Genomic DNA, 72,089 nt, shown 5'->3' on the forward strand with positions numbered 1-72,089 from the left:
GTACATATTATTTGTATTGCACTTCGGTTTTTTGCAAACGGGAGCTTTCTGTATAATATTGGTGACGCTGAGCACGTTTCCAAGGCTACCGTCTGTCGGGCAGTCAGGAATGTTACAGTTGCACTGAAACGTCTCCTGTACTCGTTTGTGGTGTTCCCCGGTCATAGACCCACAAGATTTATCAAAGAGGGATTCCACAAAATTGCAGGTATCAGGATGAACAAAACTTAATTCATGATGTGGTGATACTTGAACTACTACTTAAATTTTACATTTATTCTCACGCATTCCCAGGCGTGATTGGCTGTATAGATGGCACTCACATTCCAATCATTGCTCCTTCAGTAAATGAAGGAGACTATGTGAACAGGAAGTCTTTCCACAGCATTAATGTACAGGTACATAGTTCCCTGTAGCATTTCAAACTAACAAATTATTTCATTATAGTAATGGATGCTAATTTGTGTTCTCTGCACTGTGAAGATCATATGTGATGCTGCCAACATTATCACAAATGTGGAAGCCAACTGCTCAGCCTCTGTGAGTGGTGGTGGTGGAGGACCCCCACCTGTTTTTCGGGCCTCCACTTTTTTTTCTGTTGGCTATAACGGGTCACATTTGAGCATACAGAGTAAGCAAATATGTACTTGTAATGTGCTCAGATAATTTCAATAAGTGCTTACAGAGGGGAAATTAATGTAGCCTCTAACTGCAATTGGTTTACAAACAGACCAAGCACTATGGCTCATAATACAATTACACCTTACCTGTTTGGACTATATTTTTATATTTCATTTTTACTTGCTGCCAGGAACGTTTGGGGCCTGTTGGGTTGCACCTGCGCTCACATCACATCACAAAATAAAATGTATGAAATAAAAAATAAAATAAAATATAATAAAATAACGTGTTAAATGGGTGGAAATCCCTAGATCAATGTTTAAATTAACACTCACGCATTGACTCTATCGGCTATGTTTTGCCATGCATGCTCCCTTTCTTTTGCAGCTGAGGCTGTGTTACTTTTTTTCCGCAAAATTTGCATGTTATCGGCATATGCTGCCATCAGAATTTCGGCCTCAAGCGCTGTGAAATACATTGACCGCGCCTTCTTTCCCTCCGTCTCCATGGTGACTCGCTTACTCTGTGCTCCACTAATCAGGGCTTTATGTATCCTCATGCGCGCGCTTAACTTGGGGTTAAAGCAACTCCGCGTTGACTGAACTAATTGTTATCAGCCTTTCTGAAACCGAATATTCCGAGTTGGACAGTTCGGGGTTACTCAACCCTGAGTATCGTTTTTCACTCTGAGTTTTCTAAACCGGCTTCCTGAAATAGGGCCCAGGTGCTAAAAAATAAACCTTAGACTCAAACGTTAGAACAGGCTTTTACTCGCAGCACACTGTGTAATAAATACTCACAAAGAAAACGGCGCCGTTACAACTTATGTCTAAAGATGTATCGTTTCATGCATCGGTTAAAACACTCGACTCCAGCTACATGACGCCCAGCTGGAAACACTTCACGCAAGTCGAGCTGCCCGAAATTCACAGCCTTTACAGAAAATGTTACATTTTTGTGATTTATATCGTTATCGGGAGGATAGAATTCTTATATCGGGATATGAGATTTTGGTCATATCGCACAGCCCCACCACAAACAGGACTTTAATATCACCAACCATTCCCATTTTATTACGGTGTATCCATACAAATGGCCCACCCTGTATAATGACCAAAAAGGAGCTATTCTATTGTATTCTAAAGGTAGTCCTGCAAACTGAATAATGGGATGTGCTTAAGTTTTTCAAAGGACTGCACTGAGTCACATGACTGTATAATTCAAGTATGCTTCATATTTATGAGACGTGATGAGCAAATCAGCTGATCTAAATCCAGAGCACTTTGTCCTAGATTTTTAGGAAACCTGAATGAATGAGCTTACAGCACATGGCTACAGAAATCCAGTTCACATTAGGCTATGCATACATAAATGGCACAGAGCTCATATTTCTTACTGTGCAGTCATGAACATTTAGATATTTTGCTGACATCAGCAGGGTTGCTTGCAAACTGAATACATTTAGCCTGCATGTAGCTATGTGTACAAAAATGTTTTGGGAGTTAAGTTGCTTGTTGATTGAGCTATGGGCTTTACTTTTTATACACAAAATTGGGATCTTACATAAATATATTGGGTGGCTGTGGCTGAGGTAGCACAACTCACCTGCTAATCAGAAGGTTGGTAGTTTAATTCCTGGCTGCTCCAGTCTGCACGCCAAATATTAGGTAAGATACTAACCCCAAGTTGCCACTAAGATGCATCAATCAGCGTCCTAAGCATAGGAAAGCGTGCTTGTGTGAATGATGCACTGAATGAATGAGCAGAAAAGAGCTATGTGATTACCATATCTGTATAATGCTAAGTAAACATTGGTCATTTTTTTCTTGAAAGCTGAATTCTTTAGTTTTACTGAGACACTTTCTACTGTTCTGGAATATGCCACTGATATACAATGACTAAAATGCTCTAGTCTGGACTTATTATTGGAAATACACTGCATAAACTGAAACCTGTTTCTATGTTAACTGTTTCATTTAGAGATTTCTTATAAATTTACTGAGAATTTATATGCAAAGATGGGCATCAGTGTTTTATTCACAGCACATTAGGCTTACAGTAATGCAGAAAGCTGATCAGAAATATATATATATATATGATTATATCTGCTTTTATTTTTTTCCAAGCAGAAAAGGATCCAGAAACACTGTAATGTCCATATATGAGCTGTGATCCCTCCAGCATCCACGTGTAAACTTCTCCACCTGTATTAAGGGGCCAGAAAGCCCAGTCCAACTGAGTCAGGAGTTGGCACCAGTCCGTGGCCCTCTGATGATGTGGATCCTAGCTTCCTCATCCAGTTCCTCCACAACTCTCTCCTGTTTCACAGACAGGATGGTGTAGCTAACTGGGAAACTGCAGGTTAAAGGAAACATTAAAAGAGACATGTGTGTAGTTTAACTCGTGTTTTAACTGGAAACCCTCATGTTCTCATTATTCCAAATCAATCATGATTTCTTGGTTTATTGTCCTGTAAAGTTTCTATTATAATTATAAATATATATAAATATATATATATAAATATATATATATATATATATATACACACACACACACACACACACACACACACACACACACTCTATTAAATGCACCTACTGGACTGGAGGAAGCAATTAGAACAGGTACATCCAAGCCATTTTACATGATGGGCCAGAAACAGCCCATTTTAAGTGGGCTGGACCAGTGAAACTCATCTTTCTGTCAGTGTAAAGAAGCTTAAATACACAGAAATACTGTTGTAGAAAATAAAAGAAATTTCTCAGCATGACATTCTGGGCTTAAATTATAAGAAGCAAATATGAACAGTTCCACACTATCCTGTAAATATAAAATAAAAAGTATCATAGGTTTTTTTTATTTATTCAGACAAAACTTTTTTCTCCTTTCTATATTTTTTATATTTCTATAGCAGATAATGGAAAAAACATAAACGTTCCCATCATTCCTTTGTAAAATCTATTACATTTATGTACCTAAAACAGCTAAATGTTTATCAGTAAACATAAAGTTGTAAAATTACAGTCAAAAGTTCAAAAGGTATGCCCTCCTTTTCCAAAACTCTCCAGTGAAGTCAGATCAAAGCCTTTACCAGGCCAGTTGTGGCTCCTGCACCTTATGTTTGATACCCCTGCGTTAGAACATTATAGGTTTAGAGATTACTGAACCTTTTATTGAAATGTAACTAAAAATGTTGTACTTATTTATTAACATGTACTGCAAAGGGCTTGCAGCAGGACTAACACAACTACATTTTTTCGTGTTGTCATAACACAAAAAACACAACACTCTCTCACCTGCCCTTTAACACTAAACTAAGAGGGCATCATGTCACATGTTTAGGGCAGGGTGATTTTGTTCTGCCATTAAGACATAGTGGACAGCTGTCAGGCTATCCATCCGATCCCCTTAACTACGACGTTTCACATATATCACTATAAATCTGAAGCAATAGAACAACGATCGGTGATTTCTCGTCAGTAGCAAAAGTCATCATCTGCAGTTAGAGACTAAATATTTTCATAGTGTGTTTCTTTCTTGTCCATAAATCAAAGCACAACATTGTTTTTTAACGGGTTAAAAACAAATAAAAACTGAATGCGGTGACTTCTCCCTAAAATTAAATGCATTCACAGAGCTACAGTTTCAACAAGTAACATTTGTTATGCTGCCTGTGCATTATTTATAATTCTGTTTTGTGTTATAAATAAATTTAAGTGCACTCAGTTTTTTTAACAAGTCTGATGACCAACTCTGTTAAACAGACTGTATCTTTAATAAAGTTTAATATTTACATTTTTAAGCTGAATTTGCAGACCCGCATATTTACACTTACTGTGAACACATCCCGATGAACTGCTCTGCATTCCCATCACGGGGTCTGTAAGTCTGCTTGTTAAACCTCACCTCTCCCCTTTCTCTGAGGAGTGCTGAACACATGGACTGTTTTTAGTCTAAGCACCCAAACACTCCTGTCATTCACTCTTTAAGCGACCTGTGAAGGATACAGATGCCGACCACAAAAGCTCCTATAGACAAGCCTGTCAGCAGGTTGCGGGTTCGGATCTGGGCTGCATTTTTCTTCCAGAAATCGAGATTCTTTCGGTGGCGGATGAGTTGTTCCTCCGCCGCTGTTAGTCTGGGTTTATCAGCTCCTTCCTTAGACATGACTTCTTTGAATTGTTCGCTGCTCGAAAGGAAAGTGTCGCGTAAACCGGAACGGCACTTCTTCTTCCTTATATTGTTTATTGGCGATTGGCAAACAGCAACATGGTGCATTACCGCCACCCACTGGTGTGGAGTGTGCAATGACAGAAAAAACCCACCAAAAAATTCAAATCCTTCCCAAACAAATGAGTCTGCCCAAAATATGGTCTGAAAACTTTCACTTCTCGAGTTCTTATGAAATAAATCAACCAAGTCCAATTTCACTTTCATATCGACAAGCTTTTTGATCAGTTATCATCTTTCAGCATCATAATTCTGACAATGCAATAAAACATGTTCTATTGTTTCCTATTTTCGACTGCAGTCACACTGTATGGTGTTTCCCTATTAAAAGCAACGTGTTATTCAAACCGGTGTGTCCAAATCTAAGTCAAGATATAATTGTCTCCTCTCTCCTGTCCTTTCTGTGCTTCTAATTTCTCCTGCTTTCCTTTGGATTTTGTAAAACCTCCGGCCTTTCCTCTCTTCCTCCCATGGCTTTTGGCACCTTTCTTTCATTTTGTGCCGTATTCTACTCTTAATCTTTTTTCTACTAACACTGATATCCATATCCACCACCGGTCTCTTTGCAGCTTCCTTCGCTGTTCTGTTTGCCATAAGTCCCTTCATAGTAATTCTGTATAATGTTTGAATCTCTATCAGAATGTCAGCTCTGCAGTCTGAATGACTGTCTTGCAAACTAGCCATTGATAAACTTGAGTCTGAACATATCACAGATCTTAGTGGTCTGCATCTTCAATCCACTGGACAGCTAACAGTATTGAAACCATTTCTCAGTGTACACTGATAAATCATCACTGATCCTTTTCCTTACGTTGATATGAAATTCAGGAACAACAAATGCTATCCCACCTTGGTTGGCTATATTCTTGCGTCTGTGTATATTTTGACATAATTGCAATACTGGTTAATATATTCCTGCACTGTATGAGAGTTTAAATAAAACCCCTTTTGTTCAATAGTGTGAAATCTACTACTGCATCAGGGAGCATTCAAGGTGGTTTTGTAGGCAACATAACTGTTTGACTCGTGTTGATCTTGTCCAGAGTAAGTTCAATGGCTTTCTGTCCTACTGGCCACACAAAGGTCATCAATTCTCTTTTCATTTTTTCCCAGCAGGGGTGGAAAATCGTTTTTGTTGGATGTCATTGTAGACTTGCCCGGTAATTCAGTGCTAGTTGCTCTCTCTTTTTTTTTTTAATGGCATTTCTCCCATTTCTACCTGTATTACTGCTGTCGAGGTTGTTTTGAATGCACCTCTGCAGACTCTTAGTTGCCTGATATAGGATACTATCTAACTTATGAAGACTTGCTCTGGCTGCAGAATTATATAATATACACCCATAGTCTAATACTGATGTAATTAACCCAGCTTTAAAAAATGTCATATCAGCCCCCCATTCAGTTCCCACTAAGCACCTCATATTTAACACTTTCTTGTATTTGTCTATTATTTTCTGAATATGTACTACACATGTTACCCTTTGATCAAACCATAACCTCAGAAATGTAAATTGTTTTATCCGTTCTTATTCTTAGTCTAAAGAGCTTCAAGAGAAAATCATCTGGATTTCTTTAAGTGGCGTGGCAACCTTCACAGCATATCTTTCTTATTTTTTTATTATTCACCATTTGACCCTGGAACTGAAGAAGCTTCTCGGATGAGAGGTGAAATGTCTTTCAAGCAACTTAAAGAAATTCAGATGCTTCCAAGCTCCTTAGACTACGATGACCTGGAGGACTGAGAACCTTCAGACATCTTTCTTATTCTTGTTCATTTAATCTGACGTTGATTTCCTCCCCAACTCTTTTCCTTGTAAAAAACATTATTTTAGTCTTATCAACTGAGAATTTAAACTCCCATTTATATCATCACTGTTCTACTTCTGCGATTGCCCCCTGTACCTTACTCTTCTTAAAAACCAGACAGCATTTCATCAGAGCAGGGTCGGAGCAGGGTTAATTGCAATACCCCAAAGAAACCACTAGATGTCACTAGCAGGAAGGCTGGTGATGTGTGTATATCATCGCCGTCTTCTGTTTTAAAACAACACTAACACTAATTTGCAGTGGGTTTTTTTTAATAAATAGAAATTGTTGCAATGGTTTCAATTATTCAAAGTAGACTAAATAGATTTGAATAAAAGTATTAGAATCAAACTGGAATAGAAAATAACAACACAGCACAACACAACTTGATATCTATTTTAATTTCCCCTTTCTTTTCAATTTTTCAACAAATTAGTTGAAAACAGCATCCGCAATACAACAGGATTTCTGTAAAGTCACATAAAAATGTAAAAGCATAGTTTTGTGACTGAATTTTTGCCACCAACATGCATTGTACCATTTTGGGTGCTCTCTGTTAACACGACTTCACACTACTTGAAAGCTTTGTGCAAGGAAAGAGACAATAAAATAAAGGCAGAGAAAGCAATGGTGTGGCTAGCTAAGACAACCCTTCACTCCTTAAATATCAGTTTGAATATATGTTTTGAGTTGTATAATTTTTCATACATTCAACATTTTGTGCATTTTACTTCTCACAGTTTATTTATCTTAAAAATATACAGGAGTTAGGATTCGGAAAAACACACACACACACACACACACACACTGACATGTCCTGTGTCATGGCCCAGCTTTTATAAGATTTTATTTTGTTATTTAAATATTCTATTTGATTTTGGGGTTGTTTAATCTTGATATTGTTTTCTGTATTTTATCCTTTGATACCGTAGACCACAATATTCTAATTTCTTGATTACATGATGTAGTGGGTATTGGTGGCACTGCACTTAATTGGTTTAGGTCTTATTTGTCAGATAGAACTTTCTCTGTCAGCCTTCTCGGTTACGAATCATCTTCTGCTCCTCTGTCATGTGGCGTCCCACAGGGCTCAATTTTAGGGCCACTGCTCTTTTTACTGTATCTATTGCCTCTGGGTTCTATCTTTAGAAGGCATGGAATCTCATTTCATTGTTATGCCGATGACTGCCAAATTTATTTGCCACTAAAGCACAAGGATGGCATCTCCATAAAACCTCTCTTGACATGTCTAGATGACATTAAAGCTTGGTTGGCTCTAAACTTTTTAAATTTTAATGAAAAGAAAACAGAAGTGTTGGTGTTTGGACCCAGTGGTCCCTGTGAGTCCTCCTCTGTTGTTTTAGGATCCCTGGAAGTCTATTTTAAATCTGTTGTTACTGACCTTGGTTTTAAGTTGGACAGTGATTTTAAATTGGACAACCAAATCAGAGCAGTGGTGAAGTCCAGTTTTTATCATTTAAGGCGACTGGCAAGACTAAAATCTTTTCTTTCGAGGCAGCACCTTGAAACAGTGATCCGTGCTTTTATTTCTTCCCGCCTGGACTACTGTAACTCACTTTATGTGGGGGTCAGTCAGTCATTGCTCTCACGTCTGCAGCTGGTTCAAAATGCGGCTGCACGACTCCTAACAGGAACTCGAAAAATAGAGCATATAACCCCTGTGCTAGCCTCTCTGCACTGGCTGCCTGTGTCTTTTAGAGTTAATTTTAAAATTCTTATGTTTGTTTTTAAATGCCTTCACAGTCTTGCCCCGCCTTACCTCTCTGAGCTTCTTCATTTCCACATACCCTGTCGGTCTCTCAGGTCAGCTGACCAGCTGCTCCTGGAGGTACCGAGATCCAGGAGGAAGCTCAGAGGGGACAGGACCTTCTCTATTGTGGCTCCAAAATTATGGAATAATTTGCCCTTGCACGTTAGAAAGGCCCCTTCACTGTCCACTTTTAAATCACGTCTTAAAACCCACTTTTATTCCTTGGCTTTTAACCTCAGTGAGACTTAGTTTCTCTTTTAATTGAAGTAGTTATTTAATTAATGATTTCACTCTTCTTTTATTTGGTTTTTACTTATATCTCATGTAATTTTATTTTACAGTTCCAGTGTACAGCACTTTGTGTCAGCTGTGGTTGTTTTAAAGTGCTTTATAAATAAAGTTGTTGATGATGATGATGATGATCCCTCGCTGTTTTTATTCTTTATCTTAGTTTCAAGTTGTTTCAGAGTTTAAAGAACCTTTGGGGGAACATTTTTTCTTCTGAATGTGCAGTGTGAGGTAAAGTACTGATTGTGCTGTGGTGGAAATTGATCATCTTTAAATGATCGGTCTTCACATTCGGTGAGGGAGAAGATAACTAGCACAACAGCTAACTTTGGACTGTGGCTAATCAGCTAATCAAGAAGCCATCGGTAGTCTCGGCGCTAAAGACTCTGGACTACCCCTGACAATGCCACCTAAGAAAAACTCAGCCTTGGAGGAGGCGGAGGATATCAAAAGATCACTGGACTTCCTATCACAGGATGTAAATGACATCAAAATTAAGCAAGACAAAATACTTAACCTAGTGCAGGAAGTTACAGAGTTGCGGGTACGCCTTGCTGAGCGGGACAAAAAAAATAACAGAGCTAGAGAAGAAAGTTGAGGATTTGGAGCAATACTCAAGGATAAATGATGTTATTGTGACTGGGATTAAGATCAAACCCCGCTCTTATGCTCATGCTGTGACCTCCGGTAACAATGAAGAACCCAGCTTACGGGAGGAGAACTCGACGGAGCAACAGGTGGTGTCTTTTTTTGCGTCTAAAAATATACACTTGGATGTAAATACCATTGATGCCTGTCACCCTCTTCCCACGAAGAACAACATGCCGGCGGTGTTCCTGAGGTTTGTCAGCAGAAAAAACAAAGTTGCACTAATGAAGCAAGGGAAAAAGCTAAAAGGTACTAACGTCTATCTGAATGATCATTTGATTAAAAGAAATGCGGACATTGCTAAAAAAGCCAGAATCATGAGGAAGCAGGGCAAGATACAGAATACTTGGGTCATGAACTTTAAGGTATACATCAAACTGAAAGGAACGCCTGAGGAAGCTAAAGTGGTGATTATCAGAGATATAGAGGAATTGAAGAAATATGAATGAATACTACTGAGGGTCTGCACAACCTGTGTCAGTTAAGGGAGCGTAAACTCATACAATGACATCTAAATACTCCTTAAATCTGACAAAAGATGAATTAGAAACACAAGAACGGAGTTTAAACCTTGAGGATTTGGAATTGAAGCATTTCGAATATACTGATCATAATGCTTTAGATCAAGAAGATCAATTAGACCCTGACAACCACTTCCTATTAGCCAACCCAAATGAATGTAAATATTATTCTGAAAAAGAATATAATTCCTCAATTAACTCATTCACTGCCATTGACGTCTATAGACGTCAATTGAAAAACTTAGTGCAATACCAATGCTACCCTTATTGATAACATCTTTACAAATAATTTAGAGTTAATAATTGCTAGCGGACTAATGGTATGTGATATAACTGATCACCTGCCAATATTTATAGTGTATGACGTTAAGAGTGTATGCAAGGAAGTACCTCAGAAATATATCTACAAACGAGTAAGAACAGAAAATGCAATTAATCTCTTTTATCAGGACTTGATGAATCAGGATTGGAATGCAGTGTATACTGTAGATGATGTGGATAGTGCTTTTGAAATATTTTTGGATATCTTCAACTGCCTGTATGATAAAAACTGCCCAGTCGGGCAATTCAGTATCAACAATAAATCTATTAAATGCCCGTGGTTAACAAAAGGATTACACAAGGCCTGTAAGAAGAAAAATTCTTTATATAGACAATTCACTAAGCTAAGAACTGAAGAAGCAGAGTATAGATATAAAAAATATAAAAATAAACTAATGGAAATATTAAGAACTAGTAAGAAATTATACTATACTAATTTAATACACAAAAATAAAAACAACACTAAAGAGATATGGGGAATACTTAACACTATTATTAAAGGTAACACAAAAAAGTGCTCATATCCAGATTATTTCATTAATAATAACAGTTACAATTACAATCTAAACGAGATGGTGGAGTGCTTTAACAGCTTTTTTGTAAATGTGGGACCGGAACTGGCTACAACAATTCCAAAAAGTAATCACAGCGAAATGTCACTGATAGAAATAAACTCAAAGACTATGTTCTTGTCGGGAGTTACTGAATTAGATATTTTAGATGTAGTTAACAACTGTAAGAACAAGACCTCTACTGATTGTTTTGGTATAGATATGACATTAGTTAAACGAATCATACATAGCATTGCCAGACCTCTAGCTTATATATGTAATTTATCATTTCAAACGGGGAAATGCCCAAAGAAAATGAAAATAGCTAAAGTTATACCCATATATAAAAGTGGAAACAAACACATCTTCACTAACTATCGACCAGTGTCCCTGCTCCCGCAGTTTTCTAAAATATTAGAAAAACTTTATAATAATAGACTAGGTAAATTTATTGACAAACATAAACTAATTAATGAAAGTCAGTACGGATTTAGGACAGGAAGGTCAACTTCAATGGCTATCATTGATGCAATAGAAGAGATAAACAACAGTCTGGATAGAAAAAGACATGCAGCAGGGATATTTATTGACTTGAAGAAAGCATTTGATACGATTAATCATAGCAGATTATTTAAAAAATTAGACAGATATGGTATTAGGGGAGTGGCCTTGAAATGGATCCAAAGTTATTTGACTGAGAGACAGCAGTATGTGAAGATGGGCGAGTTTGAATCGGGGTACTTGGGCATTAGCTGTGGAGTGCCACAAGGATCAGTTCTGGGACCAACTCTAATTAATCTTTATATAAACGACATATTTAATGTATCAAAGTTATTAAAATTTGTTATATTTGCTGACGACACCAATATTTTTTATTCTAACGACGACCATAGTGACCTAGTACTTAACATTAACAATGAGTTAAGGAAATTAAAAATATGGATGGATGTTAACAAATTATCTATAAATTTTAGCAAAACCAAGGTAATGTTCTTTGGGAATTACAATGTAAATGAAGATACTGTAATAAAAATAGATGGTGTAGTCATAGATGTAGTATCAGAAATAAAATTCTTGGGAGTAATGATTGATAGCAAATTATGCTGGAAATCACACATCAGACATATACAAAATAAAGTGTCCAAAAGTATCTCAATCATAAATAGAGCCAAGTTCTTCTTAAACTGCCATGCAATGTTTTTGTTATACTGTGTACTAGTCCTACCATACTTGACTTATTGTGTAGAGGTATGGGGCAATAATTACAAAAGTTCTCTGCAACACCTGGTTATACTACAAAAATGTGCTATAAGAATAGAGCAGGGTGATATGGCCAAAAATATTTATAATAATAATGGATACTTTATTGATCCCCATGGGGAAATTACTTGTTTTTCTCTGCATTTGACCCATTCACTCAGTGAAGCAGTGGGCAGCCCACTAAGCAGGCGCCCGGGAAGCAGTGTGTAGGGACGGTACCTTGCTCAGGGGTACCTCAGGGTAGCCGTTAAGTGGATTCGAGCCGCCGACCTTCCGATCATGGGGCGACCACTTTACCTACTGAGCTATCCCTGCCCCCACGATATATATTTGAAAATTTGCGATAACGATATAACTGACGATATAATTGATGCGAGACAAAATACTCCACAACATTACTAGCGCAAAAAGACAACCTTCCATTTATTTTCACGTAAACAAGAAGCTGGTTTTTATGTACATTAAAGCTTTATAAAAATGTATCAGTGCAAATGCAAATTCCTTGCTGAAAGTTTAACCCAAAGGCATTTCCAGTAGAAATGGGCTGACATATCCTGAGCATAACCATGTATGATAACCACTGAAGTTAAAAAGAGGTGCTTTGCAACATTAAACTGCAGTGTGCAGTACGCATTTTTCGGACCATAAGGTGCACGGGATTATAAGGCACATTAAGCGAAACAAAGCAGTCAGATAAATCAAACTTTATTAAACTCATTCTTCTTGCTTCCTCCACTTCTGTACCATTGATTCATTAATGTTGAATTCTCTGGCAGCTGATCTATTCCCATGTTGTTGCAGTATATTAATGACTAACCTCGTATTGTGGATGGATTATCTCTGTCACGGTCTGGCTGGCAGACCGTGGGGATGTGGGGAAGGAGGACCCAGGCGCGGAGCTCAAAGTTCAAGCAGTGCGTTTATTTACAGAGGGTGATATCAAACAACAATAAATCCCCGTGTTTTTCCCCAGACTCCCGTGTCGTGTCCTCCAAGTGCTCTCTGCTCCCGTGTCTGCACTCCCGGTGCTCGCTGCTCCTTCAGTCTTCCACGCTCCTCCTGCGGGAAACAATAGCGGCAGCAGTCAGGACACTGAACAATGGCAGGCATACACTACACGACCAAAACCTAAACTGGGTAACTAACGTGGAGTCCCAAGCAATGATCCCGCGTCGGTGGGAGCTCCAAGACTCTCTTAAGTAGCTCCCCCGACGAGGCCTGATCAGCAGCAGGTGTGTGGCTTCGGGTGTGGCCAGTCCCCTTGCAGGGCCACACCCTCCAGGCCTGACGCCGCCTATAAACAAGTGCTCAGCCACCCACACACACATATACACAAGCACAGGGAAGGGGGAGCAACACCAAAATACACAACAATAATAATAATAATAATAATATAATACATAACTGCTCAGGGACCCTGGGCCGCTCAGTCCCAGGACCCTGACAATCTCAGTTGTTCTTCTGACTGAAGTTTGGTCCGTTTACAGCATCCTGCCATGCGATTGCATTTGTCTCTAACCATGAGGAACCTTCACGTTAACTTTTATAAGTGGAAAAGTGTTAGTGTTCGTCCTCCAGCTTCACTGTTATGTTATGCTAACATAGCTGTGTCGCTAGCGATCACGTAGCACATCATTATATACCAGCTAGCCCAACTTCAGTAACCCTACAAACGTCACCACTGTTTAGTTTCCTGTCTTCATTTATGTTGGAAGTGATAGCAGAGCTGTACGTTTGAATTTTTTCAGAAATCTCTCAGTCAGAACATGCTATATCATGCTTAGGTAACTAGCGAAACTAGCGAGCTAACTTCCGCTAGCTTCCTGCTAACTTCTAACTCCGTTAAATGTAATAACTTTTGTTTTCATGGATGCCTGGAAGTTAAACTTTATAGTTACACCTGGTAAAGCAGCAATACTGATCGTTTTATTAAAGATGAAATAATTTAGACAGTTTTTAACTCTAAGTGATGCTGCAGTGTTGTTTGACCTGAAGTCAAATATACGGAGTTTGGGACCCAGATTACTCCCAGATTTAAGAGCATCTTAGTCCGACAAATACGACAATAACAACGGCCGCTTGCATGTTCTGCAAAAAAATGTGCTTTGTTGTGTATCTGACGGACAAACACTAAACCAGTTCCACATCATGGAAGTTGCACCATTTTTACAAACCAATTCTGGTTCCTCAACAATCGGCCATGTGCATATGAAAACAAAGGCACTGCGCATGCGCGTTTTACTCCCATTCTATCGTGATATTTCATTTTCCTATCGTTGCCTAACATTATACCGGGATTACTGTGAACGGTATAATATGGCCCAGCCCTATATAAGAATAATGTATAAGGTAGGATATTATAGTCACACTAATATTTTGTTTTTGCAGTCAAAACTATTAAAATTGATTGATTTAGTTGAATTCTCGACTGCTCAGCTCCTATATAAGGCAAATAAGGGTATACTGCCAGAAAATATCCAAAAGCTCTTTACACATAAAGAAGGAGGTTACAATTTGAGGGGATGTAGTAACTTTAAAAGGCAGATAGTTAGAACTACCAGGAAAAGTTTGTGTGTGTCTGTGTGTGGAGTGAAACTTTGGAACAGAATGGATGTAGAGCTCAAGCAATGTCCAAATATTCATCTGTTTAAATCGAGGTACAAAAAATGTATATTGTCAAGGTACAAAGAGGAATCGAGTGTGTGATTGTTTATCCATGATAGTAAATAATAATATATTCTTTGTATTATTTCTTTCTTTTTTCTTTGTTTATATATAGAATGTTAACAACAAATACTTATATAAACAATTATTTTGTAGAGTTGAAATGGACACTGTTGATATTGTCTTACGCTGTTGTTATTACTGTTATCTCCATTTTTAGGAAACAGTAGACCAGAATTAATTCTTAAAAGTAAAATTGATGAAGTTACAACTATACAATGGAAGCATACTTCATTGATATTTTCATAGCTAAAATATAAATAATATACGGAGAGGATGTAATGACCATGATGGTGATGACTGTGATATTCAACGGTGGTAACAAAGACTGTATTATTGATGCTAAATATTTACACTACTATATGTTGTAATTATGACAATGCGATAATTTTATAACCGTAATTGTATGTCACAAATATTTAAATGTACTGCGCAACTACAAAATTTAAAACTCAGATAAGATTGTAGGGGTGGGAGTTAAAAAGCTTGTCTTCATCCCATTCCTTTTCGAGCTAAACTTGTTTTTTCTTTTTTTGTGTAATTCTACATTACAATAACTTTATTATTTGGTTGCTCGAATAAAAGACATTCATTCATTGATTCATTCTTGGGCTATGTGTTTTTGTGACTAATCACAAATACACTTCAATACAGAAAACTGACTTTCTATTTCCAAAAATCTGGTTGGGAAAGTACAGATATATATTTTTTAAATGTAAAAAGAAAGGATGTCGATCCTGAAGCACTTATTGAAAGTACTGAGCTGCTCGTTTAAACTTCTCCTGACGTTCTCTGGTAGAGTTGGCCTTCAGATTGTGAATTTAGCATATTCTACTAAATAAAAGGTTTTTATTTAAGTTTCCTGCTGTGGAGGTAAGCATCAACGACACAGAGCTCTCAGTTCTCACTCCTTCTTTATTCGTCTCCAACATCAACTGCGCATATCGCGCCACAAAACACAGGAACACACTTCCTATACACTGGGTGTGAGTGGAGCCCTAGTGGTCCGCCACACTACAACTGTATCTTGAAAGAAAATAAGATTCTCTGCTAAGTGGAAGACATTGCATTCCATTGGCTCTATGATGTGATGGATCAATGTAATGGAAATAGTTTCCTTCTGTTGTTGCTGATGAATCACACAGAGGACCCACAACCGCATTTACAAATTCAGGTTGACAACGGGCAGAGCTCTTCAGTGAAATTGTTCTTTGCTTTTCTGACACAACTTATAACGTTTTACAGCTGTGTACATCACCAGTTAGAAAATAAAACCATAAAAAATTCCAATGTACAACTGGGGAATTTACAGAGAAGACTTTAGCACTTACTGGATGATGTAGTGGTGTGTTTACTGCCTCTGTTTAAAATGGCTACATAAATAACAAGTTTTTGATTAAATCAGAAGATCCTCATCTTTCCTAAATTTTGAGTTTTCACTTGCTAATTGCTTCTTTTATTGAGCATAAAAAGAGAGCTAAGAAGATGAGTGGTTTAGCAGACAGATCAGATGACGAAACTAAACATGTGGTTGAACATTTAAACAACAGGGCTCCTATCTGTGTGAACAAGACCAGGAGGTAGCTGGACTGCAGCCATAATAAAACTGACTTGTATTTATTACATGCTAAAGAAGTTATTCAACCCTTGGTTAGTACCTCCTTTATCAAAGAATACACTAAGCCAAGCTGTCCTTTATGAAAGGACAGAAGATAATGTCACCCCACAAGTCAACGGACTATTGGACCATCATTAATAAGATGAAGTGAAACTGATCGTGTAAGTGTTAATTATTAAGTTTCAGGAAAAGGACTAGATGTTACAGTATCAGGGGTTGTAACATCTAGTCCTGAATTTTTCATGGTCTTGGGCTTTGACCCAGTGTTTTAAGTTTGTTTTGTACTATGTTTTTTGCATTGTTTGGTCTTGTTCACTCTTTGGGGAATTATTGATTCTTATGTTACGTTTTCAGAGCCCTGATCCAAGTTGTTATTTCACAGAGTTTTGTCACCTCTGTGTGTCCTCACCAGCACCCCTATATGTAGTTAGTCATGTCTGGTTATGGATGTCAAGTCTCTGTCTTGTCTCCATGTCGCTCTTGCTCTTCCTCTGTCCCACACTCTCTGTGTTTAGTTCATCTGAGTCTCACTAAGTGATTCTCTCTTTCCTCTTTTTATGTGATATTCTCTTGTCCTGTGTGCATCATGTTCAGTTCTGCTTCCCCTGTCTCGTCAGTCAGACTTCAGCCGTGTTCCCCTCCTCTCTGCCCCGATTTCCCTTTTGTGTAAACATTGTCTCTGTCTTCTCCTGTCTGCTGTCGATCTCCATCATCCTTCCAGCTGTGTGTTCTGTCAGTTTAGTGTTTCCCAGTTTAATTTCCAAGTGCCTTCATGGTTTTGTTATGTCAATCTGTGACTCCTGCAATAAAGCTGCCTTTGAGTCGTGCATTATTTTGGACCTATCCTGCCTCACCTCACACAGCTTTCATGACAGTTTCCTGTGTGAGAACCTTTATGAAAAGCTGAGAGAAACCAAATATATGAACTATAAACATCTTTCCTTGCTTGAAGATCATACACTCTAATATATATATTACATAAAAATATCATGAATTGTATTTACATTATCAAAGGGAATATAAAGTTTAATATAATTCAGTCTGAATGTGTTTTGTCCTTAAATTTAAGCGATGCTGTAACATCAGCCAATCATTACTCAAGTCACAGAAAGTTTTAGTGAAGTTCCAATGGAAAAGCAAAAATCTCAACCTCACAATAATGTTGACCTCAATAAAACACATTTATAGTGATGCTAACAGAAACTTGATTTCCCTTTGCTTTTAGCACAACCACCATATTAATCTGATTAAAGGCTATTATTAGAGTTTCTTTTGTTGCTGAAGCAAGCGATTAGGAATTGCAATTATAGCACTGCAGGGAAGAATATTTCAGAAATTAAGGAAATCAAAAAATGATGATTTGAGCTCAATGGTGGGCTGAGAACATAAGTCCATAAGTTCTCTATGAGCCTATCAATCTATCAGTTAATTAAGATACAAACCAGGCTAAGCCTCTGTGTGGAGGACTAACTTATTATTTTAAAAAAACAATTTAAATTGTTTGTTTTTTTATTCTAAAGTGCACTTTGGCTGTTGCTAGCAACAAGTGATGTCTCACATGTAAAAACTGAAAAAGAAGAAAGAGAACACCATCACAAATTCAAAAGCCTTCTCTTTAAACCTGTCAGCCTATTGTGGATCATTAAAACAATGGATGCTTGTGTACCAACCATAACTTATTTTAGTGTGTCAGCGGTCAGTTGCTACAGTTACTACAGCTGTGTACACAGTGTGAAATAGTTAGATTCTATTAGTTTTATTTATTAGATTTATTTACACTTTAAAAAATTCTAACAGGATATGAATGCTCTTTGATTGATTGATTGATTGATTGAATCTTTATTTTGAACATGTTGAAAAAGTACAACAAAATAGAATTAAAAGAGACAAATGAACAAAGCAAAACAAAAGGAAAACGAGCAACCACGACTCCAAATAACGTTCATGTTCAAAAAGGACCAGGAAGAAGCATAAGCTTATTTAATCCCACCCCTTTTCCACTATCTAGTATCAATAGACTACAGAAATACCTCATTGCAATTACATTATATGTTATGTGTAATTTTTTTAAATATATATACATATATACATACATACATACACACACACACATATATATGTATATATATAAATATATATATACATATATATTTATATATATACACACACATATATATATACACACACACATACACACATACATATATATATATATATATACACGCACACATACACACACACATATATATATATATATATATATATATATATATATATATATATATATATATATATATATATATATATATATATACACGCACACATACACACACACATATATATATATGTATATATATATATATACACGCACACATATATATATATATACATACATATATATATATATATATATATATATACATATACACATATATATATATATATATAAATATACACATATATATATATATAGTCTACACGCCTTTGGAACAGAGGATCACAAGTTCGATTCCTGCCTGGGGCGTCTGTATCCAGTAAGGGTCCTAAGGCTAGACCCCCTATGCTAAGCGAGCCTACCGCAGACATGAGCGAGACAAATAAATATGAAGGCATGCCGGCTCGGACGTCGCGCGGATCAACAAGGTCCGCGTCAGGAGTTGAGGAACCAGGGCACCCTGGCGAAAAGTGGGCTACTGGAACAAGAAGGCATCGGTGGGCAAGAGACGAAAACAGGGCGTTGTTGGAATGCTACTACGCAAGTAACCCCGGCGGAAGGGGCTACATGAATAGGATGAGGGACCTATGGATTCTTCGATACCCAACATCCACAATGACGGCGAAACAACTAGTAGCTCAGTGTTCCAACATTCGAAAGAAGGGACTGCTCTCACAGCTAGAGATTGACGAGGTACAACACAAATGCTACGGCAAGGAGGAGTCAGGACGCCAGGTCAGGGGGGATATCATCACCCCCACCCGAGATTGGGTACATAGCCCCAAGTGCGATAGGAGAAGGATCGTTGAGTGCGAGAGGAACTGACCTGAAAAATAGGATCATGGCCAAGCTTGAAACCTGGATCCCCCGTAGCTGGTTACCAAGATTACGTGAAGTACCCTCAGAAGGTCTGCTAGATGATGTTAATGCAGCACTACGGGCAATACCTACAACCACGATTACCGACACTAACAAGCTGATCTACAATACGGCAGCAGTGATCAGTGAGATGCTTGGCTACAAGTTGAACAGCGACAAGGGGCAGTACCCTCCATGGAGAAGGAGGCTAGAGGGCAAGATCAAAGTAGCACGGAGGGAGGTTAGCCAACTAACGGAGTTGCAGCAAGGTGCGACAAATAAGGTGCCTAAGAAATATAAAAAAACATTTTGTTATCATAGCTCAGCAAAACTGGAAGCCCCCCCTTATTGTCACTTTTAAACCAAACTGAGATCTGGACCTACCTGAATGTGCTATCCGCTGTAGCTTAGGGTCAAAACCCACCCTCTGTACAGCATCTGTACGGGCCAGGAAGAAGTTGACCACTCCACTGGCCAAAAAGCATTGTGGGTAACCAGGAACTGAATGTAATTTCTTATTAGACTTCCTGTATAAGCAGCCACCTTCAGTTTCTTCTCCTTCTTCATAGATAAGAGAGAAATAAAACTGATTCTCTTTTACTGACCCACCAACCTAAAAAGAAGAGAAACCGAAGAGTGAGCTATAAATATTGTCATGAACAGAGATGGGCAGTAACATGTTACTCCAATCCGATTACTTTTTTTCAAGTAATGAGTAAAGTAAGGGATTACTATTGCAAAAAAAGTCATTAACACGTTATTGCGTTACTAAACTGTGATTTTGTTTGTGAGAGTGTCTCATGACAATGACGTAAGAGCATGCATGTCCGTGGAAGCAACAGACGTGTGCAGATTAACAATGAACAATATGGAGTGCGGGGGAGAGTACGACCATGCAGGGTTTAAAGTGTGGAAGTACTGACATTACTTTGAGTTTGATTCTGTAAAAAGTGACAAAACCATTAGCGTCCGCTGTTACTCTGCGTCGGAAGAAACGTTCTTTCTACAGAGAAAAATTTAACTTCAAATCTGTCAAACACTGAGCACGCTGCAGCAGGAATGTGACATTCACAGAGAAATCCCCGGACCACCCCACTGACATGACTGCTGCGACAACGGGCAAACCCTCAACCAGCCCCACTCCTGCTAAACAGGTTAAAATAGATTTAAGAGCGACAGGACTCAGTGCTGCTGAGTCTTTAATTTTATTTATTTTCTGCTGTGTTTTACTTGTATATTAAAGAGATTAGAGATGAAAGATTAAAACTAATGAAACAATTTTTAAAAAGATCATTTTTCATTTCATGACATTTTATATGATGGATTATGCAGAAAAAATAGAATTGGTCTGAAAGGTCTATTGCTTTATTCAGGTTGTGTATCACGCTTTTAAAAACTAACTAAGTAACTAATTACTTTCGAAAATAGTACTGTAACTCACTTTATGTTGGGGTCAGTCAGTCATTGCTCTCACGTCTGCAGCTGGTTCAAAATGCGGCTGCACGACTCCTAACAGGAACTCGAAAAAGAGAGCATATAACCCCCGTGCTAGCCTCTCTGCACTGGCTGCCTGTGTCTTTTAGAGTTAATTTTAAAATTCTTATGTTTGTTTTTAAATGCCTTCACAGTCTTGCCCCGCCTTACCTCTCTGAGCTTCTTCATTTCCACATACCCTGTCGGTCTCTCAGGTCAGCTGACCAGCTGCTCCTGGAGGTACCGAGATCCAGGAGGAAGCTCAGAGGGGACAGGACCTTCTCTATTGTGGCTCCAAAATTATGGAATAATTTGCCCTTGCACGTTAGAAAGGCCCCTTCACTGTCCACTTTTAAATCACGTCTTAAAACCCACTTTTATTCCTTGGCTTTTAACCTCAGTGAGACTTAGTTTCTCTTTTAATTGAAGTAGTTATTTAATTAATGATTTCACTCTTCTTTTATTTGGTTTTTACTTATATCTCATGTAATTTTATTTTACAGTTCCAGTGTACAGCACTTTGTGTCAGCTGTGGTTGTTTTAAAGTGCTTTATAAATAAAGTTGTTGATGATGATGATGATGATCCCTCGCTGTTTTTATTCTTTATCTTAGTTTCAAGTTGTTTCAGAGTTTAAAGAACCTTTGGGGGAACATTTTTTCTTCTGAATGTGCAGTGTGAGGTAAAGTACTGATTGTGCTGTGGTGGAAATTGATCATCTTTAAATGATCGGTCTTCACATTCGGTGAGGGAGAAGATAACTAGCACAACAGCTAACTTTGGACTGTGGCTAATCAGCTAATCAAGAAGCCATCGGTAGTCTCGGCGCTAAAGACTCTGGACTACCCCTGACAATGCCACCTAAGAAAAACTCAGCCTTGGAGGAGGCGGAGGATATCAAAAGATCACTGGACTTCCTATCACAGGATGTAAATGACATCAAAATTAAGCAAGACAAAATACTTAACCTAGTGCAGGAAGTTACAGAGTTGCGGGTACGCCTTGCTGAGCGGGACAAAAAAAATAACAGAGCTAGAGAAGAAAGTTGAGGATTTGGAGCAATACTCAAGGATAAATGATGTTATTGTGACTGGGATTAAGATCAAACCCCGCTCTTATGCTCATGCTGTGACCTCCGGTAACAATGAAGAACCCAGCTTACGGGAGGAGAACTCGACGGAGCAACAGGTGGTGTCTTTTTTTGCGTCTAAAAATATACACTTGGATGTAAATACCATTGATGCCTGTCACCCTCTTCCCACGAAGAACAACATGCCGGCGGTGTTCCTGAGGTTTGTCAGCAGAAAAAACAAAGTTGCACTAATGAAGCAAGGGAAAAAGCTAAAAGGTACTAACGTCTATCTGAATGATCATTTGATTAAAAGAAATGCGGACATTGCTAAAAAAGCCAGAATCATGAGGAAGCAGGGCAAGATACAGAATACTTGGGTCATGAACTTTAAGGTATACATCAAACTGAAAGGAACGCCTGAGGAAGCTAAAGTGGTGATTATCAGAGATATAGAGGAATTGAAGAAATATGAATGAATACTACTGAGGGTCTGCACAACCTGTGTCAGTTAAGGGAGCGTAAACTCATACAATGACATCTAAATACTCCTTAAATCTGACAAAAGATGAATTAGAAACACAAGAACGGAGTTTAAACCTTGAGGATTTGGAATTGAAGCATTTCGAATATACTGATCATAATGCTTTAGATCAAGAAGATCAATTAGACCCTGACAACCACTTCCTATTAGCCAACCCAAATGAATGTAAATATTATTCTGAAAAAGAATATAATTCCTCAATTAACTCATTCACTGCCATTGACGTCTATAGACGTCAATTGAAAAACTTAGTGCAATACCAATGCTACCCTTATTGATAACATCTTTACAAATAATTTAGAGTTAATAATTGCTAGCGGACTAATGGTATGTGATATAACTGATCACCTGCCAATATTTATAGTGTATGACGTTAAGAGTGTATGCAAGGAAGTACCTCAGAAATATATCTACAAACGAGTAAGAACAGAAAATGCAATTAATCTCTTTTATCAGGACTTGATGAATCAGGATTGGAATGCAGTGTATACTGTAGATGATGTGGATAGTGCTTTTGAAATATTTTTGGATATCTTCAACTGCCTGTATGATAAAAACTGCCCAGTCGGGCAATTCAGTATCAACAATAAATCTATTAAATGCCCGTGGTTAACAAAAGGATTACACAAGGCCTGTCGGTAGGGATGGGTACCGGTATCCGGTGCCATCATAAACGGTAGTAACCAGACCGAAAAGCAGCGCACATTTCGGTGCTTTATTTCGGTGCTTTTTTTTCCTGAGCTGTGATACGCTTTACAGGGAGTGCAGAATTATTAGGCAAGTTGTATTTTTAAGGAATAATTTTATTATTGAACAACAACCATGTTCTCAATGAACCCAAAAAACTCATTAATATCAAAGCTGAATGTTTTTGGAAGTAGTTTTTAGTTTGTTTTTAGTTTTAGCTATTTTAGGGGGATATCTGTGTGTGCAGGTGACTATTACTGTGCATAATTATTAGGCAACTTAACAAAAAACAAATATATACCCATTTCAGTCATTTATTTTTACCAGTGACACCAATATAACATCTCCACATTCACAAATATACATTTCTGACATTCAAAAATGTTAGGGAAAATATTCTAAAACACTTCTTCAGTAAAGACTCAGAGAAGAGAAACACACAGAACTTCTTGCTAGCAAGGGCAGCCTCCAGACTGAGACTCGCGCTGAGCACTGCCCCGTCTTTATTTATACTTCAGTGTGTGTGTGTGTGTGTGTGTGTGTGTGTGTGTGTGTGTGTCCTGCTGATCAAAGGGTCATGAAAGCACAAAAGGTACGTCCTTGGTCAGGAAAGGGTAGTCTCCCCCTCACCCTAGATAACATGGTGAGGAAGTCCAGCAGTTCATCCATATGTAAAGAAGCACTTAAACTAAAACAGACATAGCTACGTTAATCCTATCGTAAAACAATAAAACAAGGTACGAACTCTCATGCTCCCAGGACGTGGGGGTGCATTCCTGGAGTGCACACCAAGCCTGCAGCCTGTTAGAGATCACACACAATTGTTTATATGCCTCTAAGTATACATGGTTGAATATTTCCTAATACAAATAACTACATGCAGTATTCTACCATATGCAAACTTATATCACTAAAAGATTATACTGACTACTAAATACAATTTTCCATTAACAAAAAACAAAACAAAAACAAATCAGCGACCAATATAGCCACCTTTCTTTGCAAGGACACTCAAAAGCCTGCCATCCATGGATTCTGTCAGTGTTTTGATCTGTTCACCATCAACATTGCGTGCAGCAGTAACCACAGCCTCCCAGACACTGTTCAGAGAGGTGGACTGTTTTCCCTCCTTGTAAATCTCACATTTGATGATGGACCACAGGTTCTCAATGGGGTTCAGATCAGGTGAACGAGGAGGCCATGTCATTGGTTTTTCTTCTTTTATACCCTTTCTTGCCAGCCACGCTGTGGAGTACTTGGACGCGTGTGATGGAGCATTGTCCTGCATGGAAATCATGTTTTTCTTGAAGGATGCAGACTTCTTCCTGTACCACTGCTTGAAGAAGGTGTCTTCCAGAAACTGGCAGTAGGACTGGGAGTTGAGCTTGACTCCATCCTCAACCCGAAAAGGCCCCACAAGCTCATCTTTGATGATACCAGCCCAAACCAGTACTCCACCTCCACCTTGCTGGCGTCTGAGTGGGACTGGAGCTCTCTGCCCTTTACCAATCCAGCCACGGGCCCATCCATCTGGCCCATCAAGACTCACTCTCATTTCATCAGTCCATAAAACCTTAGAAAAACCAGTCTTGAGATATTTCTTGGCCCAGTCTTGACGTTTCAGCTTGTGTGTCTTGTTCAGTGGTGGTCGTCTTTCAGCCTTTCTTACCTTGGCCATGTCTCTGAGTATTGCACACCTTGTGCTTTTGGGCACTCCAGTGATGTTGCAGCTCTGAAATATGGCCAAACTGGTGGCAAGTGGCTTCTTGGCAGCTGCACGCTTGACTTTTCTCAGTTCATGGGCAGTTATTTGGCGCCTTGGTTTGTCCACACGCTTCTTGCGACCCTGTTGACTATTTTGAATGAAACGCTTGATTGTTCGATGATCACGCTTCAGAAGCTTTGCAATTTTGAGACTGCTGCATCCCTCTGCAAGATATCTCACTATTTTTGACTTTTCTGAGCCTGTCAAGTCCTTCTTTTGACCCATTTTGCCAAAGGAAAGGACGTTGCCTAATAATTATGCACACCTGATATAGGGTGTTGATGTCATTAGACCACACCCCTTCTCATTACAGAGATGCACATCACCTAATATGCTTAATTGGTAGTAGGCTTTCGAGCCTATACAGCTTGGAGTAAGACAACATGCATGAAGAGGATGAAGTGGACAAAATACTCATTTGCCTAATAATTCTGCACTCCCTGTAGATTCTAGCCAATCATTTTACGTTTCCGAGGATAGTAGGCGGGGCCAGGTACGTACGTTCTTTTAGAGCAGAGCTACAGATTAAAATGCCCAAGGCAAAGCGGTCAAAAGTCTGGCTGTACTTCACAGCAAAATATGCAAACTCAGCAGCCTGCAACAAGTGCTTTAAGCTGATACTGTGATACTGTCAAAGGAGGTAACACCAAGAATCCGATGAAACACCTGGCGACGCATAGCGTTTTTTTTAAAAGCCCAGAAATGCGCCGTATTTGATAGCTTGCTGCAAGACCTCACACCGTGCACATCTACTGCGGGTGTGGTGCCTGTTATGCAACATCCCCCAAAAACCCGAAGAGTAGAGTCCTGGCCCCTAGCCCTGCCAGTGTAGCAGAAATGATGAGGATGATGATGCAGCAGCAGCCGTTCTTCTCTGCGTGAGTAGCTTAATGTTGTTCGTGTGTAATTTACGTTGAGTAGGCTAACCACGTTATTACATTAATGCATGTAAGGTGAACTAGCAAACATCATCATAGCTACATGCGGCTGTCTTCTTGTTTGATGGCAGATACGCCCTTCACCCTGGCCAAAAAGGCTAAAATGACCAAAGAAAAAGTGGGAAACAGTTAAACATGAGAGGTTTTTGGACAAAGTTTGTGTTTTTTCCATTGTTTAAGCACTGCTTCCAGCCAAGAGTGATACCATATATGCCCCATAGCTGCAGAAAAGGCTAACATTGTTATCTTTTTACAAAAAAACAACATGAGAGGTTTTTGGACCAATTTTGTGTTCTCCATTCTTTAAGCACCGGTTTGAGCACCGTTTAAGCACCGGCACCGTTTCAAAAGTACAGGTTTGGCACCGGTATCGGATAAAACCTAAACGATACCCATCCCTACCTGTCGGTCTCTCAGGTCAGGTGAGCAGCTGCTCCTGGAGGTACCGAGATCCAGGAGGAAGCTCAGAGGGGACAGGACCTTCTCTATTGTGGCTCCAAAATTATGGAATAATTTGCCCTTGCACATTAGAGAGGCCCCTTCACTGTCCACTTTTAAATCACGTCTTAAAACCCACTTTTATTCCTTGGCTTTTAACCTTAGTGAGACTTAGTTTCTCTTTTAATTGAAGTAGTTATTTAATTAATGATTTCACTCTTCTTTTATTTGGTTTTTACTTATATCTCATGTAATTTTATTTTACAGTTCCAGTGTACAGCACTTTGTGTCAGCTGCGGTTGTTTTAAAGTGCTTTATAAATAAAGTTGTTGATGATGATGATCCCTCGCTGTTTTTATTCTTTATCTTAGTTTCAAGTTGTTTCAGAGTTTAAAGAACCTTTGGGGGAACATTTTTTCTTCTTGGGCTATGTGTTTTTGTGACTAATCACAAATACACTTCAATACAGAAAACTGACTTTCTATTTCCAAAAATCTGGTTGGGAAAGTACAGATATATATTTTTTAAATGTAAAAAGAGAGGATTTCGATCCTGAAGCACTTATTGAAAGTACTGAGCTGATCGTTTAAACTTCTCCTGACGTTCTCTGGTAGAGTTGGCCTTCAGATTGTGAATTTAGCATATTCTACTAAATAAAAGGTTTTTATTTAAGTTTCCTACAGCTGTATCTTGAAAGAAAATAAGATTCTCTGCTAAGTGGAAGACATTGCATTCCATTGGCTCTATGATGTGATGGATCAGTGTAATGGAAATAGTTTCCTTCTGTTGTTGCTGATGAATCACACAGAGGACCCACAACCGCATTTACAAATTCAGGTTGACAACGGGCAGAGCTCTTCAGTGAAATTGTTCTTTGCTTTTCTGACACAACTTATAACGTTTTACAGCTGTGTACATCACCAGTTAGAAAATAAAACCATAAAAAATTCCAATGTACAACTGGGGAATTTACAGAGAAGACTTTAGCACTTACTGGATGATGTAGTGGTGTGTTTACGTAAGTAGCTGCCTCTGTTTAAAATGGCTACATAAATAACAAGTTTTTGATTAAATCAGAAGATCCTCATCTTTCCTAAATTTTGAGGTTCCACTTGCTAAATCCTTCTTTTATTGAGCATAAAAAGAGAGCAAAGAAGATGAGCGGTTTAGCAGACAGATCAGATGATGGAACTAAACATCTGATTTAGCTAAAGAAGAAAAAAAAATCTGACAAAAACGCAGAATTCTGCAGGAACCTAGATCACATTAGTGATGAAAATGATCAGCAAATTTGAGGGGGGGGGGGCTTACAACTGTTAACAGAAATGGATATATATATTTTATGTACATAGATCAGTTAGTGTTCTATTTAAAGAAGAAAACATAATCAGATAACATGAGCTATTTCATTCTCACCACATCCAGTTCAGGGACCGCCTCCATCACCTCCACAAGCTTCTCTATCTTTGTCTTCTCTGTAAACAAAAAGTCATCATCCACCCACAGGAAGTACTTGGTGGTTACCTGGGAAACAGCCAGATTTCTGCCTGCAAACCAGCCCTGAGGATGAAAACATCTTTTACAGTCTGTTTTAATGGTCCTTTACCCTCTGAGCTGTAAGTAGTCACTTGTGACATGCATTACTTCTAGACTGGACTATTGTAATTCAATATTATCAGATTGTTCTGAAAGTTTCTAAAATCACTAATCCAAAACTCTGGAGTCTAATCTTAAAAGCTGCAAAACGTTTCTTCTAAAAGCTTACTCGTAGGGCTGGATGAAGGCACACTTCACTACCCTCAGACTACTGGAGGATTTCATGTGATGCACTGAGCATTTCCTCTCCACTCTTCTTATATTTAGGGGATGAGTGATTTAAAGTCTAATTCTAGAAAAGAAAAAAGCATAAAATCCTATATTTTTTAATAAATCCTTCAATAATTATACTGCTCTGTCCAAGATGTCTGATAAAACTGAGTGTGAATAAAAAAACCCCACAAAACACACAATCTTAAGTTCTAAATGTCTATGCATACCTGTGCTGGAGGCATGATGTAATGTTGGATGTTTTCTCCGGTAATGTGCTCTGGTTCAAAGTTGTCATCTGCAACAATAACTTTTATGGTGCTATAGAATTTTCGGATACTGTCCAACAAGACCTTCAGCTGTTCGTACCGCAGGAAGGTCTTTGTGGCGATGGTAACTTGAGAGCTGATATCTGACAGACAGAAGGAAAGAAATGTTTCAAGAAAATAAGACAGATCATCTGCTACAGAGTAGAATGAGTTTTGTGCAAACTGTGCAAATTGAACACCAAACTTTTCATTGCTGAAGCCACTACACTGAAGTGCTGCAGCAAGGTCGTTGTTGCATGTTGTTGTGGTAACCCCCGAACCAAATGGTGGACACCAGAGGTGAAGGGAGCCACCAGGCTGAAGAATGAGTTGTGTCGGGCTTGGTTAGCCTGTGGGACTCCGGAGGACCCTGAAAGGCCAAGCGGAACGCGGCTTGAGCAGTGGGTGAAGCAAAAAACCTGAGTGTGAGAGCAGTTCAGAGCGGCCATGGAAAAAGACTTTTGGACTGTCTTGAAGAGATTCTGGCAAACCTTCTGGCGACTCAGGAGGGGAAGGCAGTGCTCTACCTGCACTGTGTATAGTGCGGATGGAGCGCTGCTGACTTCGTTTGAGAACATTGTTGAGCAGATCCAAGCGACAGAAATGAGCTTGCTAAGGGTGGCTAGCCGCTCCCTTAGCAAGCTAGAGGATGTGACCAGGGAGAGGGAGGTCTGGGGTTCACTGCTTAGGCTGCTGCCCCCATGACCCAGCGCCGCTATGGGATGGGATGGATGGATGGAGACCCGAAAGAGACCCAGGTTAGACCTGGTGAGATTGTACAACACACGGGGGCTCAGCCCTGGCGCAGGGGGCCTCTTGTGCATCGGCCTAACTGGGGGGCTCTCCAACTGGCGGGGAGGTTGTTCCATCCTTGCAGGAGTGCACTCTGCAGGTGGGGGAGAGACATAGGAGAGGTGGAGAATAAACCTAACCTGGGTGTCTGTTGTCTTGTGTAGTCTGGGAGATGATTGATGATGATCTGCATCTTAAGGATAAAGGACACTCCTTTGAGGATGCCAATGTTCACATTTTGGACAGAGAGGACAGATGGTTTGAAAGAGGAGTGAAAGAAGCCATCTATGTCCACTGTGAGCGACCATCTTTGAACAGAGGTGGTGGTTTACGACACCAACTCTCTGCCATCTATAATCCAGTTTTGAGATCCCTTCCCAGACGCCTTAACGCCCAGTCACATCCTGGGCCATCTGATCTCAGGAATTCGCATGATAAGGTGGGGCCAGGTTTCACAATGAACACACCTTAAACTCTGGTTGATTGGGACCCACACCCAGTTTCACACCTTGGCTCAGGCGATTAGAGGATCATCAGGGGGTCCTTTTGTCCCTCTGTGGGGGGGATACTCCCACTAGGTTTATATCTGGGACTCTCCACCATTTGACCTTAGAACTGAAGAAGCTTCTCAGATGAGAGGTGAAACGTCTTCAAGTAACTTAAAGAAGTCCAGACGCTTTTCTTTGCAAGCTCCTTTGACTACGATGACCTGGATGACTGAGAACCTTCATAGACAAATTGGGTTGGCATATACTGTGAAAGAACCTTCATAAAATTCATGGTTTTCCTGCATTTCTCTCTCTCTCTTTTTTAATACCCTTGTTTGAAAAATAGATTCCTACCTGTCCCCATGTCATACAGGACTGGTACATGAGGCTGCTTGATGGCAATAGCGAACACAGCTTCATGGTTTTCAAACTGGAAAGTTACTAAAAAAGAAAAAGAAAAAATACTTATTGTACACTAAAAAGAAGATTTGGGCTTAAAAGACAAGACTCTGAGTTCCCAGACAATGCAGACCAAGGTCTCCAGTGTTGATATGGTAGACTGTGCTAGTATAGGACACTTTGACCAGCACGTCATTGAGCAGCTCCAGGCTCCTGGACTTGATTATCAATTCTTTCTCACCAGAACCTGTGAATTACAATTTCACAACATTTCATTCCAGTGTCTTCTTTAGATTGAAGTTTGATTGTGAATGTCATAACATATCAAACCCATCATATCATGCAGTGACCCCTCCATGCCCTATTCATACTTTCAGGACATAAATGTTCTACCATACAATAAAGTTAATGACTCAGAACATATTTATTCCTGATTTGCAGTGACCCATCCTTTTAAGATATATATCAGACACAAATCAAGCCAACAAATTAACCTCCACAAAATAACAGATTTGTTTAGTATAGGAGTTCTAGCTTTTTTTGTCACCAATTTGTATATAAACTGATGAGAAGTGCAATCTCACCTTCGACTGTGACCTCTGCTGGTGGAATATCTGTGGTCAGGATACCTTTAGAGACTTTTAAGACCACCTAGAATAGAAAAATCTGAATAAACTAAAAAGTACTCCAAGTAGTCATACTTGAGGAAATTTAAAGTTTCACCAAGCAGAAATACTACAGTGGCAGCCTTGAAGTTCACTGTTTTTTAAATGAAACATACAGACCTACCTTTGGAGAAATATTTGATACCCATCTTGCACCTCTATTATTCTAACAGAGTTTGGTGAGATTTGCCTATCAAGCTGAACTGTTTTATGACACTAACCTTGTAGCTGCTTCTTTTTCCTGCATGCAGCTGTAAACCTAAAATTAAAATGACCACACTGTGACAGCATCCCATGATGGAAAGAAATAGATACGTCAGTGGTTATATTGACCTTATAAATTAAAAAGGCAAATGATCAAGGAAGTGACTGAACATGTGAAAATCGAGATCCACCTTCCTGTCTGTAACCATGGTAGCTCTACCCTGAAATTGTGTTTGATAATATATGACATGCTGCAGTGCCTTATTTGGCGTGATCTCTTTTATTACTCATTACCTATGTATTTCTTCATGTCTCACCTGGTATGACAGAGGAGGACAAGGGCTGTACTGTGTAACCTTGGATTGGATATTGCAGAGGAGAGTTGGGCAAAGCAAACAGCAGCTTGGACAGTACAGAAGTTGTCCTGTGGAAGAAATGAGGTGTATGCAAACACAGATCATTTTGACTAATCAAGTATAATGACTACAAAGCAACAAATAAGTACTATGAGGCCAAAGGTCAATCTAAGTAGTGGCATTATTGGATAAGCAATACATTTATCCATATGGGAAATAAAGCATGTGTTTTCAACAAACATGGAATCATTTCAGTGTGGCTAAAAAAAATGAAAATAGTTAAACACCTCTTGAGTTATGTTTTTTTTAGCTTTTGAGATTTAGTAATATTAGATGTGGTTCCGCCCCAACTGCTGGTTGCTGCCTTGCCCCTTCATCAATATCTGATCAACATTTCTCACTTTTTAAGAGCTGGTGTGACTAGACCCCTATTCTGTGTGTCAACGTCATACATTTCTGGGCCCTATACTACAAAGTGAGATCAACATACCCAGGGTATCTTTCTATTGTTAGGATTAATGTACTTTAAGTAAATTTTAATATTCGTCTTTAAATAATAGTAATAAATATTTCAACATAAAGTGCAGTTTTTCATCCTAAAAAAAATAAGGCAGAAACATAAAAGGTTATTTGAACAGCTTCACCTTTAAACTCTGAGCCAACATTATTCTGTACATTTGGCTAAAACAGTGTGATTATTAAACATTTTAGTAAAAAAAAAAAAAAAACAATGGATGCACATTACCTCCATTCTTATTTACTGTCTGTCTCTTGCAGCCAGTTACTTAGACAAACTAGCCTGTTCACAGCTCTCTTTTTTGTTACTGTGTGACCTGCAGGTGAGAACAGTCTCTCACATGGGACAGAAGCGGCAGGACTAATCGAATACTTGTAGGACAGGACAGACAGCTGTGGGTGATTCACTGATCAACTGGACCACCACTGTAGCGGGAAGTCTGTCTCACTGATGGTGGCTTTTGCTCTGCACAAACTCAGGGCCCTTTTACACAGGGCTTCCTCATCTAAATCTGTAGCACATTTTCCAACCCCCTACCACTGATAGTAGTCTAAAGTCCCGAGCAATCCATTTTGCTAGAGAATTTGTAAGTTTGTCCTGTGTTGACTTACTAATTTTGGTCCTTAAAACAGTAATTTCATCATGTTTGGGCTGTTGACACCTTTTGTTGGTACTCGAACTGCTAGCGCCAACAGCTCCCACAGTTTCTGTGCTCACTGCCTTGCATTTAGATGGCGGTGTAAGGTTGAAGTGCTTCGGTGGTATGCCAACTCCTTTTTGCACAGTTTGCACAAAACCAAGCTTTTTTTCAAGGCTTCCGTCGGGTAGTCTTTTGAAATGAAATTTGCCTCCGATCAGTCCTAGCAACATGCTTTCTTCTGATTCTTCCATTTCTGTAGCTGTGTGCATCGGTTAATTTGTTTGTTTGTTTTTTTATATGTGTTAGCCTGCTGTCTTAAGCCTGGTCAAGATGGCGCCAGCATGCCGTCTCTTAGTTCTGAAATGTTTATGTATTGTGTTCATAGTGCTGTACCTGCTAGCTTTAAAAATGCACTCCTTGTTGGTGTATAAGCAACAGACGCTTCTTAATATCCGTGACTCACTGCTGATGCTCCCCTGCGTTAGTGAGCGATCTGGAGGAGTCCTGCCGCCTCTGGCATCGGTACCAGATAAAATGCATCAACGTGATCCACCCTGGAATCCTTTAGAAAGGAAGCGCTGAAAAAGTGGACGTATACATGGCGTGCAATCTGTGAAGCACACGCGAGTCAGAACTTGGATGCGGCGGGTCCTTGCCACTAGCGATCACGGCTGTTTAGACCTTTTTTCTGCCGCCAAATAGCGTTGCCTTCTTCCAGTTTACCCGATGTTATCGGAGTATGCTCACCCATTACAGTTTTATTCGTCGCAATGGCAACAGTATAGGAGGGGAAGTAATAAGCTGGACGTTATGTTCCTAACTGAGACACAGCTTCACGCTGGTGAAGTGGCACCTTTGCTGGAACAGCCCAGGTTGTCTGGGATGGGAGACGGGGTTGCCTCTATCATCAAAGACTGTTTTAAATGCAAATAGATTTTTTTTTACCTCATTTGACTCCCAGCTCCTGACTTTAAGCTGTCCTGTGGTTCTAACTATAGTTACCTTTTATCCACTTAAATATATTGGGCCTTTCTCAATATGCGTACTTGTGTTCTCATGTACTCATGATACGTCATCAGTCAGAGACCAAGTACTGTTCCAATTCGAAGTACGCATCAAGCCGAGAACGCGAAAAATTCCCTGATTTGTTCTCGCTCCGCCCATTTTATTGAGCATGCATCGGTGGTGACTTGTGTGGACTTGGTACAGCTAAATATCCCAGAATGCATTCCGTCCAAAACTCAAACGCGGCAATGGCGGAGGAGCGCGGCTAAAAAATATTACTTTTTCTGGGTCACAAAATAAACTTTTAAGATATTTGCAGGCGAGGATGTAGCTGTGTAAACTTCAAATATCTGCTCGGTTTATCAAGATAGTATATACAGTGGGGCAAAAAAGTATTTAGTCAGCCACCGATTGTGCAAGTTCCCCCACTTAAAATGATGACAGAGGTCAGTAATTTGCACCAGAGGTACACTTCAACTGTGAGAGACAGAAGGTGAAAAAAAAAAATCCATGAATCCACATGGTAGGATTTGTAAAGAATTTATTCGTAAATCAGGGTGGAAAATAAGTATTTGGTCACCTCAAACAAGGAAAATCTCTGGCTCTCACAGACCTGTAACGTCTTCTGTAAGAAGCTTTTCTGTCCCCCACTCGTTACCTATATGAATGGCACCTGTTTGAACTCATCATCTGTATAAAAGACACCTGTCCACAGCCTCAAACAGTCAGACTCCAAACTCCACCATGGCCAAGACCAAAGAGCTTTCGAAGGACACCAGGAAAAGTATTGTAGACCTGCACCAGACTGGGAAGAGTGAATCTACAATAGGCAAGCAGCTTGGTGTGAAAAAATCAACTGTGGGAGCAATCATCAGAAAATGGAAGACATACAAGACCACTGATAATCTCCCTCGATCTGGGGCTCCACGCAAGATCTCATCCCGTGGGGTCAAAATGATCATGAGAACGGTGAGCAAAGATCCCAGAACCACACGGGGGGACCTGGTGAATGACCTGCAGAGAGCTGGGACCAAAGTAACAAAGGTCACCATCAGTAACACACTACAACGGCAGGGAATCAAATCCCGCAGTGCCAGACGTGTTCCGCTGCTGAAGCCAGTGCATGTCCAGGCCCGTCTGAAGTTTGCCAGAGAGCACATGGATGATACAGCAGAGGATTGGGAGAATGTCATGTGGTCAGATGAAACCAAAGTAGAACTTTTTGGTATAAACTCAACTCGTCGTGTTTGGAGGAAGAAGAATACTGAGTTGCATCCCAAGAACACCATACCTACTGTGAAGCATGGGGGTGGAAACATCATGCTATGGGGCTGTTTTTCTGCCAAGGGGACAGGACGACTGATCCGTGTTAAGGACAGAATGAATGGGGCCATGTATCGTGAGATTTTGAGCCAAAACCTCCTTCCATCAGTGAGAACTTTGAAGATGAAACGAGGCTGGGTCTTCCAACATGACAATTGATTGATTGATTGATTGAATCTTTATTTTGAACATGTTGAAAAAGTATAAAAAAAAATAGAATTAAAAGAGACAAATGAACAAAGCAAACAAAAGGAAAACGAGCAACCACAACTCCAAATAACGTCCATGTTCAAAAAGGAGCAGGAAGAAGCATAAGCTTATTTAATCCCACCCCTTTTCCACTATCTAGTATCAATAGACTACAGAAATACCTCCTTGCAATTACATTATATGTTATGTGTAATTTATTTTATTTTATTTATTTATTTTTAAATATATACACATATATGTTTCTATCTATCCATACATACGTATATACACACATACGCACATATACACATTTTCAATAACCCCATTAACACCTCAAGGATACACAGCCTACAATTATATATATATATCCATACCAACAAACCCGTGCATGCGCACACACATGAAAATATTAGACAAGAACACCCTATCAAATCTCTACCTTTTCCCTGTACCCTGTAAAAACAGTCTCCTTAAACCGCTTTTTAAACTGCGCCATGCTTGGACATTGCTTCATATCTTTACTTAGTCTGTTCCACAGCTTCACTCCACACACAGAGATGCAAAAACTTTTTAATGTTGTACGGATACGAGGATGTTTTAAATTTAATTCCCCCCTCAAATTGTATCCCCGTTCCCTTTTAGAAAACATTTTTAGAATATTGTCAGGAAGCAGGTTATTTATTGCTTTATATATAATTTGTGCTGTGAGAAAATGAACCAGATCTGTGAATTTTAGAATTTTTGATTTTAAGAATAGTGGATTTGTATGATCTCTGTAACCAGTTTTATGGATTATCCTTATGGCCCTTTTTTGTAATATAAAGATTGATGATAGCGAACATTTGTAAGTATTGCCCCAAACCTCTGCACAGTAATTCAAATACGGTGCAATCAGGGAACAATAGAGAATGTGGAGTGATTTGTGGTCCAGAATGTGTTTTACTTTACTCAAGATTGAGACACTTCTTGAAATTTTGTTATGTATATGATTTATATGAGACTTCCAGTTTAATTTATCATCTATAATCACACCAAGAAACTTATGTTCAAGTACTCCTTCAATTTCCACACCATCTACATGAATCTGCACTTGTGCATTTCTAAGGGAATTCCCAAATAAGATAATTTTAGTTTTACTTAGATTTAGCGATAGTTTGTTCCTGTTAAACCATTTTTTAATTTTGCACATTTCTGAAGTAATTGTATCCAGCAGCTCCTTTAGATTCCCCCCAGAACAAAAAATATTTGTGTCATCTGCAAATAATACTAATTTTAATATATCAGATGCCTTACAAATATCATTTATATAAATAATAAATAATTTTGGACCCAGTACAGAGCCTTGTGGAACACCACAAGCAATGTCCAAGCATGATGAGGAATGGACACCCAGCTTCACAAATTGTTTCCGGTCACTTAAATAATTTTTCACCCATTGCAGTACAACCCCCCTAATCCCGTACCGTTCCAGTTTATTAATTAATATGTCATGATTGATTGTGTCGAATGCTTTCTTGAGATCCAGAAATACTCCAGCTGCATACTGTTTCTGATCTATAGCATTCGTAATCTCCTCAATTGATTCGATTAATGCCAGAGATGTTGATCTTTTTGATCTGAATCCATATTGACTGTCAGAGAGTAATTTATATTTATCTAAGAATTTGTCTAATCGTTTATTAAACAGGTTTTCTAGGATTTTGGAGAATTGTGGTAGTAAAGAAATGATCCAAAACACACCGCCCGGGCAACAAAGGAGTGGCTCCGTAAGAAGCATTTGAAAGTCCTGGAGTGGCCTAGCCAGTCTCCAGACCTCAACCCCATAGAAAATCTGTGGCGGGAGTTGAAAGTCCGTGTTGCTCGGCGACAGCCCCAAAACATCACTGCTCTCGAGAAGATCTGCATGGAGGAATGGGCCAAAATACCAGCTACTGTGTGTGCAAACCTGGTAAAGACCTATAGTAAACGTTTGACCTCTGTTATTGCCAACAAAGGTTATGTTACAAAGTATTGAGTTGTATTTTTGTTATTGACCAAATACTTATTTTCCACCCTGATTTACAAATAAATTCTTTACAAATCCTACCATGTGGATTCATGGATTTTTTTTTTCACATTCTGTCTCTCACAGTTGAAGTGTACCTCTGGTGCAAATTACTGACCTCTGTCATCATTTTAGGTGGGGGAACTTGCACAATCGGTGGCTGACTAAATACTTTTTTGCCCCACTGTATTTCTATATATTTCCAAACGTGCTCCGATGTTTCTGAGGCCATGGTTCTCAGCCGGAAAAGGGTGGAGTGCCCACTCTGGGTCGGGGATGAGTTCCTGCCCCAAGTGGAGGAGTTAAAGTATCTCGGGGTCTTATTCGCGAGTGATGGGAGAAGGGAGCTGGAGATCGACAGACAGATTGGTGCTGCGGCTGCAGTGATGCGGACGCAGCACCGGTTTTATTTGTTCCTGAGTAAGTCGGTTTGGCTGAGATTAAAGTTAAGCTTCATAACATATTAATCACAGTTAAATTAAAAGGGGACGGCAGTAAAAACTCCAGACCTGTGACATCATCAAGTACGCTGGTGTTCCAATTGTACAAATCGCGAGTCCGTACTCGCGTTCTCGCCAAGTCCGTACTCCCGTGCGTTCTCGGCAAGTCCGGTCTCGCGGAGAACGCGAGTCCGTACTTAGAATTGAGAAAGGGCTCTTGACTTGTTGATTTCGGAATTCTCAGACTTGTTGACATGTCGCTGTATGAAAGGATTCTTTCATAGTGAGTGATATGAAAAAACAAAGACTTTAATTTTCATCTATGTTGTGAGGATAAATCCCTGGTTAAAGACTTCTTGAATGTAATTGAGTCCCTAAATTTCACACAATTTGTGTCTGGGCCAACATGCAAGGGCTACACCCTAGACGTTGTCCTGGGGTACGTACTGAAACCTGTCTTTTACCTATTTTAGAACATTTAGCAATTTTATTTGATATTTTAATTCCTACATCTCCAGCCTCTGAGAGGGAAAAATTGCCCCTCAGGTCATCTCGTCACATTAACCCTGAAGCACTGCTTAGAGTTAATTTACCTGTGGACACTTTGACTGTGAACTTTAATAATGCAATTCTTGACCTGTTGCTCCTGTAAAGAAGTTAAATGTTGTCAAAGGAACCTTATGACCTCGCTAAATGAGGAACTGATGTAGGAAAGCCGAGTGTTGCTGGTGATGCTCCAGATTAGAAGTATTTCTACAGGCTTGGAAATAGCAGCACACTGTCAACCAACAACCTGTTTGAGCGATTTCAGTCTGCTTTTAGACCAAACCACAGAAACAGCTTTAATCAAAGTGGTAAATGATCTGTAGGTAAATGAAGACAATAATTGAACCTCATTTTTATTACTGCCAGATCTAAATGCTGCCGCCTTTGACACTGCGGAGCACTGTATTTTATTGGATAGGCTAGAACATTTTATAGGAGTTGCGGGAAATGTTTTATAATGGCTGAGATCCTACCTGTCTGCTGCCTTTTGTTATTCTTGTACATTCTTTTAATGTAACCTTTTATTGTTGTGCTATTGACCTGCAGCTTTGAAACTGTGTTGACTTGTCTAAATCAGAAGCTTGTCTATCTGCCATTAGTAGCTGGTTATCTGATCATTTCCTGCTTCTTAATACTGATAAGACAGATTTGATGGTCATTGGACCACAAAAATTTAAGTACTTGTCCCAAAATTTCACCTTGAAAATTGATGACTATGTCATAAATTGCAAAGACAAGGTAAAAGACTTGGGTGTGTGGTTTGACACGGTGCTCTCCTTTGAGTCCAATGTGGAAGAGAAAACAACGACTGCCCTTTATCACCTAAAGAACATAGCTAAAATCAGGCAAGTTTTATCACTGGACACTGCAGAGGTACTTGTCCATGCATTTGTGCCTTTGCATTTGATTATTGTAAAGCTCTTCTTTCTGGGTTACCGAAGGAAGGTTTTAAAGGTTTGTAAATGATACAAAATGCAGCTGCTCGCATTTTAACCTGGGAAATTTGAGCACATTACCCCAGTACGGAAATCAGTTTCAAGCAGATTTTAAAGTTTAGCGCCTTCATATCTTTCTGACCTTTTGTACCTCTATGTTCTTTCCCATGTTCTTCGATCTCAGGATACTAGCCTTCTGAAAGTTCCTAAAGCCAGAAAAAAAGACTATTGGGGAGCATGCTTTTTCTTTTCAAGCTCCAATTTTGTGGAACAAAAAAACTGTTTTTTCTGTACTGGTTTTATTTTATTTTTTATTTTATTCATCTTTTTATCTTCTAATAACTGTTCAGCACTTTGTTTGAAAGCGCTATATAAAAAAAGTTATTATTATTATTCTAATCAATTAATTGCAATTAACACGCTAAATGCCCACCACTAATTTTTACATTACTCTTAAATCAATTTTTAAAAGTATGCAGTCATGAGTACGTTACTAAAACTGTTGTTAATATTTCTGCAAACTTTGTGACATCATGTTGGATTTATAACCAAGTGTAACTTAAAAATATGCAGAAGTAATTTCTACTTGATGCAGAGACAGAATACACCATGAAATTACTTGTTTGTTTTCTCACATTCCCAAAGACCTAGCCCAGCATCCATAAAATGTGGCTTAAACAGCTGATAAGAGTTACACACCCACAAGATTTCTCAAGTTAGCACTGGTCTAACACATTTGTTATGGTTATAAAAAAAAAAAAACATTCTCTTTCAAGGTAGAAGAACTGGACTGAAAATGATTTAAAAAGCACTGAATAGCCTTTATAAAGCCCAGTGAGCACTTAAAGAAAGAAAAACTAAAGAAAGAAAAAACTGAAAGTCTGGCCTCTCTTATGCAAAATATATAGAAATTATGGTTGACTCAAGACATTTGCACAATATAGTAGTTTAATGAAATCTGAAGAATAAGTCAAAATATTAAGTTGCCAGCTAACAAAAAAAATAAAAGAAGGACATTCTCATAATTCAAACAGAGGTCGGAAGGAAAAAATAGGCTAAATTAAAAATGAAATTCGACCAGACTCAGAAATAACCTCCACATCTGGATTGGGTTCCATGAGGAAGCTTGTGTGCAAGAACCTTCTACTTCTGTAAATTGTACCTACTTATTAGATTAGACTGAAATCTCTAAATGAAGAACTGTTTGCTGGAAATAGTTTTGGTGTCTGAATTAAACAAAAAAAAGTACTGCGTCATTCTTTGTTGTCCTGCTAAAATAACACTGACAAAAACGATTAACAGTTTAGTGAACTCCGTCCATCTACCTGGCTTTGTACTGCTGGAATTCCTTAGTTCGCCGTTGCACCAACTCCTCATATTGATCCTTGGGGAGGTGTTCTTTAAGAAGCCTTGAGCCAGCAGGACAAGTGCAGGGACCAGATGAGGGAAGATGCGTGGGGAGAGATGAACTGGAAGGGTAGAAGGGTGAGGGTATATCAGATGTCTTTAAAGCCTAACACTCATTCTATGCCACACAACTGTATAACTATAATTAGTACAACGATTATTATTAAACCTCATTTGGTTTGGAGATGTACTTTCATGGACTGATATTAAAGTTTAACAAAAAAAAACCTGGTTTATGAAACTAAATTACATCTGAAGTAATGATAGAAACAGGGTATCATTGTTTTTAATATTTGTGTTTTCAGAAAAAAAAAACATGCCATATTCCACAGTCTTGTAGAAAAATCACTTTGTTTCTTTATATTATTTTTATTTAAAAGGTACAACTGGGTTCCTTACAAGGGAGACCTGACCACCGGTAACAGCAATGCAAAAATACAATAAACAGATCATGTAATAGACAAACCCATAACCTGAAACACTAGTGCTCACTAGTAGCAGTGCTCAAGGAAAATATCTAATTCTCTCTTCATCAGTTTTAAGTTCACAGAACAGATATAGACACTTTTACGTTTAGATCTAATGATAAGAATACACTGTTCATTAGATCTATCAGAATCAAAAAGCAGAATTTTGGAGCAGAGTACCTGGTAACTATTGGCACTGGATAGTAAAGAGGACAAAGGGTAAACTGAACGTTTGCCTATTATTGCTCTGTAGAGAAACATATCCACATGCTGTTTGAAGCAAGTGGTCCATGATGGCCAAATCATACAGAATCTAAATGTGATTCAGAAATTTTGAATTTGAAATGAAACTTGGAGATGCATGGCACAAAAGACTCCACACATTAATTAATCACAGTAATCAGTCACAGGCAGAAAATCATCCACAGTATTTTGCTGGAATAAAAAGTTAAGGAAGAAATATTGCTAAAAAGGATCTTCATAGAGCTTCCTTACAAGACACAATTTCCCATTAAAGCAGGATTAAACTGCAGGTCCGTCAGCAAGAAAAGAGCAAAATTGTAACATACGTATACATCAAAGAGCTGATGTGAAACAGAGTGTTAAAAACAACGAACCTTGTCCAATGAAGCCACTGTATGTGCTTTTCATGCTGTATTTTTTGATCTTTGAAGAATCGTGTACATGTATGAAGACATTTGCACGACTATAAAAACAGACAACACCTATGGGCAATTTAGATGCACAAATTACCCAAACTCCACTAACTGCAAGTATTTGGACTTAAAAAGTTGCTAAAATGCATAAGGAGCATACTGTATCTTTCTCGGAGGTTGAGTTTTACCTCAGTTTTGGTGTAGTGATAACATCTCTCGTCAGAATAAAATAGGATGTGGTCACAACGATCACACACACAGCAGAAACCACCTGGAGCTTCCATCTGTCAAATACAAACATCTGTAGAGGTGCACAGAAACGCAGGCACATCCATTATAATCTGGAAAAACATTTTAAAATCTATAACTATAAATAAATAAACAAGAGCCATGGAGAAAGAACAAAGTAACAATTCATAAGGATTTGAAGTTAGATCAGGATATCTATATGGTACTGTGCAAAAGTCTTTATCCATCCCTCATTCTTTAATATTTTGCTGTTAAGCATCCAGTAAGTGATGCCAGATTTTCTTGTCATTTTTAAAGTGGTCTTAAGCAATAGTTGTCAAAAACTGACAAAACTGAATTTAAGAAATAAGTCCTTGAAGTTTTAAAAACCTGTTTAGCGCCACCTTCTTTCAGTACAGACCGTGACATCATGTAGTTGGTAGCTAATAGACTTTAGACTTCAACTCAGAGGAAATTAAGGACACTAAAACTAAAAATCAGTTTAAGGGAATCCGTTTTGTGTTGTCCCTGGCTGCAACTATGAGTTTTACGCTAAGAAACAGAGATATCCTCTGCTGTCCACTTTCACGGCCTGTCTCTTAGCGGCAATTGGCCACTTGCTGTTTGGCTAGCTGCACTAAAACGGGAAAATCTAGCTGTTAGTTGCAATGTTCGAGTTTGTAGATGAGGACTTTGTGGAAGAGACCCAGTTTGAGTCAGAAGACATACAAAGTGTAGTCCGACAGCTTTTCTTCAGGCTGGGTGTACCAAGCCATAGTAGTTACTGCCTTTCGGCTGTAGAAACTATATTTAACAGTGTAAAAAAGGTAATTAAAAACTCGCATTCAAATACAGTGATGGTGAATGTGAAGATTAGAAAATTTTTCGGTATGTTCCCCTTATAATATAAGTGGACATCCAAGCATGTCTGTGTTATTCCCTGGATTAATTAGCTTAACTATAGCGTTATTTTTGTGCCACTATTCTGAGCACACATTAAAAAATAAAAATAAAAATTTGAGCGCATGTAAAAAAAAACCAAAAAAAACATTGCAAGTGTAAGTGTTTGACGATTTATTTTGAGTGAACAAAATTAATTGCCGTGTGCAAAAAATGTATTATTTGTAGAATTATTTGCATCCAAGTCTGTGATTGGTTGGTTTTGTGGCACAAATATAACGGCGTTAAGAGCGCAAGCAACCAGTGTTGCCAACTTAGCGACTTTGTCGCTATATTTAGCAAGTTTTCAGACCCCCTTAGCAACTTTTTTTCTAAAAAGCGACTATTCTGGCGACTTTTTCTGGTATTATTGGAGACTTATTTATGACGACTTTTTGACGTGAAAACGCGTATCGCTCTTACTCTCAACAAGCAGCGGTGCTGCCTTGGGCACCTCACCCATGCCAAAGCACTCACAGGTGGAGGATAGTCCTCCCCCAGCTGCTATCAGGGCAGGAGACGTTCACACCTGTGCGTCCAAACGGCAAATGAATCGCGCATGAGCGAAGCCGCTGCTCCCGCACTGACTGTAACGCAGTCAGTTCTTCCTTTACTGTTATGCTGTTTTGTGGATCACAAGGTTTAAAACTACTTATAAACACACACACAAAGTAACTCCACCAAAGTACCAATTTCGGGTCACTTTTGCCGGTCCAGGCCCGGATAAAGGTGCAGGGTTGGAATTGTGACATTAAAAAACAATAATTGCTAAAAGAAATTTAATTTGTAGTTCTAAATAAATTCTAACTGCATTTAGGACGTTTTTTACTCACTTCATGTCTCTCCCACGATGTTATTTCTCTCTCCAACAGCGTAGGTTACAATAATATTAGCATGACCAATTATGCAAATTAGGCGATGACATCATTTGGCGACTTCTAGCGCCTTTTAGGACAGCCAATAGCGATTTTCCTTACTGAGGAGTTGGCAACACTGCAAGCAACACATTGCGAGCAGGTCCGCAGAAAACTCAGCAAAATGCAAATGCAAAAACTGAGGGAGAGGGGCTGCCTGCTATTGTATGTGTATATGAATACTAGCAAACACTGAAGTACATTTTTTGCACGCAGCAATGAATTTTGTTCACTTAAATTGAGCTTTTCTTCGTTCAAAATAAATTTCTCCTCGAAATGCAACACGTGCCAGGGCTCTAGACTGCGACCATATTGGTCGCAAATGCTGTACGGATCACTCTCTGGAGAGCTTTTTGGTCCTTCACACAGCTGTTTGCTTTCTCTTCTGGTTTTTTTCTCCATACAGGTGACCCAGGTGTTTTGTTTTTTTTTTGTTGTTTGGTTTTTGTTTTTATTTTTCTTCCCCCCCTTCTCACCGTCTCTTCTCCCCTTTGGTTTTCTTTCTCTCCCTCTCTTTCTTTCATTCTTTCTCCCTGTCCTATCCCCCAGTCATGTCTGTCCCGTTTGTAGGAACTGAAAATAAAATAAATTCATAATTATAATAAAGGTCAATCAAATGGACCAATATGGCAAGGCCATGATGATCCACTTGGTAAAATAAATCCGCTTGGCATCTTTCTTGGCCTTAAGACAACAATTCTGATGGCTAAAGATCCAAATGGGACACAAAAAAAAAAAGAAAAAAAAAAGAGATAGTCAGGGGCGGGACCTCTCTGATTGGCCGTGGTCCAGTTGAAAGTGCAGGTGGAAGTGGGAGGTGAGTAGCTTGACTAAAGCGACATCAATTCATTATATCCTGAATCGACTTTTAAATATAACCGTGTTTTGCCAGAAACGCCAGATTCTCAGATTAAAGCTCACAAAACCATTTCAACAACAACCAAACAGCAGATGAGAGCAGGTACACGGACTCCACACAAAGACGTAAACACAGAACGGACCGACACATCAGAATCAACTTTGTCTTTCTCGGCTTTCTCACCCGACGGCCCGTAGATGGACACGCTGTCGGAGCTCGGCGATCCCGATGCGTCCGGTCCGCTGTGTTTACATCTTTTTGCGCTGATTCTGAGCTGCAGGTTTTGTCTCTCTCCAACCAAAATCCACCGAGCCAGCAGCAAAAGGAGCAGCAAACTGCGCTTCACATCTGATCAATGTCGTCATGAATTTTGCTGTTTTGCTTCCACGACTATTAAAATCACACTTCATGCACAGCTAGCTCTCTCTCTATCTCTCGCTATACTTCAAGAACAGTTTCCCGTCTCCAATCTCTGTTTTCTGTATTATTCATTCGCTTATTACCCACCAGTCTACCGTTGTTTACAGCGCTGTGGCTGCTGTCTTTTTCTTTTCTTGTTTTCACTTAAATGACCTCGGACAAGAAAGCCTGTTTTTTCTGTTGTTCAATACTGAAGAAATTTAAACTTTATATGCAGAACATTGTAGAATATTTTTAAGGTTATCTGCTATAAAAAGCCAGACCAGGAAAATCTCCTTCATGTTTTTCTGTGTTTTATTCTCAGTTACTTTCACACAAAGGCATCTGCTGTGATGTTCACAATTCTGAAGAAGTCAGTACTGATAAATGATCAGAATTATAATATTTCTGACTTTCTGAGGCCAAGTTGAATCGAACCGGGACTTTGAAAACCGGAATCGAATGGATTATAGAAATCAGTGATGATACCCAGCCCTAGTGAGCAGCCTAGGCACGACAGAAGTGGATGTAGCTGTAATAGGAAAAGAACTATTGCTAACTTTTCTGTTAAGGCCTGATCCTTCTGAAATTCATAGCCAGTGCTCTGACACGGTGTCATCAATCTTTGAATGCTGAAAAAGCACAGTGTCTCCAGAAAAACACATATTATATAAATTATTATAAAATTTGTGTACGCCTAACTTTTGTGCCGGTACGCCTAACTTTTTAAAGTTAGGCGTACCGGTACGCCCATGGCAAAAAGTTAGTCTAGAGCCCTGCGTACACCTGCAAATTTTTTTTTTACGTGGTCTCAATTTTTTTACGTGAGCTCAGAATAGTGTCCGAAAAATAAGGCTATACTTTTTTTTTTTATAACTTTTTATTGATCATTTTACAGTATGGGAATACAAAACTTAAGGTCAGTATGGGAGACATTCACAGTTCCAGTAATAGCATCTACTTACATCATGGTAATATTCATTTATTCAGTACAAAGGGGAGTACACAACCCATTTTTCCCAGAGCTTCTTAAATTTCTCGAGCTCGAGTCTAAGGACAAAGGTAAGCCTTTCCATTCCAAAAATTTCTTCCACTATCCCACGCCATTGGGCCCGAGTTGGAGGGTCTGCCTTTAGCCACCTACGGGTTATGGCCTTCCTGCAGCCAGCCAAAAGTATTTTCAATAAATAAATATCTTTATCTGGGAGTGCCGTAGGCAATTTGCCAAGATACAACGTATCAAATGAATAGTCTATTTTAATCCCAATTATTTTGTTTATCTCAAGGGCCACCTCCCCCCAATATGGCTGAATCCTTGGGCAGGCCCAGAAGACATGAAAATGGTTTGCCATAGGGGTTCCACAACCTCTCCAACATAGGCCCTGGCTCTGTGAGCCTGTTTGCCGAGCTGTGAGTTTAGGAGTGTTAAAGAATCTCACTACATTCTTCCAACCAAACTCTCTTAAGGACCTTGAATTTGCAGTGGTAGCCTGAGACTCACATATTCCCCACCAGCTGTCCTCCGAATTTCGTGAGCCTGATTCCCTCTCCCATTTATGCTTAATGTACAGCGTAGAGTGATTTTTAGAGGCTTGTATACTACCGTATATTTTCAAGACCATCTTTTTAGAGTCATTTCTCTCGTATGCCTCTTGAAAGATATGAATTAGGTTGTATTCGTTTTCATCTCTGATTAGCAACGTCTTGTTGTAATAGTCTCTGACCTGCAAGTATCTAAAGAAGTCGTGCTTTGCCAATCCGTATGTATCTGAGATGGTTTTATAGCTTTGGAATCCCCCATTTGTTGCTAGTGAACAAAAAGAAGTAATTCCTCTCAGAGTCCACTGTTTAAAGGTCCCATCCAGCCTGGCATAGGGCTGCTCAATTAATCGAATTTTAATCACGATTACGATCTGGGCTTTCAACGATCATTAAAAATGACTGAGCCGATTATTAGCCCCTCCCTCATTTATCCGCGACACCTTAAAGGCCGGTCCGTGAAAATATTGTCGGGCATAAACCGTCCGTGGCGCAAAAAAGGTTGGAGACCGCTGATTAAGAGGACCCGAGGGAAGCTCGGAAAGCTAAGCAGAAGTTATTTGGAGAGTGACTGCCGTTGGTTGAAAAGAGAGTTTAAAAAAAAAAAACTTCAGTGGTGTTGCACACTAATTTATATTATTTTTTTAAAGTCATTGTTAACCCTTTAAAGCCGGTCAGAGCAGCACGCTCCGTTTTGCGTAACTATTGTTAAATCCCTGTAGAACCTGAACCGTGTAAGCTAGCGCAATAATTTGTTTTGCATATGAAACCGGAGGAGTTGTACTTACATCTTATGCCATCAGCTTGTCCTCGGTCACGGTTTCGTTCCACATATAGCTTTGCAAAAATTGCATAAAAAGCGCTTGCAGGAACAAAAACATAATATTCCAGAAACACGCTTTGCCGTTCCTATCAGCTGTTCGTAACACTTCCCACAGTGAAATGATGCACATGCTGTTTTCTTTGCAAATTTGCATCATAGGATTGTTTTTTGTTTTTCCTGCAGTATATAAAAATTGCTGTATCTCCAAAATAAAACTATGAAGACACTCAAAATAAATTTCCTGTGGTGGGAAACTATTTTTTGCAACTTTATTGTATTTAAAGTTTTGAGGGATAAACCTCTTAAATTTCTCCAAGTAGAAATATATGTAAACAAAACAAAAGCGATTTTCAATTTTTTTTGTAGTTTATTGCACTTTTTTGCAATTTATGTAATTACTATGGACTTAATGCATACATATTATTAAAATATGGGCTATAACAGTTGTATTGATGTATAGCAACTTGAAATGCTCCCACAAATGGCACTACAGCATGTAAAAAAATAATATAAGCTCTGGTGGACTTGGTTCTATAGTAGGTCTTAAAGGGTTAAATAAATATCGTCAAATAATCGTGATCTCAATTTCAGTGAAAATAATCGTGATTATCATTTTTGCCATAATCGAGCAGCCCTAGCCTGGCAGGTACAAACTCCGGGTCATAAGCTATCCAATTCAAGGTCTTAGCCTGCTTTTCTATTTGTAGTTTCCCCACAACCCTGAACCATAGTTTCAGGGTGAACCGGGTCAAATGGTTCAAATCTTTGTAAAATTTTTCAGCTTGGTTCTTATTTCCTAAAAGAGACTGTAATGGGAAGTCTAATTGTGTAATTTCCATATTTTTCCATTTAGCTTCATAGTTTGGGGAACACCAGTTTACCAGGGGCTTCAGTTGTGCGGCGTAGTAGTAATCTTGTAAGCACGGCAAAGCTCTCCCTCCCTTCTCTTTTTTCAATTGCAGCGTTTTGTACTGGACCCTCGGTCTTCCGCCGTTCCAGACGAACCGTGAGATCCATCTGTCCCACTCGTCAAATTGTTTTTGGGGTATCTCCATATATGTAAGACTGCGTTCTTCTATTTGCGCATGTGATGCCATCAGCCACACAGGGGTAAATTAGTCCATTTTTTTTACCTTATTAGTTTGCTTTGCAGTTTTCTTCATTAATCATTTGGTTAAACCTAACACTGGTATTATGAGGCGCGCACATAGTAACATTGTGTGGTTTTTCTAAAATGTTTTGTTATATTAATTATGTTTCTCTTTCTTTGAGTTACCTGGGTTTGGGCGGTGGCTGTTTCCTGTCTGGGCAAAAGGCGTGGCTGAGGACTCTGGGAACAAAATGCCTGCTCAACAGGACCAACCATGGGCTTACCAGGAGCAGGGGTGTTTTAGGTTTAGTTAGGTTATTCTGTGCTTAGTTAATATTAGTGTTTGTTTTGTTTCCCCCTATTGTGTGTTAATGGTTTGGCCAAATTATTATTAAAGCTACCCTCATGTGTCTTTGTAATTAGGTCAGTTTGTGAGTTAAGTTATGTCTCACTTTGTTTTGTTTAAGTTTCTGGAAATTACTTTTCGTAGAGTTATATTTAGTTGACTTCTTTTATGGGCCTGCTAACTATGTTTTTGAATTTGAACAGCGCAACATCTCTAAAATGAGAAATATCCTGTCTCAGAGTGACGCTGAAAAACTAGTTCATGCATTTATTACTTCCAGGCTGGACTACTACAATTCATTATTATCAGGATGTCCAAAAAACTCCCTGAAAAGCCTTCAGCTAATCCAAAATGCTGCAGCAAGAGTCCTGACAGGGACTAGAAAGAGAGAGCAGATTTCTCCTGTTTTGGCTTCCCTTCATTGGCTTCCTGTTAAATCCAGGATTCAAAATCCTGCTCCTCACATACAAGGTTTTAAATAATCAGGCCCCATCTTATCTTAATGACCTTGTAGTACCATATCCACCTATTAGAGCACTTCGCTCTCGCTCTGCAGGCCTACTTGTTGTTCCTAGAGTATTTACAAGTAGAATGGGAGGCAGAGCCTTCAGTTTTCAGGCCCCTCTTCTGTGGAACCAGCTTCCAGTTTGGATTCAGGAGACAGACACTATCTCTACTTTCAAGATTAGGCTTCAAACTTTCCTTTTTGCTAAAGCATATAGTTAGGGCTGGACCAGGTGACCCTGAATCCTCCCTTAGTTATGCTGAGCCTGGTTCTGCCGGAGGTTTCTTCCTGTTAAAAGGGAGTTTTTCCTTCCCAAAGTACAGATATGTGGACGACACCTGGGTCAAAATCAAGACACAAGAAGTGGAATCCTTCACTGTGCACATTAACGCTGTGGATAAGAACATAGAGTTCACCAGAGAAGACACAAAGGACAACTGTCTGCCTTTCCTGGACTGCGCTGTGCACATTGAAGAGAACGGCAAACTCAACATCGAAGTTTACCGGAAGCCCACACACACGGACCAGTACCTCCTCTTTGACTCCCATCACCCTCTGGAACACAAACTTGGAGTAATCAGGACCCTACACCACCGGGCAGAACATGTTCCCTCTAAGCCTGAAGGGAAAAAGAAGGAACACACACATGTAAAGGAAGCACTCAAAACGTGCGGCTATCCTAAATGGGTGTTCTTAAAGTCAGCAAAGAGGCACAGAAAAGAAGATCAGACACCAGCGAGGGAGGATAAGAAGGACAGACGTAACAACATTGTCATCCCCTATGTAGCCGGTGTATCAGAGAAACTCAGGAGAGTTTTCTCCAAGCATGACATCCCAGTGTATTTCAGACCCAGCAACACACTCAGACAGAAACTGGTTCACCCGAAAGACAAAACGCCAAAACACAAACTTAACAATGTGGTGTATGCTGTACAGTGCAGCGAGGAATGCTCAGACCTCTACATTGGAGAGACCAAACTGCCACTTCACAAGCGCATGGCACAACACAGAAGAGCCACCTCCACAGGACAAGACTCAGCATCCATCTGCATCTTAAGGATAAAGGACACTCTTTCGAGGATGCCAATGTTCACATTTTGGACAGAGAGGACAGATGGTTTGAAAGAGGAGTGAAAGAAGCCATCCATGTCCACTGTGAGCGACCATCTTTGAACAGAGGCGGGGGTTTACGACACCAACTCTCTGCCATCTATAATCAGTTTTGAGATCCCTTCCCAGACGCCTTAACGCCCACTCACATCCTGGGCCATCTGACCTCAGGAAATCACATGATAAGGTGGGGCCAGGTTTCACAATGAACTCACCCGAAACTCTGGCTGATTGGGACACACACCCAGTTTCACACCTTGGCTCAGGCGATTAGAGGATCATCAGGGGGTCCTTTTGTCCCTCTGTGGGGGGTCACTCCCACTAGGTTTATATCTGGGACTCTCCACCATTTGACCTTAGAACTGAAGAAGCTTCTCGGATGAGAGGTGAAACGTCTTCAAGCAACTTAAAGAAGTCCAGACGCTTTTCTTTGCAAGCTCCTTTGACTACTATAGATATCATTTCAAGTAAATTGCTATAATCTTTAATAATGTGATGTGTTTAATCTTAGCCAACATTATCCTGTGAAAATGAATGTGTTTTGTTAATTTCTGCAACATGGAAGCTAATACAGTGAAGGGAAATAACAGAAGTGTCTAGTCTAGGGGTCTCAAATTTAAATGAGTGCTGGCAATGTCATCTCACGTGAGGGCCAATTTAGTGTTCAAGTAGTTTAAAAAAAACAACCCTACAAACAAACAGGAAAACACCCACAAATATTTCCAAAAACGTAGTGTTGCCTTTATCTGAAGTACTAAATAAACAAATAGGTACTCTCTTTCTGACCAGATACGTGGCAGCGCTTCTGCTATAATTTTGTTCATATTTAACAAAATAAAAATGCAGATATAAGTGTACACATTCATTTTTGACTGCTAGTGAAAACTGTTTTGTTTACAAATAACTCGCTCACTGAACTAAAACAGCCAATCCATCCACATGTTTGTACTCTCTGCTCATAATGGCTGCATATAAATTTTTTTTTTGCTTTTTAAAGAACTTACATACCCAAATGTTTCTGTGGACCAGCGTTCAGTTACATTCACCCTGAACATGTCAGAACTTACTCTGAGCAACCTGCCATGTGTTCTGCAGAGATGTTATAGAGGGGTAACTGCCTCAAACAGCTACGCAATGAAGACCTCTTGAACTCTGAGCTCAGATCAACCAGTGATTGAAAAAGACTATTTTGAAATTAAGCAAAACTAAAGAACCAAGTGCAGTTTTTTCGTACTGACAACAAGTCTTTATAACCTGCTTGATTTTATTCTTGTTTTGTTTATTAGTTTTTCTAAGAGCAGTTCTTGATCAGTATGTAAAAGAATACATATAAACACAAAGATTCACATTGAGCAATCTAATTCTATGAAAGTACACACCTTGTTAAACATTCACTAAAGTGAATGCTAACCTTTCACATTACTCACCAGGAACTAGTCATCTTGGAAGACAAAGGTGTTGTTTTTTTGTTACCACGGAAGTAATGGTGAATTCAGAATTTAGTCTAAATGCCATTATATAATTATCTAATTTCATGTGATTTCACTGTGTTGCTCACAGTTAGTAAAAATACATTAGATTTGCATAATTTTCAGCTGTAATTCTTGTATTTGAATGAGAAAAACCAATCGATGCTATGCTTCTTATAAATACACAGAAACTGAGGTTAGAGAATGCAGTGAGAACAAAAATAATAGTATAGAAATGTCTTCTTACCGTTTCCACTTTTTAAGTTTCGCTGATCAGCAGGAATCACTGGAACCTCTGAAATTCTGTGAAAACTGGAGGTCATCCACCATCGGCACTGCATACAGGAAAGAGGGCTGTCTTTTTCTCTTCTGGTAATCCCAGACAACAGTGAACCTTGGACAAAACAACCACCCTAACCTATCAGGGTGGAGATTTCAAACAGAAATCCAAATGTAACAAACTCATGAATCTGCTTCCTACCATACAAAGCATGGCATGAAACATATTTTATAAATAAAAGATTTATAAAAGAAAGTTTTGCAGATAAGTATAAAAGATAAGTATCTATAATACTTATCTTTGCAAATTAAGTAGATTTTTTTTAATCTTTTTGCTTAGCTATAGGGAAAGGTAAAGAAGCCCAACTGTAATCCTGCTACACACAACATCTAAATATTTGCTCATAGAATAGCAGTTTTTGGATTATTAAAAAAAGTTGTTTTTTCAGAGTTTAAAAGCAAATCTATAATTCTCCCAAACTAGTTTTCAGTCACTAAGCAGAGGACACATTTATTGCAAATACATGCAATAAATACGGAGACCGTTGGGGATCTAACTGCCTCACAAACAGGAAGAGACGTTTTTACCTGCTGCCATCAAGGAGACGTTATCATATGCTGAAAACAACAAAGACAGAATGACTGGAGTTTCCACCCCCAGGTTGTCAGGCTGAATTAAGACTTTAACTTAATCCTGAATCTATTAATGTAACCCCATTAATGTGATAGATGACAAATCTGTGTCTTTAAGATAGGTAGATAGACAGATTCTATTTATATATAGGATTTGCTCAAGGAGTTTCATTGACTATATGCGATGCATTTCAACAAAGAATATACTTTGATTCCCTCCAGTGGAAAACAGTTGTAACTCTAAATGTACTGAGGTGTATTCCAGGAAGCAGCTTTAATGTAGTTAGAGGCTGATTTCTGTTCCACAAAATGCTGTTTTTTCTGATTGAGGACAACAAGACAACTTATGTTTTCCATCTGGACCCCTACACTGAAACATTTAAGGTACCGCACATTATTGTAAGTATGTTTTGTCAAGATTACATTCACAGTTGCTGTTTTGTTTGAATACAGCCAAACTGAGCTAACAAGGTTTGGACACTTTGTAAGTCTTACAAAGATATTACTTGTTAAATGCATTAATCTGCACAGTGGCACAGTGTTTGCTGACACAACATCGTTGGTGAACAAGCTCTTTTTTTCAGGACATAGGATCATATCAGCAACCCTGCAACGTACAATCCTTCAGAAACTGCCCCTCTGGCTTTTTCCACTTTAGTGATTAATTCACTAACCCCATAACTTGCTTGGATGGGAAAATCAGTGTCGGCATAAACTTTGTGAAAAGGTTCTAGTAGTTTTTGGTAGCCTTCTTTATATCTGTTTGGCCAATTTTTTTCCCCTGTCATCTCCCTTGTTGTTCTCACAATTCAACGTGTTTAGTCTCATGCGACTAAACATGGCTTGAGATTATATTCCTTAAGTACAGCAAGTTTCTCCTTACATATAAGGCAGGTCGCTTTTCAACCAAACTCACAAAAAATACTGCAGAGTCCATCTTTCTTGAAATTATCGGTCTACGTCATCCACTTTCCTTTAGGTTTGGAAAGCAACATTTTCTGCTTCTTCTTCTTCTTCTTCTGCTAATATTACCATTTCTTCTTCAGCTGCTGCGGTTTCTTTGCCCTGCTCTAGTCAAAAACTGCACTTACTTTGGAAATTTAAATGATAAATTACTTAATATTTTTTTTCATTGCAGAAAAAAACCAAAAAGTAACTTCAAGGGCAAAATTGCATTATATATTTTACATCAATTCACAGGCTGGAAGAAGGGGAGGTGCGGGCTGGAAGTGGCCCGGGGGCTGTGAGTTTGAGACTAAACACAATAAATAATAGAATATATTGAAAAGTTGTTATTGCTGTGATTGCTATGTGATTTCCTGGTAATGTTCATAGATTTAATGCAAATAATACATTGAAATAGGAATATTATAAATGAAAGAAAATTGTACATTTACAGCAGGAGTCGGCAACCCTAGGCACTAGGACTGGCCATCGGGCATACCAGGCATTTACTCGGTGGGTCGATGGTAGGGTTGCCAACCGTCCCTTAAAAAACGGAATTGTCCCGTATTTAGAAACAAAAGTACACGTCCCGTATTGAGCTAATAAGGGACGCACTTTGTCCCGTAATACAGTGAGAATCAAAAGTAGTCTATAACTTTTAATGGAATTAACGCTTTGTTTGAAAACATAATTCCCAGCCCCTCTCCTGCTTTGTGACCAATGAGCTGACACCACACTAATGACAATTCGAGTATGACAATTCAGATTACCGCTCATCTCATTGGTCGAGGAAAGGTTGCTTACGGAGAAAATACCGGAAGACAACAGATGACCACAACAACAAGCATGGCCAACAGGGAAACAAACGCCGACACTGCGGTGCAAGTCTCCCATATGGAAAAGAAATAGTAAAAACTTATATGTGATTTACTCATGAAAGTGGCCACTTTCTCATTACTTTCATACATTGTTTTAGTAAGTATCCAAAACATACAAGTTTCATTGTATAATTTTTCAAGGGATCTTATATCTGTTTTCACTCTTATATGCTTTTCTCTTTCATACAAGTTTCACACAAGAGAGATACAAACTTTATAAGATTTATATATATCTTTTCCATATTGGCTCGAACGACAGTAAACCTAAAGCTGGGCAAACACTGTGCGATTTTTTCAGTCACGTTATTCAGCTCCTGCTCAAACTGCACGATTGACTCGCAGAGGTTAGAAGTTGGTAGGTCACGATGCAGGTCTCACACTATACCGCCCGATGCTCTGATGCGACCTGAGTGCTCACACTGTGCCTCCATAAAATGAAGGTTATAACAGAAAATCTGTCACTCTCTCTCTCTGTCTTTCACTCACACAGACACACCACCACCATCAACTTTGCTAAATTGCTAATGAAAAACATTGATCAGGCAGCTGTGATTGAGCAGCAATGTAAATCCAACTATTTTCACGGTTGTTGTGGTCATGATAATTTTGTGATGCCACATCGAAAAGGCTCGGATGAGCTTTCTAAAGTTCTACAAGTTGTGCCTCCATCGCTTGTGTCCAGATCACATGCTGCACAGCCGTGCTGCTCTGTCTTTTTCACCGACGTTTACGTGTTTGCGCGTGATTGATGATCGGGAGCTGGTCGTGAGGTGTTAATCGCTTCTCGTTACCCCACGTATACTACACGATGCACGATGAAGGCCAAAATCGGGCCGATCACCAAATCGGTCGCACGACTCAAAAATCGTCTCAAAATGGGCCAAAAATCGCACAGTGTGAGCCCAGCATTAGAGCAGCAATGTTTGATCGCTCAGAGAAAGAAAAAAAAAAGGCTGCAAAAGTACAGGGAGGGGAAAAGGAAAACACCTGGCTCGGAAAATGCACGATAACACCTTTAAAACGCACTGCACTGAGTGCCGGTGCACTTTTTCCATAGGCATGCTTCTAGTGGTGGGCACATGAAGAACATGAGGGGCGTGAAAGCTCGGGGAACCCTTAACCAATGTTTTGTCCACCAGGCCACCGCAGAAGCAGATATGGTAAATGGCCTGTATTTATATAGCGCTTTACTAGTCCTTAAGGACCCCAAAGCGCTTTACATATCCAGTCATCCACCCATCCACACACACATTCACACACTGGTGATAGCAGCTACATTGTAGCCACAGTCACCCTGGGGCGCACTGACAGAGGCGAGGCTGCCGGACACTGGCGCCACCGGGCCCTCTGAGGCAACGGGTGAAGTATCTTGCCCAAGGATATTTGGCATGCAGCCAGGAGGCAGCCTGGGATCGAACCACCGACCTTCTGATTAGTGGGTGACCTGCTCTACCACCTGAGCTACAGCCACCTCACATTCTCAGTCTTTAACTGAGAATTTCCAAGGGCTCCACCGAGCCCCATGAGAACATAAGATGTAAAGTATGCTCCTGTGCCAAATAATCCCAGGGAAGCGAGGCGGAAGAATTTACACCGCTCCTTCAATTCGATCCTCTCCTCTTCTTCCCTTTTTCTTTGTTCTTCCTCCTTTCTCCTCTTCAGCCTTTCTCCTTCGAGTTTCTTCTGGGCCGCCTTATACATCTCGTCGGTGTAGTGGTTTCCTCCATTGAAATCCACCATTTCATCTATTTCATCCAAAAGACAGCCCCAGAGTGTCGATCACAGCGATATTTCTTCCGTCTTCGCCCTCTGCCTCTTTTCTCAGACAGCCGTCGGTGACAGACTCAGGCGAAACGTCTTCTTTGAAAGCGTTCGCATCCCCCAGGATGGTGTTTCCGGATGCACTCTTTCCCGATCCTGTTTTACCGACCAGAAGGAGTCTCAGTTCTTCACGGGTCGCAGAGCCTAAGAAAAGTGTCATGATCCTGGGTCGTTGACCCAGCGTTTTGTGTTTCTTTTTGGGTTCATCTTGTGTTTGGTGTTTATTCTGATTCTGTATTAATTCTTTGGGTTGGTTGTCGTGTTTATTATCCCTACCTGTGTCTCCCCTCTGTGCTCTGTTCAGGTCCCTGCGTTTTTGTTGTAAAACAGTCTGTGTGTTTCCGGTTTTACTTTGTAGGTCTGCTTCTCAACATGTCCATTAGTGTCAGCTGTGTCCACCCCTGCATGTCATCTCCTCATTACCTAGTGTGTATTTATAATGTGTGTTGGCTTCTGTTCATTGTCGGATCGTCTGTGTTTCTCGGTGTAACTACGGCTCTCTGCATTCTCCGCTCCCCGTTTCATGCTTAGGTTTGTCATTTAGTTTTCCCAGTCTAGGTTTTTTCAGTCATTCGTCTTTTCTCACTGCCTGTTCGGTCGCTCCACTTCTGTAAATAAAACATCACTCTCATCACCAGTCAACTGCCTGCATTTTGGGTCCTTTTCCTCCTACACCACACGGCTCACCACGCCAGCCGTGACAAGAAGAAAGAAAAAAGAGGTGAAATTAAGGCACATTCAAGGAAAGTATTTCAGATCAGATTAAAAAGTTAAACCACACTGAAAATACACGTTGAATAAACCATGGCCCCAAACTGGTCGGTTGTCCCATGTGTTTCCCCCGTAGCTGCTCCGGGCGCACACACAATGAGCCCTGGTTTCGCGACGCAGGCATAGCAACAACCTCCTTCTACTCCTCACTGCCTCCTGTATGTGTGTGTGTGTGTAGGAGGTACTGGGTTCCTCACAGACGGGTGTTCGCGAAACCCACCCTCCCCAAAGCTAAGGGCTCGCCAGCGAGGCACGTGAGAGCGAGGAAAATGTTTTAAAAAAGGGAAAGGAGGATGAGGAGACACTGAGGGTCCGAGGTCTAAACGGAAGGCTGTGTTCAGGTAACCCGCCCTCCGCAGACCTAAGCGTACGCTAGCGAGGCTCTTGAGAACGATGTAGAAGGAGCAAGGATGAGGAGGAGGTAAGGAGTTTCTGAAGTCCATACGGAGGGCGGTGTTCGCGTAATAGGCAGGCCACATAGCTGGTCTTTCACTAGCGTGGCACTTGAGAACGATGTAGAGGGAGCAAGGAGGATGAGGAGCAACTGAGAGCCCGAGGTCCAACTGGAGGGTGGTGTTCACGTAATAGGCAGGCCACACAGCTGCTTTTTCACTAGCGAGGCGCATGAAAACGAAGAAGAAGGAGTAAGGAGGACGAGGAGCAACGGAGATCCCGAGGTCCTCACCGAAGGGGGTGTTCACGAAACCGGCCCTCTGCAGTTCTAAGCGTATGCTAGCAAGGAGCATAAACGGAGGGCGGTGTTCGCGTAATGGGAAAGGAAAATGGCTGCTCTTTCACTAGCGAGGCCCTTGAGAATGATGGAGAGGGAGCAAGGAGTACGAGAAGCAACGGAGAGCCCGATGTCCTCACTGAAGGGGGTGTTCGCGAAACCGGCCCTCCACAGACCTAAGCATACACTAGCGAGGAGCATAAAGGGAGGGCGGTGTTCGCGTAATAGGCAGGCCAAACAGCTGCGCTTTCACTAGCGAGGCCCTTGAGGACGATGTAGAGGGAGCAAGGAGTACGAGAAGCAACGCAGAGCCCGAGGTCCAACTGGAGGGCGGTGTTCGAGTAATAGGAAGGCCAAACAGCTTCTCTTTCACTAGCGAGGCACTTGAGAATGATGGAGAGAGAGCAAGGAAGACAGGGAGCAACGGAGATCCCAAGGTCCTCACCGAAGGGGGTGTTCGCGATACCCGCCCTCCGCAGACCTATGTGTACGCTAGCGAGGAGCATCAGAACGATGTAAAGGGAGCATAGATGAGGAGGAGGCAAGGAGTGTCTGAAGTCCAAACAGAGAGTGGTGTTCGCGTAATAGGCAGGCCAAGCAGCTGCTCTTTCACTAGCGAGGCGCAGGAGAACGATGGAGAAGGAGCAAGGAGGACGAGGAGCAACGGAGAACTCGATGTCCTCACCGACGGCGGTTTTCGCAAAACCCACCCTCTGCAAAACTAAGCATACTCTAGCGAGGAGCGTGACAAGGATGTAGAGGGAGCAAGGAGGACGAGGAGGCTTGGAGAGCCTGAGGTCCAACTGGAGGGCGGTGTTCGCGTAATAGGCAGGCCAAGCAGCTGCTCTTTCACTAGCGAGGCGCAGGAGAACGATGGAGAAGGAGCAAGGAAGACGAGGAGCAACGGAGAGCCCGAGGTCCTCACTTAGGCCCATTTACGCTTAACCCAAGGCCCATCCGGCAAAGCGCTCACCTGCGAGGAGCAGGAGAACGAAGCAGAAGGAGGTCGCAGGACGGGGAGGCAGGGAGAGTCCGAAGTCCTCACTTAGGCCGGTTTACGCGAACACTGCCGAGAAGGAGACATTGATGATGATGATGATCTGAAGTTGAGAGTTGTTTCCTCCTCATCATAACTTTAAACCACATCTTGAAGTAATAACTAATCAAAATGATACATAGTAAGCTCATAGAGACTTGTATCCACACAAAGTGCAAAATTATCATTCTAGTGCAGCTGTCTCCAACCTATGGGCCAGTCATTTGGTACCGGGCTGCGAGAGTTGAGGCTCGGGTGTGAAATTTATGGTTTTCAGGGTTTTTATCGTTATTTTTTATTGTTTTTATCGTTAACTCGGTTTCCATGGGTCTTTTCCGGTGTGTTATCAATAGATTGGGGGGGGTGGGGGGGGGGGGGGTGTTGGTACCGGTACTGGTTTTATTTTGTTGTATTTATCCGCGACACCTTAAAGGCGTCCATGAAAATATTGTCGAGCATAAACCGGTCCGTGGCGCAAAAAAAGGTCGGGGACCGCTGTTCTAGTGTACAAAACAGGGGGAGGCATTTTCTCATTACATGAACTCATCACACACTGATACAGTTGAGCTCAACAACTGTTAGCATCAAACCGCCCTGCCCCACCCCTTTCCATTTTCAGATAAGTTCAAACTTTTAAAACTAGCTGCACAAACTGAATAATGACCCCCTTTAATAAAACCAATGTTGTTAAAATTGTTCTTTTTTTATTACTTTGTACAAATGTGGTTGCAGAGGCTCTCATCCTTTCTATAGTTTTATTTTGATTGTGAGTGAATTACTAATTAAAAACCGATTTGACAAAGAACAATGTTTTGTGGTTATTTGAGTTGTTGTTCCGCTCAGCTCAAAGCAGTCTGGCCATTGTGATCTTGACGAGGCATTTTCATCCAGAGAAATATTACTTGCTCGATATGTTACTTTTTCATACCACTTTCTGTAAACCCTAGAGATGTGTGTGTGTGTTTTATATACATAAATAAATGAATAAATAAATAAATAAACAGCAAAATACAACGCTGGTGTTCCAAATCAAAGAAAAAGTAATGTTGCAGAGCCCTGATTTGATCATCACTGTGCTATCGGTGCTGCTGTTTTTAACTCAACATGACAGCCACACATTGGAGATCTGAAAATTTAAACGGAATACATTTAAACACCACAGATCACTCACTGTGTTCAACACTTTGACCCATGGCTTAATAAAGGAGACCAGGAAGTCACTTTCTTTTGGCTCCAGATCAAACTGGAATTTATAGATTGAGCAGCTGATACATAGTTTACAAATGTTACTGATACATTTTCTAATCTGTGTTCTATTAGCTGCATTTCCAGCAGTGTGAAGCAGACTGAGGAGCAGATTCAAGCCAAACCTGTTTGCTCCTAAACTGATGGTGTTAGTAATGTATGTCTTAACAAGTTGCTTACATAAAACGTATTAATTCAGCAGACAATCTATGTCATGCTTAAAGCATACTATAAATTGAATGACTAATTCAAATGTGATGCTTCCTGTTCATTTTAAACCAAAACTCTGAACATAATCTCAACAGGAGCATATTTCCATGGTGATCTTACCAGGTAACAAGAGAGCCACCTGAAACACTGAAAAGAAATTAGGCTCAGCGTGCATCACTAACAGATTAACCTTGCTTCACTGTCCACCACTCTGAAGCCAGTCGCCCAGAAGAGGGAGACTAAATTCTGAAAAGGCTGCCAACCCAGTACATCATAATAATATGCTAAAAATACAGAAATGTTATTGAAGCTGTGTGATTTAGCTAAAAACAGTATGTGATATTCTGACTACTGCAATACAAAGTTAAAGAGTCAGCTATCATATAACATTTAATTTAAAAAAAACATACAGAAAAAACAGTCATCTGGCACAGGTAATCATTAGATATAAAATAAATTAAAACAATAATATAAGAACCTGAAGCATCTCATATCAGCATCTCAAGAATAAATATTTCAAACTTATTAATTTCATGATAACTCACATATGAGGAGGGTTGTTACAGTCAGGTAAGGCTACACTCCCATTCTGTGCCTCAGACAGTTTCAGTAGCATGATGTCATTTTTTCTATTAAAGATATTTAAGATATTTGTCTTCCAGATGCTCGTCTTAAAGATCTTTTTCTTTGCCACTTTCTGGACTTGTCCTGGATCTGGATGGACTCCAACAATCGCGCTCAGTTTCCTGCACAAGAGAAATAGTGACTGAAATAGCGACTGTGCTTGCTAAAAATAAGAATGAGCAGTGTTGTTATTATCATATTATTGCTATGAAAAAATATTGGCAATTATTTTTGCTTCAGTATTTTAAGACATATTGCAAGCCAATCTTTAAATTAATTTTTAATGTTTTCATGTGAAACTATAATTTTCTCACCATCCACTCTTTTGGCAGTGAGCTGCAGTCAAAACCCACCGTGGATGGATCAGTGAGCCGCCACAGTAACCCTCTATTCCATCCTTTTGTGAAATAACTTTCACGTGATAGTGACCCTCATTTTGACAGTCTTGACCACCATAGATTCTCTTGTGCAAATCCACCATGGTGCTTACTGTGACACCTGAAAGACAGAATAATTAATTTAAATGTCTGTATCCACAAACTGGAAAACAGCATCTTCTGAGAAAATATGATGGTCATAAACAGAAATGTGCGAGACAGATTCCACTCATGAAATTCATTCAGGCTTCACTGAGTTTCTGTACAAAATTCTGACAAACGTGCATTAATTGATGTCAAAGGGGAGACAAAAAAATGGAATAAAAAAACAGTACTTGAAGGATCAGCTGTGTTGCAGGCAGAATGTGGGAAGACAGGAAATCAACTCAGAAAGATAATCTGACCAAATAATTCAATTTCAAATAAATTCCTTGCGCGTAAATTCAACAACAGACAAAGAAGCTACAGTTCCTGTAGCTAACTCTGCTTCAGTTACACGCTCTCGTGGGTTGCTCTCTACACTCGCAAATCGACAAAGTTGATTGGTCATTCTGATGGACACTTCAGGTTACTGCAGTAAACCAAGTTACACTGTGGCAGCGATAGAAATGTAAACTGTATTTGTTTAAAATTTGAAAAATAAAGTTTGCTGAATTCATTATAAACAGTTGTTGTTTGCTGTGCAACAGTGGCAATACTGACAGCTGTCACTGGATTACTTTACCGCTGAAGAAACCAGAGCATTCTAAGGCAGTGGTTCTCAAACTTTTCACAATGAGTACCACCTCATAAAATATATGGCTCTTAAAGTACCACCCTTATGAACGACATTAAAGTACAGTAATATAGGCCTATTTAACACCATAATCAGTTTACACAGACAATTTTATTTCTTATATGAATGTTATTTGTTTTATCTGTCATAAACAGGATGTGACAAGTGATAATAATAACAGCTGTACTGCATTAAAACATTCACAGCAGGTGGGATATCCGGTCTTTAAGTGATGACATATGAACCCTGCTTCCGGGTCCCAACGACTCTGCATTTATTAAAGCTGTTGTGTTTTTAACATGTTTTAATGCTTTGTATCTTGTTCTATTTAATCTTTAAGCCCCTAAAAAAGTCAGTGATCACTGTTGGCCTGTCTCCGTTTTTATTACCACTATTCATTTTAAAGCTCATTTTTCAAAAGCAAGAGAGCAAGCAATTTATTCATATAGCACTTTCAGACAACTCCCAGCTGAAAACAAAGTGCTGTATACTAAGTTAAATAATAAGTTACAAAAAAATATATATAAATATAAAATGCACAGGGAGCCCGACACAGAGGCCTCAGATTGCGGGGTTCACTTGGCGCACATTGAGCCGAGGAGGACAGGGGTCAAGAAGGAGCGATGAGGCAGGTATCCACAGGGTCCAGGAATCGTCGATGCACAAAAACCTCCTACCCACTCGATGACACGCTGGCTAGCCACAGAGGCACGTTCAGTGAGAGACTGAGATGACCAAAAAGCACCACTGAATGACACAGGAAATCATTCCTGCCTGTGGCCATCTCCCTGTACAACTCATCCACCTAACGCACTATATACTGCAATAGCTACACCCTTTTTGCAAATGCTCTTCTTTCTTATTCAGATATTTATTAGTAAGTGACTTATATGTATATATATATATTGTGCTATTTCTTACTTCTTGTATGGTCTATTTTTGTTACTGTTTGTACTGGAGCACTGTAACCAATATAATACCCCTAGGGATCAATAAAGTAAACAGAGCTACATAGATAACTTAAATTACATAGTTGAAAGCATATGTCTATTGTTTGTGTATTTATACACAAACACACACACATATATATATATATATATATATATATATATATATATATATATATATATATTCAAATAATTTTAAGAAAAAGTTTCATTTACCTATTACTACCACTACTTCCTGGCTTATGTAGCCACTAGGTAACAAAAGCTCAAAACTGCCCCCGGCATCCTGGAGCACTTCCATTGTGCTTTGGAATTTGTACGACGTGCTTTGCAGTTTGTACGTGCTTCAGAGTTTGTACGTGATTTGCAGTCTGTACGTGCTTTGCAGTCTGTACGTGCTTTGCAGTTTGTACGTGCTTCAGAGTTTGTACGTGATTTGCAGTTTGTATGTGCTTTGCAATTGGTACGTGTTTCGGAGTTTGTACGTGATTTGCAGTTTTTCTCTCTAGGGGCCAGCGTAAATACACTTTTATTTATTCACTTCAATTAAAATGTAATAAATAAACTATAAAATACAAAAACCAACTATTTACATTTCAACTTTTAACTATTTAAATTTTCAGCTTTCTCCTTTTAAACAAATTTAAAGTGAAACAACACAAAACACTGCACTTGATGAAATAATAATTAATGTAATGGTAATGATGATGGTTATGAATAGCAGCAGTAAAATATTTCCCTGATCTCCACACCGAGTTATTCATCTTAGAGCAGTTTGTGTGTGTTTAACAACTCCACAACATTAATAGATGATTCCTTTGCTCTAAACTGAAGATTCGTTTATTTTGGGTTTTGCACATTTTGTTTCTGAATAATTGTTTGATTTGTAAATTCTTATTTCTGTGTTATGTAGAGAAATGACACTCTACATATTTGAAAACACAGACTTTGACCATCTGCATCCACTGAGGAAACACAGCACAAACAAGCACAAAAGTATATTTGGTGGAAATTTGAAACAGGACTGCCTCATACTGTGTATGGCTGTGTGTGTGACAAATAAAATTTGAATTTGATAACAATAGAGCTATTTTTCTGAAATCATAAAAGGTAGTAAAAGTCATCAAAACAGCAATTGTTGAAGCTGCTTCCTGTTTGAGGGAACTGGCCATTCAACCACTTTGACTGAGTGTGCTTTTAAATGACCTTTTTCAACAATAAAGCCCAGGAATGACACTGAATCAACATGAAATTCACATTTCTCACCTTTTAAATTGAGATGTTTTTTTCTAGGAGACATTTGAGAAGGACTTGACAGGTATAAAACAACTGGGAGAAGTTAAGAATATTGTTGAAATAAAGAAAATGTGGATGATGAAGTCACAAAGGTTGTCATTGACCAGGGCCTGAAAGACTCCTGGTGCGTTTGCTGAAAATGCTATTTTCAAATAACCGAAACGACCCATGTGGGTTTAAAAATTATACTGATTACTGGAAGGTGAAGGAGGAGCAGTAAGCGAGTCAATGGAGCAGTCATAAGGACGATGAGGTGTGAGATAAAGAGCTAAACCTCCTCTCACTTTGGTTAAGGGTAAAAAGCCTCTTGCCCGCAGCATCAGCTAAATCCTTTGTCATAAACACTTTGCAATGAAATTTGGGTTTGGTTTCAGCATGGCTTCAGCCCATCTCAGAGCTCACCCTCGCAGCAGGATAACCATGAAAGCAAATTTTGCACAGTCTGAAGAATAAGTTCTACTTTGTTGATGAAACACTAGGAAACACTGTTTGAGGAACCCTCCGTTCCTTTCTAACTCGCTGGTGAAAACTTCAGGTGGCCTTTCCAGAGGTACAAGCTCTCTGAGCTGTGCTGCTGACCATGTCCATCGTTTTATGACCACAGTATACTCATCTTATAACGGATGTCAATCCAGCAGATTATCTTTGGCATGTGGTGGATCAGGAGATTTGCAACATGGATGCACAGCCGACAAACCTGAAGCAACTGTGTGATGCTATCATGCCAATATGAAACTAAATCTGTGAGGAATGTTTCCAGGTCTACAAATGCAGGCCATTTACTAATATTGCTGGACATAATTGAGCTATTGATGTAAAAAAAAGCCTGGTTGTGTTGCACTGACCCTATGTTACTAAATATAGGCTGTCATATATTAACTGTTCCTCTACGTTCCTCAGTGAATGCAGCCATTATTACACCCCTGAAAACAGGAAGGAAAGAATCACAAGAGTGATTTTGTGTTGTTATCTCACAGAGTAGTTTAATGCAATGAGGAGAATGTGCGAAAGCCCCCTAGTGGAGATTGGAGACACTACCAATCGATCCCAGAAACTAGCCGATTAGTATTGTACAGATCGCAGTTCTCGTGAATAAAATGACAACCACTGATGCAACATGAAAAATAATACCTTTTAAAATATTTTCATATCTTATTTACATTGTCTTTATGCTTATGTCGACTAATGTGAATGTGCATTAACTGTATTACTTTTTACTTTCAGTTGTGAACCCTTTTTATATATAAGAATAAGAATACCACATGACTGTGGCCTTGTGTTATACCCTCTCTGCTGCAGTGATGCTGCAGACAAACACAAACATCGTGATTAGACATTCAAGAAGAGCCTCTTAAAGATGAAGGTCTGTGTCTCTTGACCTAAACACATAATCCAGTTAAATCTGATTTATGTTCATTAATGCCCCTCACACTGTAACTTAAAGTAATAAATCGGTCACTGATTAATTACAGAAGTACGTCTGTGAGCATAAAGATGTAAGCCTTGGACCATCGGGATGAAATGTGGTTGGGAAACTTAACAAGCTTTGATAAAACTTCATCAGTAGTTCGAACAAGACCTCAAAACCTTCGATCACCACGGGTGGTTAGCAGCCTGTGGTTGTACCATGCAGCCTAACAACATGCAGTAAATTGCAGGTTAAAGCAGTTTGCTTACACATTGTTAAACGAGGGAAGGGAACTAATGTGGCTGTCACATTACCCTTTTGTCCCATTTCATCCCAGGACTTGATTAAATTGCTGCTCACTTTCTACAGTACTTAAAACTGATCAGTAGGACCTGAAACTGCAAACATTCAAACATTCAGGCCAAGAATCAGTTGGTCAACATATTAATCTACTACAATTAGCAGAAATGAATAAATAAACAGAAGAAAGTTACAGTGATAACAGAGTCATGCAAGTTTTTGACCAGGAGGTTAAACTCATGCAAATGACCTTCACCCAGGCTCATGAAAACACTGCCCTGCTTATAAACAGCAGATCATTTGTGTCAGTGTGTCAGGATGGTTTATATTTGAGCTTTTAGTTCACACAGAACAATTTTTATTAATTGTTTTTAAAGCGATTTCCAAAGTCTGTGAATCCCCAAATTGTTCAGTTGTTCTCTTTGCTCCCCATGAGGTCACTTTCACCATGTGACAAAAACAACACCCCACTGTACACACTCGGGCCACCAGCAACTTTCTAAATCCTCAATAAAAAGCTGACAGGTTGCGATGATGTTCCAAATAACTTATTAAGAAAACAACTACCGTAATTGTCGGGCTATAAGCCGCTACTTTTTGCACAAGCTTTGAACCCTGCGGCTTTTAGTCAGGTGCGGTTATGTACTACATTTGTTACTCATTTATGAAGCACAGTACATGTTTCGTACTTGTAATTACCGCTACTTGTACTTTGCATAAAAAGTTATGCAAATATGTACCCATAACTTGTTTTTCAAAATATTAATAAAAGGGGTGTGTCTCCAAACAGCCATCTCTTTCCTGACAATTCCCTTTGTGCATATTCTCTTACATATGATAAGTCAACATTGAAACACCTGCGGCTTCTAGTCAGGTGTCTATGTCTATATGAAGTCCATTCCTTTTTAAAATATTTAATAAAGTCTTCATCTTTAAGCAGTGATGTATTAAATCTCCAGTTTTTTCTTGGCGTAGTATTATTCTTGTGCATTAGTGTTAAAGATACAGGAGCATGATCGCTGACAGCTATAGGATGAATCTCAGTGTCTGAAATGTCACTCAGCAGTGAGCTGCTGACCAAAAAATAATCCAGACGAGTGATGAACATGTGAGAAAAAAGTATATTCCTTACTGTTGGGATGAAGGGAGCGCCATGCATCGCAAAGGCCAAAGTCGGTCATATACTGTTTGATTATATTTGTGGATTGACAGTTGCGCTGAGTTCCTGTTGTGTTGAGCCTATCCATTTCTTCATTTAGTCCAAGGTTGAGGTCGCCGCCAAGAACGAGTGTGCAATCGAGGTGTTCAGAGAGTGCACTAAAAAATCCGTGGGAGAATGAGGGTTCATCAACATTTGGACCATATATACTTACAATACATAGTTTTTTGTTCAATATTGATAGTTTAATAATTAGAAATCTGCCCTCTGGATCTATAACTGTATCGAGTACTGTAAAATTAACATTTTTATGTATTAAAATTGCTACTCCCCGTTGTCTAGAATTATAACAGGCTGCAAACACGTTAGGAAACTCAGGTGTTTTAAGTTCGTTTAAACCTGTGACAGGTCTGTGAGTTTCTTGTAATAAAACAAGATCTGCCTGTAGTTTTTTAAGCTGGTTAAATATCTTTAACCTCTTTCCTCTGGAGCCAGCTCCATTTACATTCCATGTGACAAACCTCAGCGTGCCCATAATTGTGTGTGTATGTCTAATGATGTACGCTGGGTGTTTCGTTTAGACAGGTGGAGAGAATGTGGAAACATCACTTGTTTGTAAATAGAAAGAGAAAAAAAAGTGTGGTGAGAGGCTCCATAAGTCTGACTATGTGTGTGAATATTCACTAATATGAACAAGCGTGGCTTGCTTATGTGTCCTGCAAGTCTGTGCGTGCTGTGAGGCAGTTGTAAATGTGCTGCCGTTGAACGGATGTGTTTTCGTGATCGTGGTGTGAAAATATGGAGAAATAGAGGGTGTTGTTTGTAGGTGAGTGGGGAAGTAGGTGATCACAGCAGTGAAAGACAAGAGAAAGAAAGAAACCACGTGAACTGTGAGCAGTGTTGGGAAGGTTACTTTTAAAATGTATTCCATTACAGAATACAGAATACATGCCCTAAAATGTATTCTGTAACGTATTCCGTTACGTTACTCAATGACAGTAACGTATTCTGAATACTTTGGATTACTTAATATATTATCATGCTTTTTACAACAACGTGAATGTACTATTGCTGTGTGATTTATTACTATTACTGAAGGTCCGCGACTCCGAACTGTAGTAAAGGGACCTCTGACTAATACGGCGGGGTCCCTGTCGGCTCGTAGCCGAAAAATAGCTTTACTTTGTTGTGTAGGTCAACTTTTCTTGCGAGAGACAGAGAGAGGCGTTGAAAGGCTGCTCCAACGGAACTTATTGTTTTCGGAGGAAAACACGAACACGGTGTACAGTCGAGTCTTAATAGCTTACTTACAACTGGGCTCGTCAGGCACTCTTCTTGGCTGAAGTGGTTATTATTATATTTACATGCTTCCAGCTCCCGTTTTTCCTCGATGACAACTCGTACCTTTCACTCCCCTTTTTCTCTCTCCTCGCGCTCACAGACCCATAACGTGTATGGCAGTCCATTCTCCCAGCAGCACGGCCCATGATGCTGCCCATGATGCTGCATTCTTTAGAGCTATGCTTGTAACATTCTGCCTGTTAGCTTAGCACAACAACAACAACAACAACGAAAAGGCGCTCTCTCACCCAGGAAACACACAGTCGCAGAGAGAGAGAGAGCGTCGCCCTGTAACCATGGCAACCATAACCCTGCCGCCTGGAACAACAGAACGTAGCTGTCAAACAAAACCCAAACAGTCCTGACCCGCGACAATATGAAACAGGGAAGTACCGCAGTGTAATCCATTTATTTCAACAAAGTAACTGTATTCTGAATACCACTTTTTTAAACGGTAACTGTAACGGAATACAGTTACTCATATTTTGTATTTTAAATACGTAACGGCGGTACATGTATTCCGTTACTCCCCAACACTGACTGTGAGCAACAACAAAAAAAAAAAAGAAAAGAAACGGAAACATTCCAATTAAAGTAATGACGGAGGGTGACGGTGTTATATCTGCTATGACATCATATTGATATTACTAGGTTAAACCCATGTTAAAGGAGAAAGTGTGAATGAATAAGAAAAGAGTGTAGCGGGTTCTTATCTGGAGTGTAGTCAATATAACCACGGTGTGGTGCCGGGGTCGCGGTAGAGCTGTCCGTCCACGTAGAGCCGGTCCACAGCGATGACAGCACGGGAGCCTTTCTGGATGAAGCTGGGATCTGCACGGCAAACTTGTAAGCCCTAGTTTGGCTCCCAAAAGAAAGATGCTCGAGTTGTTCTCAATGGCGTGTCCAGCGGGGTGGCCTGGGGGGGGGCACAGGCCACCCCCCCAACCAGACTGGCCACCCCAAAGGTAAAACAATAAAATTCAATCAAATATCAAATGTACGATCATGTTTTCACGGTGAAGCTCAGACATCCGAGTGTAAGTGAATGCAGCATCGGCTTCTGCGCTATGTGCATCACATTAGCAAAGGTAGGAGAGCCAAGCACGAAAGACGGCACCGCAGGAAACAATTTTTCGGTGAAAGAAAATGAGGACAGAATAACTGTCCCGGTAACTAATATTAAGTTTGTTGAGTTTAGTAAACTTCGGTGAAATTAGAATCCCAAGGAAAAAATAACACTTAAAGAATTGTTGCAGCCGTCGAATATTTCAGACAGTATGCTACTGAGGGCAGCTAACATATGAGTTATAAGATATAATCTAAGTTGTAAAATTGCTGTATGGCGCTGTAGATTTGGTTGCAGGTTAACATAGCTGGACTGGCCATCGGGCATACCGGGGATATGCCCGGTGACTTATTTTTTATTTATTTTTGTAATGGCATGAACAATGAGAGGTGGTGGATTGGCCAGATGCAGGTCGATGTGTAAAAAAATCAGTTGTTTGGTGGTGGCTATGACGGGGCTTCCACAGAGGCCAGCAGGTGGATGAGGGAAGGGGAGGCAGGAGGAGAGACCCGAGGCAGCCACCAGTCCGAGTGTCAGGTGAACTGAACTTCAGGTAAGAAGTTATGACCTGCAGTCTATCTGGGTCAGATATAATCCAAGTTTAGGTGGAGTTTATTTTCGTTGTGCTGACTTTTTACCGTCAGTTGCAATAACTCGTACTGCGTTCTAGCCAGCTTGATGGAGTTTTTAGGTGGGTGGGTTCTATGATGTTACTGATAGTGAACTTTATTTTATTCATAAGGTTAGTTAGTAGAGTTGCCAACGGCTCCTTAAAAAATGGAATGGTCCCTCATTCAGAGAAAATATTACACGTTTCGTATTGAGCTGATAAGAGACGCAGTTTGTCCCGGACTTTAGCTAGAATGGAAAAAGACACAAAGCTGGATTTATTCTGTCGTTACGCTGCACAGCTGCCTCTTCTCCTCTCATTCTCTCCCCCTGCCTCTCCTGTTGCTACTTCAATCATGAAACTGATCAATGATCACCTGATCGGCTTTTCTCTCTTGTTTGTTTATCTCCCACTTTGCGCCAGAAAGAGGAAACCAGCAGATGTCGCACTAAACAACAGCAGCACGTTTAAGCTTGATCAGCTGTTGTCAGAATGTATTTAATATTAATTTCTAGTATCAGCTGATGTTTGCTGGAGCCACAGCTGTAAAACTGCTGGTCATGATGTCGGTTTGGATATGTGGTGAGAGGGAAACATGAAGATGAAACCAGGAGATGTCCTTACTGAATCATCAGAGCTGAACAGGTGATGGAGAAACAGGTTTACCTTTTAGGTGACATGGATGAGTTGAAGGGAAGTTATGAACTGTTTATGAGAAATAACACCAGGATCCTTTTCTAAGCAGCTGACAGCTGGTAACTGTGCAGGGGCAGGTCTAGGAAATTTTTGCCAGGGGGCCAGGTAGGGCATTAACAGGGAAAGGTGGGGCACAAAGAAATACTTTTCTTTCTTATTCTCATTTAAAATGTCTCGCTTTTATTAAATAATTATCTAAATCTTACAACCAAAGTTTTTATCTGATGTAAAATGTATAGAAATCATACATATACCAAAAAGACTGTACATCACTGTCACAACAGCATTTGTTTTCATTCAAAGGCTTTATGGCTTTAATACCTGGTGGGCCGGTCTCTAGTCAAAATGCCCGATTTTCTGTCCCGGTCCAGCCCTGCAGGTTAATACTGGCAGTGTCACCATACCAGCTGACTGTAATTCATCATCAGCCAGTGTTGTTACTGTTACTTGTTACCAAAGTTTACCATAAGGCAGCATAGAAAGTATTTACTTGCTTTCAGGTTTTATTCAAATGTTAGTCTTTTCAGTTGTTTCCCCACTTTTTTCCTGTTTCAAAATCAAACACCAGTTTGTGAGAAGATTATCTTCTTTTTTTAACAGGCAGATAAAGTTTTGCATTGGCATTGGCTAATTTGTCAATTGTTTGTTACAAATGTTCGTATTTTAATATTAAAAAATGTTTTTGCCCAAAACATATGTGCACTATATGTCAGTAAAAATACTATGCAAATATTGCTGTCCTTGAATGCTGAGTAAACACTGACAAAGCACTTGACGAAGGCGGACGCACTTTTCTCGGGGAGGCTCACTGCCGTGAGTTCTCAGAATCGGTTCCTTGAGCACAAGAAATGACAACATCACAGAACGCAAGTATGGTGAACCTTGCGGCTCTCCAACGGGAGATTGAGAGACCAGTGTTGGACTGTAGAACTCCTTTGAAATTCATATGAGATGTTTGCACTAAAGTAAAAAACACCATCACTTCATGCGGATACCCTTTCGGAGCCAGCTGCGGTCGCAAGGCTGGAGCTGAACAAAATCTCCCTGATAACGACTGTGTTTAGTATGTTCCTTCCCATTCCATGCAAGGTGACCTGGGTTGGCTGGAAGACTGTTTACTTAGCCTAGCAGGGCGAAGGACACTGTCTCAGCTGAACTCTGGACACGCACACACATACATATACACTGA

The 72,089-nt window shown here is 39.8% G+C and overlaps 2 protein-coding genes across 2 annotated transcripts; both read right to left on the minus strand.

The window, feature by feature from the left end:
• Positions 1 to 2,624: 2,624 nt before the first annotated feature.
• On the minus strand, positions 2,625 to 4,854 carry coa3b (cytochrome C oxidase assembly factor 3b). The gene is made up of 2 exons (XM_086287947.1): positions 4,629 to 4,854; positions 2,625 to 2,968 (listed from the first exon to the last, which is right to left on the minus strand). Exons 1-2 carry the CDS (start codon positions 4,786 to 4,788, stop codon positions 2,862 to 2,864), a joined length of 267 nt encoding a protein of 88 aa, XP_086144073.1. The 5' UTR covers positions 4,789 to 4,854; the 3' UTR covers positions 2,625 to 2,861.
• A 13,019-nt stretch (positions 4,855 to 17,873) lies between these two features.
• On the minus strand, positions 17,874 to 56,228 carry LOC147331738 (beta-1,4 N-acetylgalactosaminyltransferase 2-like). Its single transcript, XM_086290456.1, has 12 exons — positions 55,965 to 56,228; positions 41,721 to 41,833; positions 40,328 to 40,471; positions 31,325 to 31,431; positions 31,025 to 31,062; positions 30,723 to 30,789; positions 30,272 to 30,385; positions 30,094 to 30,180; positions 28,382 to 28,563; positions 27,762 to 27,905; positions 19,817 to 20,045; positions 17,874 to 17,926 (listed from the first exon to the last, which is right to left on the minus strand). Exons 1-12 carry the CDS (start codon positions 56,226 to 56,228, stop codon positions 17,874 to 17,876), a joined length of 1,542 nt encoding a protein of 513 aa, XP_086146582.1.
• Between the last annotated feature and the right edge of the window lie 15,861 nt (positions 56,229 to 72,089).

This window comes from Aulonocara sp. 'chitande type north' Nkhata Bay, linkage group LG4 (assembly GCF_057382095.1).
Source record: "Aulonocara sp. 'chitande type north' Nkhata Bay isolate Kocher_YH1m ecotype deep benthic linkage group LG4, A_spYH_male_GT1.1, whole genome shotgun sequence".
Taxonomy (NCBI): Eukaryota; Metazoa; Chordata; class Actinopteri; order Cichliformes; family Cichlidae; genus Aulonocara; species Aulonocara sp. 'chitande type north' Nkhata Bay.

Coding starts and splice junctions, on each gene's coding strand:
- coa3b (XM_086287947.1), bottom strand. CDS start 4,788: ATGTCTAAGGAAGGAGCTGATAAACCCAGACTAACAGCGGCGGAGGAA. Junction 2,969..4,628: donor AGCTTTTGTGGTCGGCATCT/GTATCCTTCACA, acceptor GCAGTTTCCCAG/TTAGCTACACCATCCTGTCT.
- LOC147331738 (XM_086290456.1), bottom strand. CDS start 56,228: ATGGTGGATTTCAATGGAGGAAACCACTACACCGACGAGATGTATAAG. Junction 30,386..30,722: donor AGCAGAGGTCACAGTCGAAG/GTGAGATTGCAC, acceptor TGTAATTCACAG/GTTCTGGTGAGAAAGAATTG. Junction 27,906..28,381: donor ACATCATGCCTCCAGCACAG/GTATGCATAGAC, acceptor TTTCATCCTCAG/GGCTGGTTTGCAGGCAGAAA.